The sequence below is a fragment of the Vigna unguiculata genome, chromosome 5 (assembly GCF_004118075.2).
Source record: "Vigna unguiculata cultivar IT97K-499-35 chromosome 5, ASM411807v1, whole genome shotgun sequence".
Taxonomy (NCBI): Eukaryota; Viridiplantae; Streptophyta; class Magnoliopsida; order Fabales; family Fabaceae; genus Vigna; species Vigna unguiculata.
Genome location: NC_040283.1, coordinates 43025104 through 43097192, shown reverse-complemented (window position 1 = coordinate 43097192; position 72089 = coordinate 43025104). Strand labels below are relative to the sequence as shown.

Sequence of the window (72089 nt, the reverse complement as noted above, 5' to 3'; positions counted from 1 at the left end):
AAAAAAGCCCAAAGGCTAGACAATACATGGGCCATTACCCTAAAAGAAAGCCCATCAGCACAAGAATTCCAGCCCAGGAAGACTATGCAATAGATTCATCTCTCCCCTGTTGACCACGATTTCCTCTCGCATCTGCTCCCATCAATAAATTGATGATCATCGCAAAAGTAGGAGAACAACATACAAGCAATCAAACAAGCAAAGGGTAAGCTAGAGCCAAAAAGATTTTCATCATGCAATCAGGTATACTTTCACAATCCAATATACATACAACACCCAAACATGTTATGACTTTCAAATCAATACACTAATACTTGACTTGACTCATCCGGATACGTATAACCTGGTCGGATTCAGCGGATGTCTGCACTTGTGGTGGATACCTCTGCTCACCCCCGAGCTATGTGTTACAAGTGTTACAATGAATCAATTCCCTCACACACTAGGTTAGCCCTTAATGAGTTTCAGGCCTCCTACTACTCTCACCACAAGAGTCAGTCCGCTCTAAGTGAGACTAACCGACTCCTTAGAGTGTCAGGATGCAACCTTACCTTGAATCCTTACCAGACTATATAGATGGGGCACCACCATGGACACCCACTAACAGGGGCCATGAAATTACGTCTCGACCACTGAAGCACGACCCTGAAATCTCACCTATAGATTCCAAGGAATTACGCACTGACACAGACCAAACATACTCAATCAATAAAGAAAGATTTATCATGCACATAACTCTCATGCCAACCTTTATAACCAAATCCTCATTCATATTCGATGTTGAATCCATTCCAACTCATCATTCCCAATCCATGAATATAGAATTTCACCTCATACCAATACCGTGCCATTTTGATACCAACCATTTCATTGAAATCACATGCCAAGATTTATCCAAGCTCATCATTCACAACTCATACACCCTCTTACTCATGCATATTCACTCATCTCATGCTTTAACATAGCAATCCAACTTAATATCACATTATGCAAACGATTTAGGGATTTTAGAAATAAAACTGCAACTTGTGTAAAGCTCACAAATTTTTTGTATTTATATTCAAATTAAATATGATTGAATCAAGAACCAAATGAAACAAGAACCAACTTAATTGAATAACCATAAAGAAAGTTGTAAACCAAACAAGCAACAAGGTCAATGTTGTTAACAACTAAACTATAGTGATCTTGCGATAAAAACTGCTCTCATTACAAAGCTCCGATTCAAGATCGGACCGGTCAAAGTCAAAAACTATGTGTTAAGGATCAGCTGTTAAAATATCAGCACGATCAAACGGTTAACGAAGTAATAACATTTATTTTACGAAAAGTGTGCAGTGCTGTCAACAACCAAACTACAGTGACCTTGCGATAAAAACTGCTCTCACTACAGAGATCCGATTAAAGATCCGACCTATCAAAGTCAAGAACTTTGTGTTAAGAATAAGCTGTTAAAATTTCAGCTCGATCCAACGGTTAACGCAGTAGGAATCTTCATTTTACGAAAAGTGTGCAATGTAGAAAAAGAGTAGCGCCACATCAATCAAACATACTCACACACCATGCATTTTTATTCGACAAACATCCTCATTCAAGCATCACAGCCATACAAACAGACCAAAAATCGGCAAAATAACTTTAAATACATAAACCCTAGCTTCCCTTACCTGGAAAATGCTAACTCAAGCGAATGAGATCCTTAGCGAACTAGCACATAAAGCAGAAGCAATCAACGGAACTGAAAACAGTGAGGGATGAATGAAAATGAGCTATGACAGAGACTAGCATGGAACTAAAGCTTGAAGAAAAGAAGGGAACATAGAGAGCTCAACTTACTTAGAGTGAATCATTCAAAGGAGAGGAAAAATAGGGGAGCTCACTCAAACCCTAGCAGAGCTTCTGTTAGAAGGGAAAGAGGGTAAGAGCATTGTCTTTGCAAAGTGTGGCAGAATGAGAGGAGTTAGGCTGCCTTAGGGGCTTTGGACACCCTATGGGCCAGACCTAGGCCCAACTAGTTTAGGACAGTCCCTCTTACAATAAGGAGCAGATAAAGGTGGGTCTTACAATAACATTCATAAATTTTAAACAAAGTTCAAATAATCCATTTAAATAGTGTTGAATGAAAATTTACAAAAAAAAAAAAATTCTTAAAACTAATTAATAAAAAAAATAACTCATTCAAAATCAATATATTAATATTTTAATCATATTTTTTTATGTTTTTAATTTAAATTAGAGTATAGCGAGTATGGATATTCACGAGTACACATACTATGATACCCATACCCGTACCGTTAACATGCGGGTATTAAAAATATCCGTACCCGTTACCCGCGGGTATCTATTTACAATATCCATTTTCTATCCGTTACAGATTTTATCCGCGAATACCCACAGATACATATTTTTTTGACATCCCTCAAATATTCTCGCAAAATAACTCAAAATAATAATGTTTTAACCATATTATTATTTTGTAGATGTCAAAAATAATATGATCATAATATTCAATATGATTTAATTTGGATAGATAAAATCACATCATTAATATTGCCTGAGATTGAGGCATATGCTCTGTTTCTCCTCGTTATCGGTTAGGTTTGATTGTTAAGAACACAGTTGAAACAGAACATTTATGTTTATCTGTAGGGTCTTATTATTCATGAGGATGCCACAGACACACCCAAACTGTGGCACATGCAATGTTGAGGCCTAATCATTTCATGCAATCTCCACAAACAGTAACAGTTTGGAAGCTTGTGAATCAACCACACTTTATGCTTCATTTGTCTAATAAGGAATGCAAAACATGAAAAATACCTTTTTCTTTTCCTAAATTATCTTCTGTACTTTGGTCAATCTCTGCACCAACAATTTTGGAAATGAACCATAACATTTGATCACGTCGACCATATTTTGTTGTTCAAAATCGTAAAATAAAAACTTTATCATATGCTGTTAGATCCGTTATTCACCAAACTTTCATTAATGATATGAAAAAAAAACTATAAAAATAAAGAATTATTTTCAGAGTTCATCACAATTCAATTATATGTTAAGATAAATAATAATATTTTTTTTTAAGTATTCGGCGTTGACTTTGAAATATGTTAAATCACATTAAATTTTTTGTGTTCTTATTTATATTTTATTTTTGTTTACAGATATACTTTTGCTTAGAAGACAATTTTCTGTTACGCGATTTTTATCACGTTAACATATAAAAATATACTTATTAATATTATCGACACTTAAAATACTGTTTATTATGTTTAAAAGATTTTTAATATATACTCATAATAATGAATACATTCATTTATTTTAAAGTTTAAGATGAAATTACATAAACATTTAAAATAATAACAAATCTAATTTCACATTATAATTTAAGGATTAAAAATATATTTAACTAAAAAAAATATTATATAAAAGATTATTTAATATTTTACACAAAATTAAAGATACCAAATATTTAATTATAGTGGAAAAATAATGAAATTATTCTCCTAAAACAAAAACATAATTCAATATATATTAATAAAAAATCATAAATAAAATAACAAATATAATTCAAATCAAACATTAAAAAATGTTTATTTTCATTGGAATTTCTTTTCTTTTATATCTAAACTGAATCAAATCAAACTTATACGTTCGACTCGAACGTACTTTTAATCAAAATCCAAATCAAATCACATTTTGAAAACTCTTATAAGAAGGAACATTAGTATTTTGGTGGGAATAACATTTTTTAATCAGTCTTGAAGCAGACATTTGGTTAGCATTTTTGTTTTTCCATGTTAACATGTTAGTGAACATGAAAGTTGTAAAGGGATCAAAACAACACAAACTCCATTGGAGACAATTAATTGCAGAAGAGAGCAAATATATGATATTTACTACACTTAATCAAACTTTCCAAACTTAATTAGCATTTAGCCAGTACCAATTACACTGATCTTCAGAAATAAATAGCACCAATAATGCTGTCCCTCTCGCACAATTTTATACTTAAACATGTTTTTGGATAAACTTCTCCGTAAAAACTTAAAACAAAAATAAAAAGGTAACATTTAATGAACTTTCTATTAAACCGAAATCAAATTCAGTTTACAGAAAAACCCAAATTCATTTTATCTTATTATTTTTGTAAGTTTTATGGAGAAGCTTATCTAAACATAATAAAGTTTACAACTTTCACCAATTACCAGGAACATCACTTGAAAATGTACTTCACAATGCCAGGAAGATGGGTCTTCATAAAGTAATCATCCCAATTAATGTTTTTTGTATCAAAGTAAAACAGATCTGTCTCTGTCCCACTTTCTTTTGCTGCCATTCTCAACTTCTCTGTGTTCATATCGTCAAATCTGCATAATTAACATTCTCAGCCTCAGTTAATAATATATACTTCATAAACTCAATGACTAAACATGTTGTGTTACTATATATATTTGACTAACACACTTGCTAGACCTAAAAAATGTGCATGAAATGAAATCTGAAGCACGTAAAGTTTTTGTTGTAGTTTACAAACACTTACACTCCTTTAAAGAACATGTAGGGTCTGTAAAGTTCAACCATCCGCATCACAACTTGGATCTTCCTATGCAGCTCAAGATATGTTCCCCGGAAATACTGACAAAGTGCAGTGTTGGCCAGCTCAAGTCCCTATTTCATGGAAAATTTGTCAAAGTCTTGTCAAGAATTTTTGAACATAAGTGGTAGCAGTGACTATTGTCATGCACCAATCATGCCAAAAGCTGAAGCTTTTGGCTGAAAACAACATGTGAAGTTTATAATAATACCATGTAATGAACTAATCATTCTGAAAAGTTTGATATTTAAGTACGTTGGTGATGATTAAGGAGGGTAGATAAAGCAGAGAAGAACCAGAACCTTTAGTGGAAGGAGGTAACGAAGGAACATATATCTCTGAAAACTATCCATGCTGGTCAGAACAGTGACTCTGCCAACTTTGACTGGTGTGCCATCTTTGTTTATCCATGGTTTTGCAGTGAAATATTTTAATCCAAAGTCTTGGAGATTCAAATATGTGACAGGGTTTCTAACAGAGGAACCCACGTGGTATATGATATCACTTGGCTGCTTTGCATGAGCCACCATGGCCACTAGCATAGCATTCACCACCATGTCTGCTGGGACCTACACATTAAATTCACAGTATTTTATTTTATAGCAGAATTCATCAGAGAAACAAGACAACATTGTATTTTTGTTTTGTGCAGTAACTAACTCACCACATCCACAACTCCATTGATATCTCCAAGGAAACATGTTAGCTTTCCTTTCGCGTAAGTAACAGCTAAACTGTCAATGGTTCTGTAGCAAAAACAAAGGCAAAAATCTTTCACTTTGAGCTCATATTCATTCTCTTCGAACCAAATCCATGATGTTTGTTTGCTATCGATGAGTGTTCTGTTTATTTTAACTACTTGTTTAAACTTTTTTCTTGATTAGTTGGTGATACATAATTGAATGCAAGTAGTTGCTTCAGTAATTGGTACAGATCAGAACTGTGTACGTGATTGGACCACCATAAACTCCTTTATCTAATCTGTAGTTAATCATGGTACTTATCTTCATTAATTGATACATTATTATGTGAACAATGTTGTTTACTAAAATTTAAGTGACCCTCAAAGAAAGATTGAATATTTAATATGTGGAAGGTGAAAAAGTAAAAAACTTTTATTTACCTGACACCTTCGGCATAACCAGGGAAAGGTTCTTTCATTGTGCTTGTGACAATGGTAGGTCGCAGAATAACAACAGATAGGTTTCCTTTGAGTTTCTCCACAAGCATTTCTCCCACTGCTTTTGTGAACACGTATGTGTTTGGCCATCCATACACCTTTGCTCTGATCATAACACACACCAAACATAATAATTATGTTAATTTTTTTTTCTTTTGTAGTATCATATATTACAATTTCTCATTAAACAAATAATATGTTCAGAGAAAATATGCATGAAGAATTATACATATCTATTAAGTCAGAAAAATAAATCATAATTTATCATCATTATTATAATTATTTTATTATAATTATAATAATGCTTATTTTTAATTTTAATTAATGTTTTAGGGGACATGGACCCACCTTTTGGTAGAGTCATTGTCCCTCCCTTTCTCTAGAAAGATCTTTGATATCATAGCCCTCTGGTACAAGTCAGTCAATACGCATGCAACAGTTGATCAATTCAATTTAAATGTTGTAAAGAATAAATGATATTAATATTTATTGAAATCTTTTCAATTTTATTGTTGTTCTTGCTTTCATTTTCTTTTAATTATTTAAGAAAAACATTACTAGTTATTCATATTTCAATTATTCATCGTCTTTTTAACACAAATTATCGTAAATATTAAAAAATATATAAATATATGTAGAATATTCTCAAAAAACTATTTAAGAGGTGTTACTATAACTTTATATTTGTAAATACCAATTAATAGACCACTTTTAAAAAGATGGTAAAGACTATATAGGTTATCATCAACTAACACTTTTCAACTTAACCCTTTAAACATGATGTAATAATATGTACATATATAACTAATAGAAGAGGACAATTGAGAGTGTTTGTGTAATACTGAGAGGATTTGATTTGAACCATAAAATTACATTTAAATAATTTATATTAAACTTGTATGACCACATAAAAAATTAATTTAACCTTTTTTAATCTTAATCATTCATGATTAAATACTTGAATTTGTTAAGAGATTTTTTTTTTTCTATCCAAAACAATTCAAGTAATTCCTACCTAATGATATAGGTTTCTTTTGAAAGCAAACAAGACAATTTTGTACATGTATAGTATCCTAGCTAATAGTAGTACTTTTCCTTTATTAGCCTATGGAAACATAAATTTTGAGGTAGAATAAGAAGCACGCTCGAGTCAATATCTACTACAGTCTCCATCATGATGATTCACCTTTGTGGGTCTCATATGCATGATAATAACAACTATTCTTTTAACTGTACACACATATTTTTGCAGATTGTTTCATATTATCCATCTACCAAAGTCATTGCACATTATACATGAATCGGGAAATAAAGGTTCAACATTATGCAACACGTACTTTTTTCATAGTTATAATTTATATGCAAAATGGTAGCAGATCATTTTGTATCCTCAGAGTGTGTCACATGTTTGTGTGTGGCCTGTAATAACTTCTGCATTGAATTGTGTGATTCGCCACACCTTCATTATTAATGTAACAGTAAAAAAATATATGTTCTTAATCTTCTTTTTTTCCCTCACTACTGTGTTCATAACTAATGAGACACTTGTTAAAGCTAAAATGAGTTTGAAAAGGTGGTTGAACTTGAACATCACTTGTCTGGACCATATACTGTTGTTTGTGTCCATTCTGAATTAATGAGAAAGGTTAACTAATATCTCTGGTTTACTCTATAAGTTTTTATTCTTTTTACCAAACACTTTTATGAGTTATGTTACACAAAAACACAACTGATTAATCATGTTCTATTAGTTTATGCAGAACATTTAGTGGAAGTTGGATACAATGCCATGAACATTTGTGTTAAAGTGAAAGTTGCTGAGATAAAAATGCTGCTAATAGTTAATCACAGAATACAGATTCTGAAAATTATAGACAAACCTGGTAATACCGAGATTCTTCATGGCTATTTTAACATCACGTTCTGTGGCTCCTTGTTCTTTTAGTTCATCCAATTTTTTACACACAATGGTCTTTTCTGCATCGATGTCTAGGCCAGACACTCCATTTAGTGTTTCACCAAAGTGATAGGGGTCCTCTAGTATGAGGCCACCTCTCTCACCACATACATAGGCTGAAATATTGAGGTGTAACACCACTTTGTGAGACCAATAAATGCTTTCTTTTATTTATTTATTAATGAATAATGCTCTTTTTATATATTCAGATGGATTGAAACTGACACTAATTGATCCTAACCTGTTGATACATGAAGAAGCACTTTCAGTTTAGTGCACTGTTTAGCAAAGTTCATGACATGCTTCGTCCCAAAGCTGTTTATACCCAAAGCTATGTCATACCTGCATTTAATTTTTAAGGAAGAAAATTAATTAATCTAACCCAAAATTAAAAAAAGTTTATCAAACTTAATCTTGTACCTTTCATCAAAGTTTGTAGTTGCAGCCAAATTGACTATAACATCCGTCTGATTGCAGATGTCTTCCCTCAGAATTGAATCTTTCAAACCCAAATCCTCATAGGTAATGTCCCCAGGCACCAGAGTCAGTTTTTCAGAGATGAAGGACTTAAAATTTGCACCCAGTTTTTCCTTTAGCACAATGAACAAGTCCTTCGCTATGATCTAATTGTCACAAGTATATATATTAAGCTCTAATTAGCCACAAGTTTAATTAAATGAGAGTTTATAAATTCACCCACATGCTCACTCATTAATGATTGGGACAAACTTGAAAATGATATATTAAAAGCAATCCATGTATCAATTTCATGCTTAAGTATGTCATAAATGCTCGCAGCAAGCATTTTTTAGATCGAAGAAAGTCACATGAAATGTTAGGAAGAAAAGAATCATAGCAGTTTTTAGACAATGAACCATAATAAAGAGCATGTTAACAACTGTGTTTGATTTGATTACTGGTGTTTATGAGGGCCAATCACAGTCCAATTCATACCCTTATGCACATGTTTCTCATCAAAAGATATACTTTAACAATATAAAAACTGTAACATATATATGTAATGAGAAAGTGATTGATGGAAAGTGCAGAGAACGGCACAGTGCTGAAAATTAATTATCATCACCACCTTCGTGATGATGATGATAATAATAATATAATATTAGTGCATTTATTATCTATAACACACCCTTCTGCATGAGAAAGTGTGATTTGCTTATGATAATATAAAAATAACCAATGTTATATTATAAGTAATATGATCTTATGCAAAGAAGTTAATTATAGTGATGCGAAAGAAAGTGAGAGATATAAATATAACAAGATATGTAAGGTGATAGAAGAAATGATAAGTGTAGTATTTGTTCATATACCTCATTGTGCAATCGATAAGTAGCAGAACTGTCATCTGAGGCTCTCAAAAGAAGAAAAATCTTCTTTACATTGGGTTGAACCCTCAATATCTTCTCCAGAAAAACTGAAAAACATGCAGAAACCAAAGACATCACGAATATAGCAAAAAAGTGCACACATAACTCTGTGAAAGAGAGAGAGAGAGAGATTATACTTTTGGCAATAAACCCTGTTGCTCCAATGATTAAAATGGTTTTGTTTTGAAGAAAGTCAAGAACACTTCCCACCTCCATCGGAGAAAATGTGTTGAGAAAGAAAAAGAAAGGAAAGTGGGTTGTGAAGAAGAATTGTGTGTGAGGTGAATGTAAATCGAGGCATTTCATTTCATATAAGAAGAGAAACAATCATGGAGCAATTATGGCTTATGAGATGGGTTGTGGGTAAGCTGTTGGTGATAGTGAAGTCAAGACTTCAATTTCAAAATTATAAAAAAAACAAGAAGGTTTAATTAGTCGGATACCCACTTTTATTTAGATGTATCAGTTTGTTATCTATTTTTAAAAAGATGTCAATTGAGTCCCAACTTTTGAAAATATGCTTCAATTAGGTCATTTTCAGCAAAAAAAATTAACACCATTAACAGTATTAATATTTAAAATGACTTATAAAATTAAGAATTGATATTTATATCAAAATTTAGTGGTAAAAGTTATGAATTAAGTTACCTGCTTTAGTAATTTTTGTCTGAAAAAAACCTCATTAAGACACTTTTTCAAAAGTTAAAACTAGATTAATACATTTTTAGAAGCGAGACACATTTGAACGAAAATAGTTACCATTCGACTAATTAAACTAAAAAAATATCTCTCAATTGAATTAATTGGTAAGATGGACATTAATTAATTAATTAATTAGTTATAGAGAGAAAAGGTTATTTGTTTGTAATGTTTAAATGTGCCTATAAATTGTAGTACCAAACTGAGTTGATATTTGGTCGTTGCACATGAAGAACATCATGAATCAGCTCAACTATCTCTGTGGTTGTGTCCTACAAAAGTTTGTCTCTGTGGTTGTGTCCTACAAAATTTTGAACTCAGAAACAATGACTCAGCCTTAAGCTCATAAAGTTATAAAGTTGGTGTAGTAACTGCCCAACTCCAATACCATAGATACATATATATGAATTCAACATTTCATCCTTACAAATTAATGTCACCGTACGATTCGATTCAAAATAACTCACCCCACATTGTTTTTTTTGTCGTATTAAACTTTATTAAAACTTTACCGTAACAAAAATAAAATACACTTAGGGTCTCAATGCGCGTTAATGAGTCCTCTTTTGATCCTTAAAAAATATTTAACACACAAACAATACTATATAAAAATAAAAAATTAAAAGGATTAATATATTTTTTTTGGATGGTTATGGGGTAAGTGTGGTGGAAGAATATCCCAAAGTGAAGGAAGGAGGCGCAAGATACTTGCTGAGGGAAAACGGCAACACATATCTAAATAAAGCAAAATTTGGTTTATCATTTAATTTGTTTGTCTATTTTTGTTAATAATAATGCAATTCATAGTTTTTGCACAAAACATTATGTCTTGTCGTAAGAGGACGTGAGAAAGAAACCATCTTATAATTCATACATTAATCATAAAACCTAATTTTCCTATCTAGCGAAAATCATAAATAAACTATATACAATCAAGTAGGTTTCTTTCATTTAATGGATATTTTTTTTATTCCACCAGAAAATAAGGATACTTTCCTAACAAATCTGAGTCTCTCTTATTTTTATGTGAAAAATACATTATTTTTAATTGTAAACATTGTGCGAATACCATTTTTTTTATTTTAATCTAAAAGTTGCTTTAAATTTTTTATTCATATTGTATACTATTTTGATGCTTTATCGGTGGTTATTTTCTCTCGCTTTCTAAAATTCTATTCTTTTTAAATGTAAATTTTTTTCTATATCTTTTTCTTTTATGCATTTATATTTTAGACATTCACGTATTTATAAAATTGATATATATATATATATATATATATATATATATATATATATATATATATATCCTTACTTTTAAGAATGTCATTTCTTGGAAGATGAATAGATAAAGCAATATTTTTGTTGGAGGTGTGGTAAGTTTATTTTGAAGCATCTCAAAACTTGGGGGCAAGACACCAGAGTATTTCTTGTTGCATTCACATTGATTACTACTTACCAAAAGCAATGATTACATAAACTTAAAATGGGACTTATTTATCATTTATTTTGTATGTTTATTTATCGTTTGTTTGATTCTAATATCAAATTTTCTAGATTATTTTTTTGTTCTTTACAAAATATAATAAGTGTAAGAATTGAGTTTTTTAAGTATAGATAAATTTTAAATACATAAAAAAAACGTAAATAAAAAAATTATGGGAATTTTTTATTTTATTAGAAATTTTATCTCTTTAAAAGGTTTAGTTCTTTTAAGATTAGGGAAACCGAGTTACAATTATGTTGTTAAAATACACTTATAAGGAGTTTGTAAGGTCAAAATCAAGTTAAGATGAACAAATTCTTGATCGAGATAAGTAGTTTATTTAGTATTAAGTATTTAATTTCTTTTATTATTTTATTACTAAAAAAATATATATTTCTTGCCATTTGCAAATTTTGTTATAAATAATGGTTTGTAAGAATTTGCTACAACATTTTATGAAAAATATTTTGCACAAAATATTTTTTGTAAAAAATAATTATCCACTAATTAAAATTCGTAGAAAAAATAATAAAAAAATATTTTCTTGTAAAATTTAATAAAAAAATTGGAAGAAAAATTTCATGAAATATTAAAAAAATCTAATAGTATCCTATCTAGAATGTTTTGTAAAGTAAAAGTATTATTGATGCATGGTTCATATTTATGACTCACAAAAAAGTTTAGTAAGATTTCTAAGAGTGGATAAAGAAAGTTTTACTACAATGCATCCTACCTCGAGATAAGAAAATTCATCTAATCAATTAGACAATTGTTTAGTTAGGTGAAAGGTGAGGTTCTTAAAATTATGTAAAGTGATTTTTGGATCACTCAACTTATAGTATCAATATATAATGTATATTTTGTTTGAATTGATTGATGAAAAATGTGTCTCTAAGTTGAAACGCTTAATTAAGAGGTGAATCATTGCCCAAGCAATATCTAAGTGATGGGTTATGATTTCATGCAATATCTATATATGGTTTTACTGTTCTAAATTGTAATTAAATAATTTAAAAAAATTACAACAAAAGCACATAATATCATCAAGGATTAAATATAAAAAATAGACATTTTTCTCTAATGCCAAATATCAAAGAAGAATTTATAATTTTATAATTATTAAATAAGAGGGTTAATAAACAATTGAAATGTCAAATAATTATAATAAAAGTAAAAGTGGTTAAATGTGTGTGGTAAAAAGAAGTTTGGAAGGTTCTCCATATTAAAAAGAAGGTTGTAATAAAACTTTTGTATACACATATACATTTGTCATCTATAATTGCAGTGATGCAAGTAGCCATTAAGAGATAAATGTTTCTAATATATTAAATTTATAATATATATATATATATATATATATATATTTATATTTATATTTATATATATAATTAAATGAAACGTACATATTTTTCACCACAGTTAAAATGATTAAAAAAAATCATCTTAATTTATATTAATTTCAGAATTTTAGTTTTTCACTACTACATCGAAAATGGTAACAATAAGAACTAATCTTCTACGTTGTTTTACGATTTAAATTTTGTCTATTAAATTTACTGTATGCTGTTGGTAGAGCTGTCAAAATATGTTGGAATTCATGAGTCAATCCAGTTCATCACGGATTCGGACAAGATTGGATTGAAATTTTTTTACAAATTTTAATACGGGTTGATTTTTCGACTCATTTAGAACCCGGCTCATCTGGATTGAACCCGTGGTGAGCCGGGTTGACTCACCAACCCGCAGATAAAAGGATTACACAAGTGTTTTTATTTTTATTTTTATTAAGTTGGATTTTACATTTTGGTCATGTTAGGTTATTTTTTCATCGAACACATAAATAATTTGTAATTTTTATTTATTTTGGTTTGTATTTGGATTGTATTAAAGTTTATTTAGATTTTAATTAGAATTACAATTTAGTTTAATCTGAAAAAATAATAATATTTTTTTTAATTAAGTGAACCCGTGAGTCAACCCGTTTAACCCGCCAACCTGTGATGGGTCGGGTCGGGTTCGAATTTTGTTGGCTCGCTAAAAAGTGAGCCGGGTTCGGTTGGTTTACTAAATCATGAACCTGTGATGGATCGAGCCGGATCGGATCGGGTTATATTTTGACAGTAGCCGTTGGATTATAAACCAACACATTTCTCGTTTTACAAGTATAAGGCTAATTTTTTTTATATTCTATTTTAAAATATAAGGTCCACTTTGTTTTGTGTCTTTTAACCTAAGACTCAGATATTACTCTTAATAAAACTTTATGTACTGGTTTGAAATACACTAAAATTTTCTAGTTTGAGTATTTTCTACTACTTCTAAAGTAACAATTGTCTATGAAAGTAATTTACTTCCTTTTAACTTGTTTGCCTTCTAAGGCATCTCTAATAAATAATTGATCAATCTGTTTTTGGGAGAGAGAAATTTACAATAAACATCATAAATGTATTATAACAGTATTTCCTTTTAAATCTACCAGTCTTCTCTCACTTCTAACAATTGTTTTTTTTTTTCCTTTTTAATTTACCTGCATTCTCCTCACACTTATATTATTATTGTATTATAATTATAATATTCACATTGATAATTCAAGTTTCATTAATAAAAATTATATTAATGAAAAAAAAAATTTTCTTCTCCCCACCAGATTAAAACAATCTTAACCATTGGCATTTTTGTGTTAACAAAACACATTTTTCAAATAAAACACTTGACATTTAATTATTTGAGCTATCATTTGCTTCTTTAATAGTAATTATAATAATGGACATTTAACATTTAACAAGTGGTATTATATAGAGAGATAATTCTGTCATCATAAATAACATCACAAAATGTATATATTATATGGTATAGAGTATTGTACGTGTTCAATAATGCTTTATTTTACTATTCGTATAGCTTTTAAAAAAAATTAAAATATGATTGGACACTAAATATTAAAACTTATTCAACAATAAATTTTCATATTTGATACATAACAAGATTGGCCTTTCTACCTAATTTTTCAATGCGCATTCACATCCACGCATAAGTATATGAAGGTTTTTTTCTTTTTTTTTCTTTTTTTTGTGAACTAGAAAAATAGATGTAAAATATTGATGTAATAGTGAAGTGAGTATTCTACTCCCATAATGACTTTAGCATGTCTCTATTTAATAAAATTTGGTTGATGGGTGATCATGGTAGGAATAGTGATGTTTGAGCTATAAATATACAAGAATCATCCCTACCCTTGTTTATATTTGCTATTGAGTTATGATATATAAAATGACACGTAGTGTTTGTTAACCGTGGATCTTGAATTGTTGGGGTGGATTGAATAAATGAATGAATATGAAAGGAGAGAGTTGTGCACAAAAAAAAAAATGTAAAATGAATGTTAGTTATATAGTAAAAATGTGTTATAAGTATCTGACACTGAATGACAATATACATGTAAAAGATACTCTGACGCTTAAGTTAGTGTTTAAAACAATCTCAAATAGATAATGAACAGATCATTGTTGTTGGTATTGACATGTAAAATATGATTCTATCTTTATTCTTATCTGATTTATCAATTCTTCAAAAATTTATTCGATTATAATGAAATAAACAATTTCATCAATAAATATTCCATTTTTTTTCGATTTCGAATTGATTTGATTCACAATGTGTGAATATTTGTATTGCCTTTACCATTACATCTATTTATAGTACTAATGGACCTAACATTATTTATTTACCCTGCTTCTACCTCATCTTCTAACTTGTTTGGTTAGATTTCAGTGCAGTGAAGAACCAAATTTCCGATTATCCGAAGACATTTTAGTCTAATACTAATTTTTCTAGATTTTCTATAACTAGAATTCAAGTATTTGTTTTTTTCACGTCGAATTTGACTAATAAGTAATCGGGACTTGCCGAGTGATCATTATTTATTTAGAATGAAACTATACTCGTGATTTTGGGTGCATTACAGAGCCATGTTTTTATAACCTATTATTTTTCTCATATATCCTTTATATGTTTTCAAAATTTCACACATTTTATTCTTTCATTATACATCATAGTGTCATGTCAATGTTGCATTGCGAATTTATTTAATATGTTTACTGTCACATCAGCATCAATATCATAGTATCACAATAGTAATCAATGTTGTCCTTTCAACAAATAACTAATACAAATAAATTTTTCAATTTTAAATATGAGAAAATTAAGAGAAAAAAAAATTCAATAGATGAAATTAGAAAAAATTTGAACCTCATGTGTAACGTAGGTAAACATTTCACTATGTTAACCAAAAATACATAAAATGTTTTAACCAATTGTTCTAGAATCCCAAAAATAATAATGAAAGCAAGTTTTACATAACTAACTTATAAGTTAGTTGAGAACTTATCAGTTAGAAGGTATGTACTAAATTTGAAAACTTATAAGACAGTTAATGAATTGAAAGTGATTGGTTTACTAATTGTTTATTTGGTAAATATAAAATAAAATAAAATAATTAGTTTTTTGTTAATATATATATATATATATATATATATATATATATATATATATATATATATATGATAAGGATCCACTTACTCTAAAAATAAGTAAAATGATTTACTCGTATCCTAATATATCATTTTATTTTAAATTAATTTACTTATAATAAGAAAAAAATCATATGGTTTTAATGTTGAAATAATGAAGAAAAGATAAAATGTTGCAATAGTGAAACATTTAACAAAAAAGTATTATGATTTTTCAGAAGATAATAATTAACAGTATCTATTATTTAATTAATTTGCACAGTTAATATAAAATAAATAAAAAATTAGAATCAAGAATTAGTCATTCAACTTATTTTTCGGTGAAACACTTCTCATGTGTAACTCACTTAAAATTATAAAAAAAAATTAAATAATTTACAAATTTTAATGAAAAATTAAAAATAATTATTATAAAGTTATTAATAAAAGATAACCACATACAACATGTAAAAGGCATCAATGTGTATAATGGCCATCCATGTTAGGAAATAGATAACCACAAACATAAAGTGAAAATAAATGCTTCAAATTAATATGGAAGCACGAGTGCCAACAATAAACCGATAACTTCATCATAATTGCATACTTCTTGATTTAACAATTAACTTCTTCTTCTTAAATTTAAACTTATGAGTAAATGAACTGAACTTATGATTAGTAAATATTATTAATTTTATTTTTATGAAACAAATAAAATAATTTTAATTTTAACATATATATATATATATATATATATATATATATATATATATAATCATTAATGAATTTTAATTTTGGCTCATATTATTTTCAATCTTTTAAAATTAAAAATAATTTCTTATCTTTAGTATTATTGGATATTCATTAATTGGTAGTGTTTTCTAGAAACACCTGTAATATTTTAAATCCCTAAATTAAATGCTATTTTTATATTTTAAAATAAATGTTTGGCATTTCAATAGTAATTTAAATTATTAAAGAAATAGAAAGAAAAATATTTTACAGATATCGAAAATAAAATTAGTCAGTTTACAAAGATAATGGTCCCAAATAATGGACAAGTGAAAAATGAAGAAATTTTTTTATAACCAAATACACTAAATTAAATTTTATTTGTATAATTTAAAATAAATTTTAGACATATAAATAATAATTTAAAATTATTAAATAAATAAAAATACTTTTCCGAAAATAAAAATATTTTATCAGGATAATGGTTTTAAATTTTGAACAAGTGAATATAAAAAAAAAACATCCACTCATTTTATATGAACTATATATTTAAGTTTATATTAAATATAAAGAATTACAAAGTTACACCATAAATTACTTTGAAAAATAATTATTCTTCTTTGTCACACTTTTCTTTTTAATTTAACTAATTATAATAAGTTACCCATCTTTATTCTTAAATTTAGAAAAGCAATGATAAGAAATAGCTCTTTAAATTTACCCTTACAATAATTATATCATTTTTCATTAATAATATGAAAATTTCAAAAGTTGAAGATATATTGTCAAACGTGACATACTCTATCACCTACATATGATATTATAATATATATATATATATATATATATATATATATATTATTAAAAAATACTATATTTGGTAACATTCTTCCTATCAATATATATTTTTTTTATGAAAACTTATTTCCCATAATTTTTTATAAAAAATAAATAAATTATAAAATATACAACTTTTAATGAGTGTGATTATTAATATTCAATTATATAGCATATGTAAGAAGGAAGAATCCCTAAACTCAAAGGGAATGATAAAACAAATAAAAATGTGTTAAATGAAAGTGAAGTTGACTATTTGAATGATGAAGAAAAGCAGTGGGTGGGTTAGTGGTGAAATTGTTTGATGGTATTAATAAGACAGTTGGTAGTTGGCAAGATGCAGTTACATTTGATGCTGAGGATGATTTCTTGGCACTGTACCCTACCCTTTCCCCACTGTCATAACACATAAACTATTCTATTGTAAGCCATAAATACTCATCTTGCTCACCACTCATTTTGTGCTTTAATGGTGGAAATCAATATCACCACCAATCTCACTTTACAACACCAAACAAAACCCTAGTTTTTGTTTCTCACTAAACAACAATAATCAAACACCTTAAACACATCAAACATACTCTGTCGTGTAAACATAACGGAAAATTGGATGAAAAATAAATTTAAAAAATATATTGGATAAGCAAGCTGTGTATGCATGTGGCCTTATTAAAAGGGATAGAAATGACTTGAGCAAGCTGTATTTGGACAATGATAGATGTTTACTTTCAAATATGCTAGCCGACACATATTAATGTTAAAAACTACCCTAATTAAATCTCCCTCTTTACTCTTGTTAGCTTCTATAAATATAAATCAAACTTTTTTTTTAAACATAGATGAAATAAAACAAGAATGTGATCAAGTTTTTAACTTTTGATTTGGTGGTGATAGGAAGAAAGTTAATTACATTATTATCTACACTTTAGTCTGTTATTTGGATGTTGATGGTAAATTTTTAGAAAATGTATGAGAATTCAGCTACATTTGTAAAAGTGCTTTTTTATTCACATGATTTTTTTTTTTGAAGTGCTTTTAATTCACATGAATTTTTTCAAAGTGTTTTTGTGATTTCTATAATTGTTATATTAACTATGCTATCATAGGAATTTAAGATTTTAGAGGAGTTTGGATGTCTCACATTGAATTAGAATGAATAAAATATATACTATAAAAATAGAAAAATTAGAAAAATATGTAAATTTATTATTTTAAGGTTTTGAGTTAAAAACTATTTAATTTTTTTTATATATTCACAAGTCATGAATGATTAATTTCTTTACTAGCTCCTCTAAAAAAATCCACAATCAATATCAAAGTCCAAAAGACAATAGTCTCACATTTTCTAATTCGTTCACTTTTAATTGGTTTATATATACCAATATATTCCTCGTACCTTGAAAGAGGATAGCATGAGTTATAAGGTCATGTGCAGAAAAGTTGAGGCATGAGAGATTGAATTTCTTCTATATTTTTTTTGACAAGTTTCAATTCAAATTTCTACTTATTCTACCTATTCTATAAGAATTTTCATTCTTTTTAACAAGTTTTATTTTTAATTTTTTCTTTTGTTCATTTTTTTTTATATATTTTTTATCAGCAAAATATAAATATACAAAATTATGTACAATGTCTTTTAAATAGACTGTCCTCATAATACAAGATAATATCTTATATTTACAATCGAAAAACTATTTTCCTATATATTATATGGGTTGGTTCTCAAAGAAGTATTTAGCAAAGTCCCACATTGAGTAATGTGAAAAAGAAAATATCATAAGAGTATTATAAAAGTAAATAGTTGATTTTGGAGTTGTCACCACAACTCAATAGATCTCTTGGGTGTATGGGACTTGGATAATTGTGTGTCATTAGAAGACTTGCAATTTTTGTTAGAAAAATTGCACTGCAAAAGGTTTGTAATTTCGGTCCATAAAAAATTGAAGGAATGTTTGCAATTTTTGCCTAAAAAATTACACTTGATTAATAATATTTCTTGTTGTGTGTTTGTGAATGTAGACCTTGAGATGCCGGTCCTTGTATCCCACATTCTTATTTCTTACATGAACATTATGGTTATACTCATTGCCTCCTACTTTATGGCCATTGTGCATACACATTGCCTTGAATCTCATAAAATTACTTTTTGCTTCATGTTACTTTCCTTTTTGTGTATCTTGAAAACACATGGTCGTGTATGGATTCTATATAAATTCAAGAGTTATCTCTCCTCCACAATACAAATTCACTTATTCGTAGTCTTTATCTTGCGTTCTTTTCATTTGTGTTCTATTTAGTTTTGTATTGTGAGAGGTTCCTCTTACATTTTATAATACTTGCATGATATTCTCGATAAGTTCTTAAAGACAATCACGTTTCAAAAAGTTTTTTATTTATGTTTTTTAACAATGTTAATGTTTTGCTACGTAACTACTACTTTAAAACTAAAAGGTATTTGCTATTACGGATATTGATCTAAATCACATCATAATAGCAATTAATAAGGTAATGTATGCATTACTTTTTACAAGGGGTTAGAACACCTCAAATGTTCTATTATATTTATTTAATTTTTTTTATTAATAAAAAAAACTATTCTTTAAAGAAATTACTCAAAAGATGTAAAAGGACTTTAATAAGAAAAAATGTGTTACAAACCATATCATCACAAACTTAAATATAAAGAACATCATTAAGTATTCCACTTTTATAGGAATACAATGAAGGAAACAAATAATGGTTGCGAAAACATGCATGTACATACACTAACAAATTAATTATATATAACATTATAAGTATTAGGTATTCTAAAATAACTATATCTTTATTATTTTAAAAAGTTATTCTAAAAAGTGATGATACTTTTAAGTTATTCAATTCATTGGCTATATTAAGTTGCGCAAAATGATGTTCTTATTTCAAATATAAGAGCTTGTTATTTTGAATATTGGTCTTTGATTAGGAACTCTTGTGTAGGGATATTGTTGTTTTCTATTATAACAAGATTGGTATAAATATACTTATAATGAGTATTTTTATTAACTATACTACATAATATACGAGGTTATTTATTTATTTATTTGCATAGATATGATGTTGTTATCTTGGATGTGGAGTCTTTGAGTATGTATGTTATGAACTAAATAAAAGTCATTTTTATCATTAATTCGTATAGGAGCAGTTATTTGACATCAATTTACATAATTTAAGATCAAAATGACAAGTTGTGCTAAGAAAATTTATAAAGGGCATTTCCTATAATTAATATCATTTATAAAGTACAACTTGACAACAAAATGACAAATTTGAATGTATGAACTCTAGTGAAGTGATCATAGGAATGAAATTGATTTACAATTATTATTTGATAACTAAATTAAGAAAAAATTGACAACTCAATAGCAAAAGTAGTTATAAAAGATAAGCTACTTACTATAATAATAAATAAGATATGGTTCCACTTAGGCACCGATTACCAAAATATAACACAATTAAAATAAGAACCTTCTAAGAGCATGTTCAACAAAGGTCATTGTCACTTACAATTAAGCTAACTATATTAATCACTCTTTTTATTATAGTTATAATAATAACAGTTATAATTAAAACTAAGAAAGTTACAGTATTTTATTTCAACCGTTCACAATTTTTTTCTTGACTTTTAAGTTTGTTTTTAATTTACAAATATATTTCTTTGTATTCTTCACGTTTATATTCAACTTTTTATACTTGTGTACGATATATATTTTTTTTTCATAACTTAAAATCATCGCATACTATCAACATATAAATGTAAACAAGACAATTTGGATAGATATATATTCCACTTCATTAAATTTTCATGTCTTCTATACCAACAATGCAAACCTAATGCAAGATGCAAAATTTAATGTAATATTTATAACTGTTTTTCAGATTTGATCAAATTTTTCAAAAGTGACCATATATACGAAAATAAGAAGAAAAATGTAATGTCAAAGTAAGTTAGGGGATAGAACAACAACCTGTGCTGTTAAAATCACATAACAATTAGGCTAGTAAATATGTGTTTAACACAAATATACTTTAAAAATTAATATATATATATATATATATATATATATATATATATATATAATTTTAAAGTGCAATTTTATCCTATTTGTGTGATACCTAAATGAAATTATGGAGGAGAATGATAATTTATATTATATGTTTTGATTTAAAATTTTAATTATGTATATAAGTCCTTAAATATAGAGGAAATTAATTTATTTAGAATTTTGAAACATGTATAAATAAGTGAAACAAACTAAAAACAGTCTCACAATTTACGTCACCTTTGACTTTTCAAATACCAGAAGACTAGGATCAACTTAAACAAAGAGGATCAATCTTTAATTACTCCTAATTGTTACTAACTAAATTATTAATAAATACCAACAAAATTCGAATGGTATTAATATATCATATTAATAACTGATATATGATATATATATATATATATATATATATATATATATATATATATATATATATATATATATATATATATATATAAAAGAAAAACTTGATCAATAATATATTTGAATTGCTTATCAATATTTTGTATTCAGATAAAGTTATACTTTTATAAAGTTGAATTCAAAATCATTTAAATGACATAAATCAAATTTTGAGCTTATTTTTCGATTAGCCTTGAATCTAAAAACTTAATATAATATAATAACAATAACCAAAAAATTGTTTAAATAGGTCAATCTTTCCGAACTTCTATTTTTCTTTATATATTCTCAATTTTAGTTTCAGTCCTTTTTTTTCTCTCAAAATACATTTTTTCATAAATTAATTTATAGAAAATTAGCTTTTAGAATTATTTAATACATTCTGAAAACTAATCTATAAATCTATTAACGAAACTTACCATTTATTTATCTATCCGTTTTGTTTCACTTTTAGTTTATAAAACTATGCCCATACTTTAAATTTGTTTCTTGTTTTCAAAGATTTCATCATACAAAGACAAAAAGACCATTCATTATCAATGGTCCATACACATATTTTGAAAACAAAAGAATAATTTTATATATAAAAAAAAAAAAGCAAAAATGAAAGTAGAAGTACATGTAAACTACCCTTAGTTTGTTTCTTGTGCCAAATTCAAATGTTTGAATAGAATGCATAGGCCATTATGGGGTATTAAAAGGATTGGTTTATAGCCATTGTATCTTATATAGAAACTCAACTTACATAGTTGCATCTTCTCCTGGACCACAATCACCCATAAACAATTAATTCCCAAAATCAATTCTTTCCTAAACCCTTTATCTTCTTGACTTCTGTGATTTCAACCTTCACTTGCCGACTCACAAATTAATAGATATGTGTATCTTATCTCACCATACTCATGTATAACCATGCCATATGCTCAAAAGATAGAGAAGAACACAAAAAATAATTGAAGATTAAAAATGAACAGTAAAGAATTCATTGAATGTTACAAACATTAAAAACTGTTTGATGGTGACAGGTACAAGTAATGGCATTGAAATGAGATTATCATATTAAACCCAATAGTGGAAGAGTTTGAGCATGCTAATTAATGTGGTTTGGTCGTGCATGTGTGAACGTAAGGTGTTTGTGCAGATAAGCAATTATTGAAGATTTTGAATTATTATATAAAATATTTGGGAAGAAGTGAATGCATGGAGAAGAAGTAGCAATTTCTGGAAAATGTGAATCTCTGTGAGAGGAAGAAGCATGTTATGCGGTTTTCCTTTAAAGGAAGAACATGCATACCCTAATCATTCACATATACATCTTTGTCATACTGATGCAGACTTTGAATATCTCACTGGGAAAACTAAGTGTAAATGGTGGTCAAAAAAGGTGTATATGATTTAACAAAACAATAAGGAAAAAGACAAAAATGGAGGAAAAAAGAAGAACAGGACCACACAACTATAAGCTAGTGCCTGAACAAAATTTAATTTCTGTCTCAGACTTCAGCAATGATAACTTAAGATGCTTTCATCTACTACTTGCTCTATCGTTGTGTGTATGTTTTTTTTTATTTGTTAAGCACTGCACCTCAATGTTTACCAAATATAATGTTTGACAGAGCAATTTGTTTTGTAAATTGTATCAATTTAACTTCTTTGTTAATATTTAATGATTCACATAATCATTGAATATATTTATTTTTGATACAATAAAAACATTGAGAAGAAAAAAATAGAGTAATTATGTGGAATATAATAAGTGTTAAGAATGTAAGTATAAGTTCCACAATGACTAAAAAATAAGAAAATAAAATACTATATAATAATAAAAATTCATAAATTCATTATCTTAATATTATTTTAAGTTGAGAATAATGTCAATCCCTAAACATAATTAATTAAATTTGAAGATTTTTAACGATAAAAGATTGATAATAATCAAGAGGTGAATTGATTAAAAAGAAGTTCAACGATGTATAAATTATGATTGAATTCTTTTATTCTTAAAATAGTAATATAATTGTTGATTCTACACATAAATTAAAGTCTCGATTTGGGATCCTTAATTAATTATTCCGAATGAAACCAATCACTTATTATTTCAGAAAAACTTTTAGGCAAAAAAATTGTCCATTCATTAAAATTAGTTTATGCACAAATCAAAAATTAATTTTTTTTTCTATAAAATAACTTGTTTATAAACTAATGTTGAAAAAGATTTGTTTAAAACAACTTTTGTTTTTTCGTCTTTTCTCCCTACACGTCCAATAATTTCTCCCTACACCTCCAACTTTTTGAAACTTTTTTACATTAGTTTTCCTCTATTAAAAGAGATTAGTTTCTTTACTTAGTAATGTTAAATGTGGTGATTGTTCATAAAAGATTGATACACTTTTTGTTGATTAAACATTCTTATGGCTTATATAAACATTATGGTTATACTCATTACCTCCTACTCATAACATTACTTTTTGCTTCATGTGATGTTACTCATCCTTTTTGTGTATCTTGAAAATATATGATCGTGTTGGTCAAATATGATTCTCTATATAAATTTTAGAGTTATCTCTCCTCCACAATAAATATTCATTTATTCTTAGTCTTTCATCTTGCAATTTTTTTTTTTTTTGCATTTGTGCTCTAACTAGTTTTGTAAGCCTATTATATTATGTGAGAGGTTATTCTCGATAAGTTCTTAAGGACAAGATTCTATAACGTCTCAAAAAGTCTTTTATTTGTGCTTGTAACAAGGTTAACGTTTTTGCTACAAATTAACTGCTACTTTAAAACTAAAAAGTATTTGCTATTAGGGATATTAATATTATAATGGTTGCGAAAACATAAATCATGTATGTACATACATTAACAAATTAATTATATATAATATTATAAATATTAGGTATTGTAAAATAACTATATCTCTATTATTTTAAAAGGTTACTATAAAAAGTGATGATCCTTTAAGTTATGCAATTCAATGACTATATTAAGTTGCGCAAAATGATGTTCTTATTTCACAATTAAGAGCTTGTTATTTTGAATATTGGTCTTTGATTAAGAACTATGGTGTAGGATATTGTTTTTTCTGTTAGAACAAGATTGTATTTTTGTTAACAAACCCTATACTACATAATATTCGAGGTTTTTTATTTATTTGCATAGATATGATATTGTTATCTTTGAATATGGATGTTATGAACTAAATAAAAGTCATTTTTATCATTAATTCATATAGGAGCAGATATTTGTCAATCAATTTACATAATTTAAGATCGAAATGACAAGTTATGCTAAAGAGATTTATAAAGGACATTTCGTATTATTGACAAATCTGAATGTATGAACACTATTGATCATATGAACACTAAATTAAGAAAAAATTGCCAACTCAGTAGCAAAAGTAGTTATAAAAAATAAGATATGATTCCACCTAACAACCAATTACAAAAAAATAACAATTAAAATAATAACCTTCTAAGAGCATGCTGAACAAAGGTCATTTTCACTTACAATTAAACTAACTATATTAATAATAACAATTAAAACTAAGAAAATTAACAGTATTTTATTTCAAGCATTCACAATTTTTTTGTGACTTTTATGTTTATTTTTAATTTTCAAATTTATTTCTTTGTATTCTTCACGTTTATATTAAACTTTTTATACTTGTGAACGATTTTTTTTTTTTGATATTTTTTTTTTGCATAACTTAATATAAATTTTTTATACTTTTTTGCATAACTTAAAATTATCGCATACTATCAACATATAAATGTAAACAAGACAATTTTGGTAGATATATAAACCTAATATAAGATGCAGATTAATGTAATATTTATAACTGATTTTTCAGCTTTGATCAAATTTTTAAAAAACAGAACTGTGCTCTTAAAATCACATAGCAATTGGGCTTGTAAATGTGTTGAACACACAAACACAAACACACATATATATAAATATATAAATATATATATATATATATATATATATATAAAGTACAATTTTAAATTTTTTACATATATAATTGGAGAATGGTAATTTATCGTAAATAAATGGAACATACCAAAAGTACCAAAATAGTCTCACAATGTATTCTTATCCTTAAAAGGATTCTAACAATTTTCTCTTCCTTTTTCTCTCAAATATATGAGTGAAGAAAATAATAGAAAAGAGCGCAGCGTAGTCTCCTTATATAAGAACCAACCAAGGTTCCCATAGAAAGTTCCCACACCAATGTGGGACTTCTTTCCTTCACAATTTGAGAGTGAAAATCACACAAAATTAAAACCAAAAAAGCTAATAACTTAATTTTACTATACCACGTCTTTCAAATGGTGATGTTTGGACTAATATGCTTTATTTGTTTGGAAGATTCTTTGGTTGATCAGACCTTTGTTTTCGAGAGAATTTGAATCCATGAAGCCTCTCCAAGGCATAAATTCTGATGGCAGCTTTAAAGAAAGAGTGTCATTGGAATTGAAATCCACACGTGACTAATTTTGTGTATACATTTGAGGTAGATTATGACAACGAGTCTGATGATATATGTTTTCCACTCTTGGATCGCCCATTGTAGATACTATCATGGGAAAACCTATTTCTTATGATCACTTTCTAAACATTACAGAAATCAAAATTTAAAATGCGATTGCTTAGATATCCTAAAGTTTAAGAGGGTATGCATGTGTTTCCTTCCTCAACCAATAAAAGACAATAATATGTAAAAATCACGCCATAATTGAGTTAGAATTTAATTTTAAAGATATTTAAAATTGTATATTTGTTAAAACCTTCTTCAAGATTCATTTCAAGTGTTTATAGTTCAATATTTAACTATTATAAATAATAAATGCTAAATAAATCATATCTTAGTTCTGATACGCATAAAACGAAATTTCCTTTTGCAAATGCATGTTCAGAACCTTTTAGTCTGAAGCTTCGCTTTCATTTCCTTCGCCACGCTGACCACATAGGGAATCTATTTCATCAATGAATATGATGGATGGAGCACCTTCCCGAGCCATTTGAAACAGGGTCTGATGAAGGATTCAAAAGTTAAAAATGATTGCAAGAAGAACATGTCCACTTATGGACCAACATTCACAACAATTCAAAAGATCATTTTTAAATATATATCATATCAAACATAAATAGAAAATGGAAAGATGACTACAATAATGCACATGTCATCTTCTAAAAGTTATAAAAATGGGAAAAAGTACAACACCATTTATCATGATGCTAGAAATTTATGTGTTAAATCAAATGGTAAATAACATCTATTTTACTTCCTTAAATTAACTTATTCAAACCTAAGATTCGAACCAACAAACAGTACCCCACATGCATTTTTAGTCCCACATCGTTTAGTGTTTCTGCACATATGTCTGACGTTTATTTTATATAACACTTAATCTGCATGATTTAATTAACTTTGGACACCCACAGAATAGCACAAGTGCATTTAAAAATAAAGATTTTTTTAATTTTGATCTATTAACCTGTTAACGTGGTGATCATCACATTAGGGAGCGAACGGGTAAAGTTTTTTTAATGTATATATATTTATTTCTTTTATTATATTTATATTTTCTTCAATGTTTGTATATTTTTTTTCTTTTTTATATTGATATTTAGTTTTTATGTTTGTATATTTTTTAATTTTTTTATTATTGGTATGCTTTTTTAAAATGTTTGTGTATATATTTTTTTTATTTTCTTTTTGTATATTACTTTTGTCTAGTATATGGGTGTAACCGGTCAGTATGGTCCCTCTTTTGCAGTTCACCATGGTGGCTCCAAAAAGATCTGGAGGTCGGTCTCTTGGTGGCGGAGTTGGAGCTAATTCCGGAGCTGGTCGTGCTGGTAATCATCCCAGAAGTTCTAGTGTTTATCTTAGTGTTTCTAGTACTAGTAGTACCTCTGGTAGTACCTCTAGTACTGCTCGTTCCCGTATTGATGTGATTCAAATCAAAAGGAACAACGTTGAAGTGTTAAAGACAATGTTGCATGAATGGAACCTGATGGATGAGGCAGATGAAAGACAGGTTAAAGAGTTACAAGAGAAGATTCTGATACGACCAGAGATGACACAGATAGAAGAAAGGATGATACTAGCAGAGGTGGCACAGATAGAAGAAAGGAGAAACGTCAATTTAGCAAACTTATGGGAAGATTTACGAAAATTAATTTATGAGACGAATCGATTAGATTCAATTTAGCAAACTTATGGGATTACGAAAATTAATTTATGAGACTTCTAATCGATATTTTGGCCAAAGAAAAATTTTGAAATTCATTAGTTTTTTTTTCTCTTTCTCATTTCTTTTTTTAGTCAAAACTTTAAAACAATTTGGGACTTTATTTTCATTATAAAATATTGTGTTTCTATGCATACTATTTATATTATTTGGATCTAAACAAATTCTAATTCTCAACTCTCTACGACGTCTAGCAAATAAAATGTTTTCAGGAACAAGTAAATTAAATTTCTCGTTTTCTTTGTTTTCGGTTATCTTTTGATCTTTTGTTCTTGTAATGTATTTATCAAAAAATTTCTTATTAACATGAATTTTTTCTGAGTATTTTTTATAAATTTATGATTTTTTATTATTTGTTTTTGTTTACTTTATACTTTTTTTTATTTGTGCCCTTTTTTCTGTTTGTATTCCCTTTTTTTGTTTGTATTTTTTATTTCTCCTGATCAATTTTATTAACAATCTTTATATTACCTACGTTAGTTTAGTTCTGTTTCGTATAAATTCTTTTACTTAATTATTTAATTATGTTTCTAATTTCAACAAAATCATAAGAATTGAAGATTTTTTTGAATTGGAGAAGAATATTATATTTTAATAATTTTGTATTCTATTTAATACAACATATAAACATTTCAAATTTAACAATAACATTATTGAAAGGAGACCCCGTAAACGAAATTAAAATTCAAAATAAAATTTCAACCGTTAACGAAATTAAATTAAAATTCAAAATAAGAATCGAAAATAAAAATTAATACTTTTAATTCCAATTCTGATTGGCTTATTTTCTTGTTTAGGTTATGTTTTTCCAAACATTCCAATGGCCTATTTAGATAACAAGTAATTTTTATTAACATTATTCTAGAAATAGTTGCTTAAACTTCTAAATATTTAAAATTATTTATTTTAACCCAACGAGGTATGATTTTGTATTTTAATTTCTAAAAATTATTTTTATTCTTTTTCTTCTTTTGTTTTACATTTTTTCTTTGATGTTTTATTTTTATTTTTCTTTATGTTTTATTTTGTTCCTTAGACATTATGATATATTTCTCATTTTAAGGACATTTTAAATTTGTTGTCTTTAAAATTATTAAGTGTCATATTTTCAACTTTCAACTAAAAATTTTGAGCCATTATTTGTTATTAACTTAGAGAAATATGTATCTACCAAATATAAGTCAAGAAAGAAAGCTAAACATATGAAAAACATCAAAGTATAGAAAAACATATGAATATAACTAAGTTATGTAGACAAAAATCCAAATCATCAACTTCAATTGTTAAATAGCCTACATATTGATTCAGAGTTATTTGTCACTAATAACCATTTTTCCAGACCATCTACCTAAAAAACATATCCAATAAAACAACGATTCATAAAACTGTTATTATTCACATTATATTATGACATTTTAACTATTATTATGTAATTAATTTTTAATAAAATAAATAATTATATATTTTTTTTGTATTTTAACAATCTTATTATTTGATATATTTTTTATTTACACTAATATTTTTAGTTAAAACATAAAATTGCTTTATAAAAAACTTTTGAAATGTAATTCTCATTGTATCAAATACTTTCTTTCATTATTTATTTACAGACCATGGGTTCATGATCTGTCTTTCCCTCTTTGGATGATTCTGTCAACAACTCAAACAAAAAACAATTTAAGAAAGGTAATTGGACCTTGGAGAAGCCCATTCCACATGTGATTGTTCATCCGTTGTTAATAATAATAGAACATGACTATGCCACATTTTTAGAATATTTGAATACCTTGTATAAGACAACATTTAAGAAATAATGATATTTTGGAGGAAATGTCTAGAGAGACCTTCCCAAGAGTGTAATGAATTCTTTGACCTTATTTTTATTTTCATATTATTTTGTAATTTGTTATCTTTTGTAATATGCATACTGAAGTAATTAAAATGACGAGATAAAGTAAGAACTTAATAAATATTTTACATGTTTCGATTGATAATTTGACAACTTTCCTTCAAATATAAACACTAGTTTTGCAAATAGCATTGTTCCCTATGTATGATTTGAGAAATTAAATATCTTCAACTCCAGTAAAGAGTATTAAAGGTTTACTCAACCATCATTTATAACTTTAAAATAATTTTAAGATACCTTCAATACATATATTATATATGAAGAGATGTCATGTGCTAATATCATTCTTTTATACACTTTTCTTTCTTTCTAATTTTATCCTTAAGTAAAATTTAAATAATTATATTTTCACTTTTTTAATGACTGTTAATTTAATTATTTTATCATTTTATTCTTTTAAATTAATATTTATTTAAATTTAATTACTTTTTTTAAAATTAAAACAATTATCTATAATAAAAAAATACGCATGTGTCATGTATTTCCACCAGTATTGAATAATATTAATTAATATTCAAATAAATTAATTTTCAATGAATTAGATTTTAAAATATCTAAACTAAATCATATTCAATCAATTAAATTCAATTGTATGCAAATATATCAAATTATCACTTAAGAAAAAGAAAAAAAATGCATGTTTTTTTAAAAAAAAAAAAAAAACTCAGCTCATCGTTTTATCATTTGAAGATATAAAATGTTTGTATCTTAATTAACTTAGACCAGCAAAAACATGATGCATAATAATTAATAAAAAATATACCATTTGTTTTATTCAAATATAAAGGATTTGTAGATTGCAAATGCAATATCTAAACCATTTGAACCAATTCAATTCATGTGTTTTACATTCATAGGTTGGTCGAATTGATCCAACTAATTAACACTCCTAGCAAACACAAAAATGGTCAAATCCAATATTTTATCAGTCGATCTCTGTAAATGCAGAATACAGACTTAAAATCCCAAACTCTTGGTTGATTTATCACTTGGAATATTAGAAAAGTTGAAACTTTAAAGTATTGGGAGGACAAACAAAACATGGTGCAATCCTCATGCCGGTTCAATCTTCACATCAAGAGTCAATTTTTGGTAGTTGATTCTCCAATGGACTAATCCTTTTTTTTTCTGCTATCTATGCCCTGCTTTAAGAACTGCAACCTATTTCTGCATAAATTTTACATTACCAGAAATCAAGGACAAGGAAATAAAACAATTAACGAAAGAAGGGCATTAACAAATACCAAGACCACTGCGAAGCCCTGAATCCACTAATCTGTTGAAAGGGGGAGCCTTTCATCCATAAATGAAGAACAATTTTGATGATGTCTATTGATCTAGGATAAAACATAGCTTGGTCCAGTTAGGATATGCATTAGGCAATTAGCTTCTCTTTATCAAATGTATTTCAGGCCTGCTGTGTAATTCTGCATATGATTAGTTCTTTAACTAATGGATTAGCTGTGAGTATTGTACAAAGTAAGTGAAAATATACTCACGATAATCGATTAGGTAAATTGCTAATCGAATTAGTGACAGCAAAAACCTTTGTATAAAAGCTGTTTTTGAATCTGTTTTGGGTCTGGAAAAATCAGAAAGATCACGCAGTTTTCATCTGAGATAGAGCCATCTGAGAGACACAGAGTTTCAGAAGATTCTGCAAGATAACTCAAGTACAGATCCAAGAAGAATTGATGGTTGATTCTACCATGATGGATCTTGCTTGATTCAAGGAGCATCAAGTCAAATCTGCACAACTTAGGTGTTTTCGTTTCTTGTTTTGTTTTCTGTATTTCTGATTACAGTAGCTTCAGTGTTTGAAGTGTGGACCTAGGTGCAATTGTGTGGATGCATTGCTCCTAGGGGGAGTTCTTGATTGTTGAATCAAGTTCTTGAGTTTTGGGGGTTAGAATTACATAGGTGTGCTTGTAATTCTTAGAACCTTTTTGTTTAGTGGAATCCTCCTAAGTGTGTTACTTAGGAGAAGACTGGATGTAGATTCTTTTTGAATCGAACCAGTATAAATTGTGTGTCTTGCTTCTTTCTTCTCTCTCATAATCTTTCTTGATTGATTTAAACAGTCCATTAACCCAGAACTGCGAAATTGATTAATTAAGCTTTAAAACCTAAAGATTTATTCAAGATTCATCTTAAACCATATAAAAGGTTGTTAATCAATTCAGATCCCTTTGTGGTTAAGATAATTAGACAGATCAGTTTTTAACAATTGGCACCAGAGCTGGCTAATCGCACGATAATCGATTAGAAAGATCCTGATATGTCTAATACATCTCAAACCTTTGCTGAAGGGGCATCCATCAACAGACCACCTCTGTTTGCTGGTGAAAACTACCCTTTTTGGAAAATTAGAATGAAAATTTTTCTTGAATCAGTGGACAAAGGGGTCTGGGATGCTGTAGTTAATGGACCTTTTCAACCCATTAAAGTTGTGGAAGGCATAACTGTTCTTAAAGAGTTCTCACAGTGGACTCTTGATGAAAATAAAAGGGCACACTATGATGTTAGAGTCAAAAATATTATATCCTCTGCACTAACTTTGGATGAATTTTACAGGGTATCTGTGTGTGAATCCGCCAAAGAGATGTGGGATGTTTTGGAGGTCACCCATGAGGGCACGCATGAGGTAAAAAGAGCAAGGAAGAACACTCTCATTCAAGAGTATGAGATGTTCAGGATGAAGTCTGGAGAAAGCATTTGTGATGTGCAGAAAAGATTTACACATATAGTAAATCACCTCCTAGCTCTTGGCAAGACTTTTGACAAAGAGGAACTCAATATCAAAATTTTGAAGAGCTTAAATAGGATATGGCAGCCCAAAGTCACTGCAATTTCAGAATCCAGAGATCTCACTAGCATGAACATGGCCACACTCTTTGGGAAACTAAGGGAACATGAACTAGAGCTTGGAAGACTCAAGGAAGAAGAGGATGGAGAAAAGAGGCACACAATAGCCTTGAAGAGTGCTATAAAATCTGCAGCAAAACTGAAGAAAGCAGAATCTGCAGATGACTCTAATGATGATTATAACTTTGACAGTGAAGCTTTGAGACTAATGGTAAATGGGTTCTCAAAATTTCTAAAGCACAAGAACAAATCTAACAGTAATTATGCAGAAATTAAAAGATCTTCTAGGAAACAAGAAAAACATGTTCCAACCTGCTATGAGTGTAGAAAAATGGGACACATCAAACCTGAATGCCCTGCCCTCAAGCTGAAGCAAAAACTAGAAGAGAAAGGTGAGGTAGACAAGCACAAGAAGAAAAGGAAAGCTTACAACAGTGACTCCCGCTCATCCAGTGAATCTGATGGAAGCATTGAGGAAGAGACCAACCTCTGTCTTATGGCTGGAACAAGCTCTTCTAAGAGCAGTGTGAGTAGTTTCAACTCCAATGATGATGAAAATAACTACTATGAATTACTTGATGCTTTTAATGAATTGCATAAGGAAGCCACAAAATTGCAAAAGTCAAATAATAAGCGTAGAGGAGAAATTAAATGGCTTGAAGGTAGAGTAAAGCAACTAGAAGAGGAAAATGAAAATCTGATAACAAGTCTTGAAAAATTAGAGAAATCTAAGAAACACTCTAGGTCCAAAGATGACATAAGCTCTCCCCAATGTGAAAAATGCCCAGGACAGCTAGAAAAGATAGATTACCTAATGAAAACTCTCTCAAAATTCACTTTGGGAAGATCAAACCTTGATGCAGTGTTAGGATCTCAAAGGAGTGTGCTTAATAAAGAGGGAATAGGTTACAGTGGCAAATCTAATCCATTAGGCACCAGAAGTTTTCTAGATATGAGTAAACCAACATCTGTCATTTGCTCCTACTGTTCTGAACTTGGTCATGCATCAAATTCCTGCTATTTTAAAAATTGTGGGGTTCCTAAAGGAGAGTACAAATGGGTACCTAAAGGAACACCTCAAACCACTAACATGAAAGGACCCAAGTTCAATTGGGTACCCGCATCTTCTCTTTAATCTCTGTTTCAGATGTGTCTTGATGCAAGGAAAACAATGTAGCTTTTATATAATGGATGCTCAAGACACATGAAAGGAGATGTGAAGAACTTCTGCAGGATATCTTACAAAGCCAATTATTGGTCATGTTACAAGAGGTGATAATAACAAAGGTCAATTTTTTATCCATCACATTGTTTTGGTTTCTATTTGCTTTATACTTCTATAAATATCTGCACTCTGATGTTAACCTGTGCTACTGATTTCACCTGCTGCGTTGTTAGTATTGTCATACTTTGTATGTCTACTGTGTTCAAACTGTGTAGCTGCTTGCCTAACCTTGGCCTTAATCCATTATCGTGTTCTGTCTGAAGCTTAGTCTGTGTTAAGTTCTGCATCACATAGTTGCTACTTAATTTCTCAAAAGGAGCCCGCTAATCCATTATGCAAAATTGTTATGCATTCTGGTTGTTATCCTGGTTGTTATGCATTATCTCCTACTACATCTCTTACATTGCTGCGCTGTTTAGATACAATTTTGCTGTTGTCCTGTATTGCATCCTAAATCTGTCTGATTTTTTTGCTAATGTCCAAAAAGGGGGAGAATTTGATATATTGATGGTTTATTGGTAGGGGGAGTATGTAATGAAAATGATATCTGTTATATGCCTATGTTGTTGTTTGCTTTGTGTGTTTGTACTGCTGTTGTGTTTGCTTAATGTGCTGCAGGCAGGCTTATCACAGTCCATGTTTTGGACATCATCAAAAAGGGGGAGATTGTTGAAAGGGGGAGCCTTTCATCCATAAATGAAGAACAATTTTGATGATATCTATTGATCTAGGATAAAACATAGCTTGGTCCAGTTAGGATATGCATTAGGCAATTAGCTTCTCTTTATCAAATGTATTTCAGGCCTGCTGTGTAATTCTGCATATGATTAGTTCTTTAACTAATGGATTAGCTGTGAGTATTGTACAAAGTAAGTGAAAATATACTCACGATAATCGATTAGGTAAATTGCTAATCGAATTAGTGACAGCAAAAACCTTTGTATAAAAGCTGTTTTGGAATCTGTTTTGGGTCTGGAAAAATCATAAAGATCACGCAGTTTTCATCTGAGATAGAGCCATCTGAGAGACACAGAGTTTCAGAAGATTCTGCAAGATAACTCAAGTACAGATCCAAGAAGAATTGATGGTTGATTCTACCATGATGGATCTTGCTTGATTCAAGGAGCATCAAGTCAAATCTGCACAACTTAGGTGTTTTCGTTTCTTGTTTTGTTTTCTGTATTTCTGATTACAGTAGCTTCAGTGTTTGAAGTGTGGACCTAGGTGCAATTGTGTGGATGCATTGCTCCTAGGGGGAGTTCTTGATTGTTGAATCAAGTTCTTGGGTTTTGGGGGTTAGAATTACATAGGTGTGCTTGTAATTCTTAGAACCTTTTTGTTTAGTGGAATCCTCCTAAGTGTGTTACTTAGGAGAAGACTGGATGTAGATTCTTTTTGAATCGAACCAGTATAAATTGTGTGTCTTGCTTCTTTCTTCTCTCTCATAATCTTTCTTGATTGATTTAAACAGTCCATTAACCCAGAACTGCGAAATTGATTAATTAAGCTTTAAAACCTAAAGATTTATTCAAGATTCATCTTAAACCATATAAAAGGTTGTTAATTAATTCAGATCCCTTTGTGGTTAAGATAATTAGACAGATCTGTTTTTAACATAATCAGACTACTACTTAGAGATGGCAAATAAACCCGTCCCCGTGGGTATTGCCCGAACCCGTCCCCGTTTTGACGGGGAATCCCCGCATTGACTGGGTATGGGTATGGGTATGGGGAATCCCCGACTTTTTCAATTGGGTATGGGGATGGGTATGGGGATGTACGTATCCCCGCCATAATACCTGTCCCCGCCATATCTCCATCTCCATTTAAATTATTAAAATATTCATAATTAATTAAGTAACTATATATATATATATATATATATATATATATATATACTTTCTATTTTTTATTTCTTTTAATTATTTGGTTTGTCATGAAACTCATTCGCATATCTAATATATTTTTTATCTTATCATAACTTTTATGTAATTATGTTAAAATGATTTATGTTAAATAAAATTTTTTTATGCCTCACATTTGAATATTTCTATTATTTTTTAATATTTTTATTTATTATATATTTTCCTTTCACATGAGAATGTTTATACTATCAATTTAAGGTAATATAAAAAAAAATTATTTACTTATTATTATTAATTTTTGTTTAATTTGAAGAACTCTTTTGTTTCATTAAAATAATTTTCGTTATTTTTCAACTATTGAGTATATATATTGATATTTGAAAAGTTTTCTTAGTTCTCTAAGGTATTTTTCATCTTATCATACCTTAATTATACATTTGATTTTCTTTGTGCGATTTCTTTCGATAGTCTCTCAAATTATTTCTGAAACACACATTTGTTAATTTTTTAATATTTTTATTTATTATTTATTTTCATCATGTAGAATAATATTTCGATATATTCTATCTAATTATTTTTTATTTTATAACTCATTATTAATCATACTATAATTTTTTCACTTTAAATTATGTTTGAAGTGGTTAAAATTATATATATATATATATATATATATATATATATATATAATGATATTTGGGAATAATATATGATAATTCACTACAAAAAAACATGAAATAGTGACCGATTTAGTCAATAACCCATATGAATCACTATTTTCCGTCATTGGTGGTAGTAGTTGATTTATTGACTGAATAAGTGATTAAATTAGTTATTGAATCGGTACTTGATTTAGTGACCAATTTAATTACTAATTTATTTGTAATTTAGTGACAAATTTTTTGGGCACTAATGATATTTCTATTTAATTTTAACCACTTCAAACATAATTTAATAATTTGTTCTCTAGGTATTTTTCATCTTATCATACCTTAATTATACGTTTAATTTCCTTTGTGTGATTTCTTTCGATAGTCTCTCAAATTATTTCTAAAACACACATTTGTTAGTTTTTTTAATATTTTTATTTATTGTTTATTTTCATCATTTAGAATGATATTTCAATATATTTTATCTAATTATTTTTTATTTTATAACTCATTATTAATCATACTGTACTTTTTTTACTTTAAATTATGTTTGAAGTGGTTAAAATTATATATATATATATATATATATATATATATATATATATATATATATATATATATATAATGATATTTAGGAATAATATATGATAATTCACTACAAGAAAAACATGAAATATTGACTGATTTAGTCATTAACCCATATCAATCACTATTTTTCATCATTGGTGGTAGTAGTTGATTTATTGTCTGAATCAGTGATTAAATTAGTGACCGATTCAATGATTGAATCGGTACTTGATTTAGTGACCAATTTAATTACTAATTTATTTGTAATTTAGTGACAAATATTTTGGGCACTAATGATATTTCTATTTAATTTTAACCACTTCAAACATAATTTAATAATTTGTTCTCTAAGATATTTTTCATCTTATCATACCTTAATTATACATTTGATTTTCTTTGTGCGATTTCTTTCGATAGTCTCTCAAATTATTTCTAAAACACACATTTGTTAGTTTTTTAATATTTTTATTTATTGTTTATTTTCATCATTTAGAATAATATTTTGATATATTCTATCTAATTTTTTTTATTTTATAACTCATTATTAATCATATTGTAATTTTTTTCACTTTAATTGTATAAATAACTTTTATTTACTACAATATAAAAATTTAATGTAATTGCTATGAATATTTTTTTGTCACTATCCAACATATATTGAAGTTTAAAAGATACAAAATCTATGTCAAAATTTTATTATTGTGTTTATTATTTGTTCTTTGTGTCATTTTGATCAAATGATGTATTATAACTTTTATTAGTGTATAAAAAAGAGATTCATTAGAATTTAAAAAATTGAACTAAACAAACATTTAAAATATATTTTAATTTAAATATTTGTTTTCCTTTTATATTTTTTTGAAATATTTTTTAATTTTATCAGCTAAGTTTCATTAATGTTGTAGTTTGCAAATTTAATAAATGTTTTAGTTCTCATGAAATTTTATTTGGTATTCAAATATAACATGTAGACAATTATAATTTATTTCAAAGTATTTGATATGGAAGAAACAATCATCCTCCTAATATTGAATATTTGATAATATTATGTTTTCTTTATCGTAATTTTTTTCTCTTATAAAAATTAATTAATATTGAAGTTGTTAGAACACGGGTACGGGTATGGGTACGAGATTATACCCGTTACCCGGTGGGGATGGGGATGGGACAAAAGTTTGATACCCGTTGGGTTTGGGTATGGGGATGGGGATGAATTTTTTTTGTGGAGATGAGTATGGGATAGCGAAATCCGTCCCCGCTCCGCTCCGTTTCCATCCCTACTACTACTATAGTTTCATAAGGATATTTACACGGTAAGGGCAGGTCAAAATCATTAATAATTCAATAACCGTACTTGATAGCAAAAATTTGATGAAAAAATATTTAAAAATTGATATTGTAATTCATGCACACTGGTATTCTGGACCATCCAAACTGCACACCTGGATAGCCTAGAACACCGGTTCACTTGAATTACAGATAAAATGACAAAGGCTTTTCATGTATGGACACAAGATAAAAATATTGGCAATCAAGTGACGTGTCACAAAAACACAATTATGGATTATAAACCTTACTTGGAATCAGTAAGGCGGCCATGTAGGCTCCATCTTTGGCGGAAACCTTCAATGCCTTCAACTCCAATAGCAAGAATTAGGCGCCTATACATATGAAACCAAGGTACATAAGATTTCTACAGATTGAAAATTCTAAACATCACATTCACACACCCAAATGTCACACGATATCCAATACTCAAATATTATCAAAAGTTTGAGTGTCAAAGTGAGGAAATAAGGTCAACCAATAGAAGTATATAAGGTCAACCAATAGCCCTTATGAATTTAGTTTCTAGTTATTAGAGCCTAAAGAGAGTTTATATTATGCAAATTCACTACCAACTTCAATAAAATAAATTATGTACTTTAGATATTGGAGACCAGTTTGAAAAACAAAATAAAACCTAGTCCCAGATTTTGATTTATTTTTTAAATAGATATTAGAAGTTCAAATAAGAACAAATATTCTTCTCTACCATCATAAATTTTGGGATAAGTACAGTAATATCTTTAAAAGAGTAAGATACAGCAGCACCTTCCTTAAAATAAATGTTAGTTATAAAAGATAATCATGCCTACAGAAGCTGGAGTTTCCGTAGTTTGAAATCTTGGGAAAAATCATTCTTCAACGATTTATTAAAAGCTTGCTTTATGCTCCTTTAGGATATATTAAATCAAAGAAACATTCTAGACAATAAACCACATTATAGGACTACTTGAACATACCTCTCCAATGATGTAACTTCTGCCTCAAGCTGAGAGGCCCTCCCCTTGGCTTCATCTAGAGGCATTGATAAACCCAACTTCAATTCACTATCTTGAAGTCGCTTCCGTATCTCCTTATCCTGTGGTTTATTTATTTTTTTTCCAAAAAAATCATTCAAAGAAGATTACATATGATTTAGTGGTAAAATGGAAGAGATGGAGTAAGGAGGAAGAGAAATAAACGGATATTCATAAATGATATATGATAACAATGGTCTCACCCTTCGTTCAGCACATTCCTTATATAAAGCAATTTGGTCTTGACAAAACGGTTCAATTCAATGTCATTGATTTGCAAGCCTGAAAAAGCTCATAAAACGTTCAGATAAAAGAAGACTGGAATAGACAAACATCTAATATTAAAAACAATGATCTCGTTAACATATTGCACTATTGCTGAACCTTGATGAAGTTAATCCCTTAATTCATTTCTTCATTTTGATTTCTAGTCCCACATCGTTTATTTGAATCCATGAAGCTGACTCTCCTTATTTTATATAAGGCTTAATTTCCGTTGTTTAATTAGCTTTGGGTACTTAGTAGTAATAACCAAAGTTCTTAGCAATAATCTTTTTTCAAATTTTAGGCATGTGTAATATATATTTATTTGATATTCGTTTTTATATTTATGTAGTATTTCTTTTTTTGTATTTTTATATTTGTATTTATTATTTACTTTTTTAATATTCATAGTTATTTAAGTTTATATATATATATATATATATGCATTTTTTTTATTTTTTTTTGTATTTTTATTTTAAATTTTTTTTGTCTTTGTTTACAGTTCATCATGGTGATGTATCGGTATGATGCTTTTCCGGCGAGGATAGGAAGGATGAGGCATCATGTTCGTCCTTACCGAGGTCTTTTAGCTCCTTGCTATAAGATCGACAAGTCTCCAGGCCGCGTTCGTGGAACTGATATGAGACCGGTTCACTCAGAATCCAGGAGAAGTTCCCGTCCGGGTCACTCAGAATCCAGGAGAAGTTCCCGTCCGGGTCACTCAGAATCCAGCAGGAGCCGTCGGAGAGATCATGGTCACCAAGGATCTGACAACTTGAGAAGAAGTGCCCGTATCCTTATGCGCAATACCAGCAGCGGTAGCGGCGGCGGTAGTACCCGTGTTGGGGTTAACGTAGGTAACCCTGTTAATCCTCCTGCTGCTCCTGCTGTTCCTTCTGCTGTTCCTCCTAACCTTAATCCTACTCGTGTGGTTAACCCTTTGGGTAACCCTAATACGGCTGGTGTGGTTAACCCTTTGGGTAACCCTAATACGGCTGGTGTGGGTAACCCTAATACGGTTAACCCTAATACGGCTGGTGTGGGTAACCCTAATACGGTTAACCCTAACCGTAATCCTCCGGTTGTTCCTCCTGTTAATCCTCCGGTTGTTCCTCCTAATCCTGGTGTGAGTAACCCTAACCCTAGTCCTAATATCAGTCTAAGTAGAAACAATGTTGGGTCTATGGGTTTAATGACGCATGCTTTCAAGACAGAAGATATGGCGTCTGTAGAGCAGATTAACAAGTTAAATGCAGATATTGAAGCTCTTGTAGAGCAGATTAACAAGTTAAATGCAGATATTGAAGCTTTTAAAAGAGATGTTAAACAGATTGAGGATAAAAGATTAGCTTGCTTAGTTAAATACTGGAATGATGCAACGGTGATGGTTAACATAAGTAGGATTTAGGATTCAACGGGTATAATGTGTAGGGGCAGTGTAGGGGGTACGGGGTATAATGTGTAGGGGTACGGTATCTTGTATGTAGATCAAGGGCCTATACCCACATCACCATGAATAAAGTTTTCTTTTTTTTTTGATATGTCATTACTTTTCCTTTTTATCCAATACTTCCTTCCTATTTGTTCCGGAATCCTTCTGATTTGTGTGTTTCCTAAGAAAATTAATTATTTAATAACAACTATTTTTTGAAATAAGTAAGTATAATTGGGATTTAATGATGACAAATAAATATATATTAAGACACAATTGCGCGTACTTTTTAATGATGAGAGTAAGATGAGTTTAGAATTATTTACAGGCTTGTTAATTATTAACCTTTTAACAGCACTTATTAATTATTTCTCCGCTCTCTTATGTTCACCACAATAATAATTAGTAAGTGTTAGGTTTGTTTTTTTGTATCTGAAGTTAATTAAGTCCATGTACTTTTGTTATAGACATAGTGTTTTATTTTCAAATCAGTAATTTAAAAAAAATAAAATGAAAACAAAATACACAAATTTATATGTATGTGCGTGTTTAACATAAAGACTTTTTTGAATGACGTGCAAAATAAGTTTGGATAAGTTTTGCTTGAATTGGAAGGTATTGGTAACCATTGCAGAATAAATTTAAATTTCTATTTTCACAATTACCTAAATTCATCTTCTGTAAGAAAATTTGCAGTGAATTTGTGTCGGAAAATGTCACATATAAGAAATACTTGAAAAACATTCAAATAATAGTTCTATCTTAAACATAATCCATTATTTATTTATGATAGACAATTGATCACCTGTGAACCTTAGTATTTTCTCACTTTTAAGCTTAAGCTTATCAAGAATGTATTTTTCTTTTATTGATTAAATGTTTCTTAAAAAAATACAAGTGTTCAGAAATTAGATAAACATAAGTTAATGCAATTTACTTAGGATATAATCTAATGTGTAACACAATCATTCAAACATAAAAATAATAATACTTATTTGAGTAAATATTAATTACATCATCAAAATAATTATTTCTAATTCTTCAACGGGTTCATAACATAATAATATAACTAATTAACTTTTGACACTTACAAAAGTTATATATTTTTCTAACTTATACCACAATGACCCAATGAGTAAAGTTTCATTAATTTTTTTTTTCAATGAATTTAGTGAAGTTAATTATTTTTAACGAGTTTGTCTAACATTTTTAGAGATTTGAAGTAGACTTTAAGATGTGTCTTTTTTTTAAGTCAAACTCACCTTTCTTTAGTAAAAGTGTAATTTAATGATTTCTTTCTTTAAAAAGGGAAGTGTAATGATAATTGAATCTTAATATGAAAAGTGTATCTTTTAAAACAATAGAGTTTAAGTATAAATAAACTAAATTTCAAGAAAGCTCAACTTAGTTTTGCTTTCTTAAACATGTGTGAAATGATAGAAGCCACAAAGGTGTGTTTGCAAGACCAATATGTGCTTCGGTCAAAATTTAAAACTAAATCTAAAATAATAATTTTGATTATAGTTGAAATTTTGAAGTTGAACGATGTATATAAATTATGGTTGAATGCTTTTATTCTTAAAATAGTATAATTCTATAAATTAAAGTTTCGATTTTAGATTCTTAATTAATTATTCCAAATGAGACCAAACTACTTATTATTTCATAAAACCTGTTAGGAAAAAAATTGTTCATTAATTAAAATTAGTTTATGCACAAATAAAAAAATAATTTTCTTTCTAAAAAATAACTTTTATAAACTAATGTTGAGAAAGATTCGTTTAAAACAACCTTTTTTTATGAAGGCAAATGATAGACTTGCAAACAAAAATCCAAACGTGAATGAAACACTCGATGGGTTTTTGAAAAAGAAGAACCTTCGTTCTGAATGAACCATTTCAAAACGAAAAACAAATTCCTTTACATATTTCGGAATTAAGACATCAAAATGAAGACTTTTTCATTTGGGATTCATCTTTCTTATGTGAAGTAATATATCGTTGGAGTTCAATAAAGAAAAGAGCCTTGTTTTGTTAACTCACAAACCAGAAAGAATTAAATTCTAATTTCCTTTAATTGAGACATTATACAAGGAAGGAAGGTCCAAGTCGATGAGAGAAGTTACAACATATAACTCATGATACCTCTGTGAGTGTGTGTTAGTGAGATCAACCTTAAAAGAGAGCTACACGCATCATAAAAGTAGAACATGAAATTGGCTTCATCCATGCCACCAAAACATCCTTAGTTGAAACACTTCTAACCTTAATGCTGTGTTCTATATGCACAAGTTGAGCACTTTCCCTTATGCATCCTTGTTAGCTTGATCTGCCATAGGGGTATCTGCAGTGCCATCAATTGTGAGTGTAGGAGGGAAACCTAATTGCTCCTTTTCCAGATGGGTACTGTGATCCAATTTTGGTAGAGCAGTGTGCTCCTGAAGTGTTGTTGCTACAGAACTTACCTCAACTGGATTGGTTGCTGGTGGAGATGAACTCGGCACTGTGCGGTTTGTTTGCTCTTGATTTGCATCACTGATATCGTATTCGGATAAAAGATCCATGAACTCATTCAGCAATCTTTGGACTTTTCTGTTTGATGCCATGGATGGAAGAATGTCTTCCCTAAGGAGTTTGTGCTTCCTCATTCCCTGCAAAGATTCAGCAAGAACATTTGAGAAACTGAGAAGATCATGTTCATGTTACCTTCTGTACTGTTTTACCATTTCCAACTTGAATTACTTTTAATAATTCAAGAAAAAAGAGATGTAGATAAGGAAAAGCTTACAAGCACGACAGGATCCCATGCTAAGTTCTTTGAATCCGAAGATGTTTCCCCAAACATCCCTGTTGGAGGTCCAAGGAAACTCTCACAGACTTCTCGTAAACGAGATTCGTCTGCTTCTCTGCAATAGTTTCATAATTTAGTCTGAACTTGTCCAAAATGACAAAGACAACAGAATAATATATATGAACATATATAATCACAAGAATTAAAATTAAGATTTAAGACATACATTTCCATGTATAAATAATATATATGCCACCTTCTTAATAAAAGAAAAATCTTGAAGATAGTTAAAGGAGTTGCATTCCGTTCATCATAAGAATAGTTGTCATACAAACTAGATAGTTCGGCAAAAGCTGAAAGTGTATACAAGCATTGTGCATGTTTTATGTAAGGTCAATGAAGTGATGAACTTGTATTTGAAGGATATCTCAAAGAAAAGGGAGAAGAATAGCACCTTGCAAGAAAGCGTACGTATGCTAAAAGGCATTGACGATATTCATTGGGGGACCCCAAAGCCAAGGAAGAAGCCAATTGAGTTTCCAAATGAGCACGTGTCTGTACTCCATCATCAGTAATTCTGTATCATGGTAGTCATCATCAGAAAGTGCTCTTTTAAAAAACATCACAATTCTAACAAAAGGGGAAAGGGGTTTTTCAATTTTATGATCTGTTAGAATGAAAAACAGTCCATTGAAGACAGGGTAGAATATGACAGATGGGGATTCTGCAATGAAAATGCTGCCACAGTATTTCTCACTGGCATCTTTCATTATAAATGCATATTATATAAGATGATGTGAAACAAATGTATCCAAGAAAAAGTTTAAGTCACACCTTCAAAAGATAAGATGACAAAAATTTGACCAAGATGGTTAGGCCATGGGAGAAAAGAACAAAGAGCCTTGAATGTGAAAAATGTTCATCAAATGAACGTTATGGGGTAAATATTTGACTACATACCTAGTCCAACCTGGCTTCCGGGCCAGATATTTTCTAAGATCAACCTGCAATGCTGCCAGCTCGCCGCTTTGAATTGAACCCAAACTCCAAGAGCTGGAAAAATTTGATGCAGGAAAGCAATCATCTGCAACCCTCAGCCAACACTTGACATTCATATCAAATAAGAAAGCATGACGAGTGGCCAACACTACCAGAGGGGAACCCGATTTTGATAGTTTAACAGATATAACTTTAATGGTTCCTGAAAAGAAATGGTAAATTTTAAGACAACATAGAGCCGCTGAAAAAAATACAAAAATTGTTGGAAAACCGGGGCAAGTTGTCCTCGTACAAGGAAAATATAAATAAGCTGTCAGACAGTGGCCGTAGTTAAAGACCAAGCATCTCCAATATCAAACAAAAGAAGATAGTATATGGTACCTGCATCTTTAGCAGATGAGTTAGGACTTGAAGATACCAGAGAAGCCAATGAATGTTGAAGAAGACAGGTTCTGTTGAATAAATCCCATAAATACAAGGATCCATCCCTTGTCACCAGCAGTAATGTCCAGCGTTCGTCACAGTCTATAAATGTTGCTGCAGAACCCATCATCATGGTAGGCATTGCTCGTCTACCACCCTTTGTGTAAATCTTTTCGGAAGCCAAAGAAAAAAAATTAGAGATTTCTACAGCATTACAGCTTGCACAAGCGCTAAAATAATACACTAAGCCCATAATTTTACAAGCTTAAGAATACATCTCACTACATACAAATTAGCACTAGTCCCAAGGTACTTAAGCACTTATCAGAATAGTAACTCGACAATACGTTTTCTGAAATCAGAATACTAAAAGATAATGGGAGTAAAGGGATAGGAAACACACAACTTGAGATACAAATTTACAGTCAAATGTTGACAGAGATATCTCTCTTGCATTCAACTAGGTTATTGTTTTCAACCTCAATGTCTTGTAATACGGGATATTATAGGTGTAAGCAACTTTCCTAATCAATTTAAATCATACAACTAAAATATTTAAGTATGTCAGTGGTATGCATGCAAGGAACACACACATTAACAACTTGAACGGACTTAATTGATGCGTAAGAGATGCTACCAAGATACTATAAAACATGTGATGAAAACCCTCGAAGGCATAGAAGAGACAAATCTTTAATATATTAAAAAATGAGGGTATTATAAAGAAAACACAACTAAGTTCAATAATACCAAGAGAAATTATTGTAAAGGATCTGGGGTACGACTACCAGAGCTCGACATCAGTCATAAATCAAATCGCAACATATAAGAAATGTTAACAAAAATTTAGCATTTAAAGAAAACCATGCATATACATGCAGAAAAGCAATTTACCAGTAGACATCCATCTTCACACCCAACGGCCCAAAAATTTCCATTGCCAGCTAAAACAGTAACTTTTTCTGATATCCAATCAGACCATAGTATCTGAGACCCCTTCGAGCACACAATTTCTGTTTCTTTCATCATAGATGTATTTCCCAGCCCCACGATGTCATTTACAGCATGTTCTCTTGACCGTGCTTCCAAAAGAATAGGTGAAGAATCTTCTCCGCTTTTCTTGTCAAATACTCTAATGGAAAGTGTACCACTAGAAGCAGCTGAAGAACTGGAAGTCATCAAATTGGCCGACTGGTCAACATTGACACTTCCGTCACCAGTAGAAGCTGGAACCTTCTCAATCACTAGGCTCTCAGAAATTGTGGTCTTAGAAGTAACCCCTGAGCGCTCTTTCAAATCAGTATTTCTCCCATGTGCTGCTCCCAATGTACTTACTCTTACACCATCATCATTGGAAACAATTCGGTCAGTATCCTTTCTGTGATCCGAAGACACTGCAGGAAAATCAAGTGATTGCTGAACTGCACCTGAAATGTTTTCCTGTTGAACAGGTACTCCAACTGCTTCTGGAATAATTCTTTTACGCCCATCAGGTCGTCTATATTCTCTTTGCTTAACAGGACTAGAAATCCGGCCAGAGGTTGTAACTTTGTTTGATGCATCACCAACTGGACCTACGCTCTTCTTACTATCATCATTTTGAGGTTCGGCGTTCTTTGTAGTAACTCCCGCATCAGCATAAGCCTTTGCCTTAATTTGGTTTTGCTGAACATCTGAAACCACTTTTTTGCTAGTTGTTAGCTTGGCAGAAGCAGCTTCTAACAGTAACTGTGCTGGACTTTCAGCTAAGTTTGCTTTACGACCCTTCACATCACCATAACGACTTCTCTTCAACTCGTCTAGCTCAGCATCACCTAATCTCTGACCAAGTTCCTTTACCTCAAAATGAAATGTAGCCACGGACCCATCCAAGGAACATGCAAAAAGTGAATATCCATCAGGGCTCCTATTTGAAAAGGGAAAAGAAAGAACAGCAATGAGGAGTTACTCACAAAAAATAAAATAAAACCAAAATAAATATCAAGCAAAAATACAACATTCACATATCACGTCAACCACAACCAGAGATGAAGAGAAGTACCAGGACAAATCCACAACACTTTGAGTAAAAAAATGCTTAGCCACAAATAGAGGACGAGGACTTGCAGTAGTCCAAACTGTTATAGTTCGGTCCTGACTTCCAATGGCAATAACATTGTAAGGTTGTGGCTCTTTGCTTCCAGTCTTGGAAGTGCCATTGGACCACCCAACAGGTACAGATTTCATTTCCTGAGCATTGGTCAAATTTCTTCGGAACATAGAATGGTTGAACTTCACCACGATGATTGGAGCATTGTGTCCTAGAAAATCAAACGTTGCAGACCATTCCCCTCTCTCCAGCACTGGGGCAGAATGCCTTGGCTTCTGGAAACCATGAGTAGTGGTGATAAAATGACCACAAGGTGACCATCCAAGACGCCTGAAAAAGGTTGATCCAAGCTGAAAGGAAGAGACGTTAATTAGGAAATAGAGTTGCTTATTCCATAAGAAAAGTTTTCAAATTAAGAAACTTACCGATTTTGCCCAGTGACCATCTGTCCTATGGGCAAGACTCCAATCACTAGTTCGCCAAATAATTACAGTTTTATCATCAGATTGACTTGCTATAAAAGAGCCAATAGGATCCCAGGCAACCCCCTTAACTAGACTAGAGTGGCCCCTTAGAACAGCAGTGCAAATGCCATTGCTCATATTCCATACGTGGATAGTGTTGTCCAAACTCCCACTAGCCAATGCAGAATCATCAGGAGACCAATTAAGATCCACCTACTTTAAGCACGGAGAAATAGATCCCAAGTTAATGATGATCATTGAAAATGCAAAAAGCTTTTGAACAAGCAGCTAGTTATCCATTTAGATGATAATTGATTCATTCAAATATGAGAGCAAATGGCAGAATGGAATTAAATGGTTCAAACAAGAAACTCTTTTTTTGCAAAGGATGAGATTGAATAATAAAAGCAATAGCATTACCACATCTGCAGTGTGCCCTCTCAAAGTCATTGCAACTTTCCAGTTTTCAATATCTGGGGGCTCTCCACTGCCAAATTCAGTGGTTCCAGAACCAGGTTTTCTCTCATGAATTAATATAACCTGATCATCAGACCCTGATGCAACAAACCTTCCATGTTTTGCCCACCTAACACAGTTGACAGATCCAAAGTGATCCCGCAGGGTTGCAAGAAGCCTTTGAGAAGAGGCATCATTTTCTATGTCAGTACTAACAGACTTCATATTCCATATTCGAACCTGCATAGTACATTGTTGAGAATGTAATTATGTGAAAATTAATTCAGGTGCTTAAAACAGATTAAGAAATTAAAGTTGCAAAAAGGACCCACTGTAGTCCTGCCCTGAAGGTCAGAATACAACTAGTATTCTCCAACATAAAGTGAGATCATTACTAAGGAAGACAGGAAACTTATGAAAACAAAACAAGTGAAGAAAACCAATAAATTGTAGCACAACTACTGCACATGACATACTACTTAGATGTGTACCTAAACCTGACACTAGGCACCTTACTAATGTTAGATCTTTAGTATTTCTTACTTTTTAACGAAAAAAGAGTTCACCAAAGTGCACCAAGAAAACTTGGTTTCAAGAGCAAAGTTGTGTCTGAAAAAACAACTGACAAGCTCATTAGGAAGCTATTCTTACAAATATGAGACAAAAGATACTCTCTTCCTTAAGAACCAGTCGTTAACCAGAAAGTAAACAAGAAGTGCAATTTACCTTGAATGAAGAAAAATATTTAACAATTTCTATACTTCATTAGAAATTTTGATCAGTGATGTCTATTAATGGAAAATATAAATAAGGCAATATTCCTCTGTATCTAGTGAAAAGAAAGAACAATAAAAAAATCCCATATTCAAAATTACGGTATTGATAAGTTTAAAATCTTCAAATAAAAATGGGAAGTCATTTCCCAGAATACCATGTAACTGAACATCCAAAATTCAAAATTATCCACAATTGAACCTTAAAGACAGTAAAAATTCCTTACCTTGTGGTCACCACCACCAGTAGCAAACCTGAGCCCTCCGGGTTGAACATCAATGGAGAAAATTTGCATGCCTTCATGCCTAACCCAACTAGGTTTCTCGGCTATCATCTTCCCCAAGAAATAAATTTTCTTCTTTCACAAAAAAGACACGATCTTTCTTCCACTCTGCTCGCTGGAAATTCAAAAGAAGAAAGAAGCTTGAATTTGGGGACAGCGAAATGAGAAGAGAATTTCACCCACTACGCCCAAAACTCGCAAATTCCTGGTTCTGAATCCCCCAAAGTACAGTGAAACCGAGACAGTAAAAAAAAAAAAAAAAAATTTAACATGTACCGACTTTAAGGGTTTTGCAATTTTCCTCAAAGGGTGAAAAACCTAAATTGAAGAGCACCCAAGAAGAAAAAAAAGAATCTTCTTTCGAATTTAAAAAATAAAAATAAAAAGCTAAAGGGACAACAAGGGCCTAAGCTTGGGGATAAATGGACAAAAACCCTAAAAGGTGAAGATGTTGGTCGTGGAGAAGATCGAAGGTTAACTTCCTCCTTAACGGTCAAATCTAGCTAAAATTCGAATGACTAAAAAATAAAAAGATAATTTTTTTAAAGGATAATAATAATAAAAAAGAAGCAGCAGCATAACAGAGATTGAAAGAGAAAATGGTATAGTGGTGGAAATAAATGGTTAACTTACTTTATGAGTGAGGCTTTCAAATTCTCTAACCTTCAATGTGCAGATTCCCACTGGTTAGTAGCACTAAGAAGCAAGAAAGTATACATACAATTATTCAAGCAGAAACAAATACACAGAAATTGTATAACATTGGTTTTTTTCAAAATAAATATGTGTGATGTGATGTTTCTTTGCAGTGTCGGGTTTTAGTTTAATATTTACTTGTTGGGGGAAGAATTTAACCTATTTAAAATTGATAAACCCATACACTAAATAAGGTTATATGTTAATAAAATTTTCTGATATGTTAATGATATATAAATTTATCAATAATAAAATAATATAACATTAAATTGATATCAGCATAAATATTTATTATAATAAAAAAATATTTTTTTTATTTTATAGACGTTTTATTATAAATAGTTATTTTAGTTTAAAAAAATTATTAAATTAAAAAACATCAAATAAAAACTGATTAAATTTTAAAAATCAATCACATAAAAGATAAAATTTGCAAGATTATTATTTAAATTTAAAATAATTACGTATTAAGAATATAATAGTATAGAAGTGTAGATATGTTGATTAAATTTAAAATCATTTTTTATTTTTAGTTGTTAAGAAAGTATAAAATAGAATATGAATATTAAGTCAAATTAAAATGAATAATCTAAAATATAATTTAAATTCACTTTCAATACACATTAAGTTTAATTTTTCTAAACAAGTTTAGTCACTACAAAATATTAAAATTAATTTATATATAAATAATAAATTAAAAAACTAATATACAAAATTAGAATCTGTTTCAAAATATGAGAAAATAGGACCTTTTGTTTCTATATAAATTAAAATATAGCTATAATACTTTGGGTCCCGTGACATATATTGGTTTATAGCATTTTTTTAAAAGAAAATGTCTTTTTTATAATAACCAAGTTGAGAATAAATTAAAGAAAATGGAGGACCACTTAGGTTTGGTACAAGGGTACATTTGGTAAGAACAATAAATTAATAGAATAAGAAGTTATTTGATGGCACTGAAATATATTAGGGGTGCCAATGGAGGCTGGTCCGACCCGCATAAAATTCGTGTTGTGTGAGTTGGTTCATCCCGTTTCGCACATTTTATGCGGGCTGTAAATACTGATCTGTTCTGCATATTCTTTGGTCTACGAGCTTGCGAGCTGGTCCATTTTTTTTAACTATTTTTTATTTTTTTATTTTTATGATAAACTTTCAATGTTTAAAAATTGTAAAACTTTAAGAAGTTTACAAAATTAAGTAAAGACTTTGGGAAATTAGATGATAAATTGATAGTTCAACATTGTTATCATATTCATATTATGACATACACAATGTATTCTTTAAATTTTAGCACATTAAAAAATACATAATACTTGTCTTTTCCAGTTATACAAGAATTTGAAACGTTAATACAATAGTCATAAAAAAAATATATATATATACATAAGTGCAATTTCTTTTATTTTTTTTAAAAAAAATTATGCGAGCTTGCGGACCGATCCGCGCAAACTGCGAGCTTATGCGAGCCGGGCCATTGCAGACCTACGGGCTCACTACTCTAGCCCGTCCCGCGTTTTTTTTCGCGGGTCTACGGGTCAGTCCGACGGGCCTGACCCTAACTGCACTCCTAAAATATATTGAAAATAAATCATATTTCATGAGAGAGAAATAAAAGGAAAATAGTATAAAATAATATTATTTTAGTTTATTTAATTTTAAAATTATAGTACTATTACTTATTTATAATTTTAAGCATCGTCATTTTAATTATTTTTATTTCTAATATTAATATGTTTATTTATTATTTTATTGTTGATTTTTTATAAACATTATTTACTTATTCATTATAACAAGCATAAAATTTGGAAAGACACTCAAGCCTTTCGGTATTTAATTAATTATCTGTTTTACTGAATTGACCCAGTCTCGTTAATTTATATTTATTTATGGATTTATATTCTTATTTTGAATATTAGTTATTTTACCATTATAATTTTTTAAAATTTAAACTATGGAAACATGTTATTTTGAAATGTTTTTTTATTTTAGCCACTTCTACGTTATTATATAAAAATGTGAATTTAGCTGTATTTATCAAATTAAATATTTGAATAAATATTACAATTGAAGATAGTTTTAAATTTTGAAGTTGTGAACATGACATTACAGTCACACGTGGGCTTCTTCTTAGTATCAGTTCACATGTCACTGTTTCGCTTCTTACTAAAGAACCCAACAACAACAGAAACCATAGCCATTATAATGGTGTTCGTAGCATCATTGTACCTAACACTGCTTAAAAATATGAAACAAACAAAACCCTTCTAAAAAGTCACCATCTTTAGAGTAAAAATTTTCCACCAGAAATGACTTTGAATACAACTTTAAGGACATTCTCGAACACTTCAACCAACCCAATTCTCAGACTTGGACGTTACCAATTTCACTGCCACTCCAACCCTCTTCTGCAATCCCATGCTGTTGCCTTAAATTCAAAGACCCTTTTAAGGGACACTGACCCTCCCATTGCACAACAACTGTTCGATCAAAGTCCCATTAGAGACCTCAAACAACCTAACCGGCTGCCCTTTGGTTCCTTTAGCAATGAACAATCCCAAGAAGCCCTCCACCACTTTGTCTCTATTTGCCGTTCTGGTTTATCCCCTGATGAGTTAAGCATGTGCTATGTTTTGGATCATTGTGCAGGTTCCTCTGATGGGACTGTCGGTGAACTAGTGCATTGTCAGTGTGTGAAATGTGGATTTGTGCACCATGTTAGCGTTGGAAACTCTGTTGTTGATATGTACATGAAAACTGGAAATGTTAGAGATGGGAGGAGGGTTTTTGATGAAATGGGTGACAAGAATGTGGTGTCTTGGAATTCCTTGCTCACAGGTTATTCATTGAATGGGTTTAATGATCAGGTGTGGGAATTGTTTTGTCAGATGCAAGTTGAGGGATACAGGCCTAACTATTATACTGTTTCTACTGTAATTCCAGCTTTGGCCAAGCTGAGCGTGGTTGCTGTAGGAATGCAAACTCATGCCATGGTTGTAAAGCTCGGTTTTGAGGCAGAAAAACTCGTGTGCAACTCGCTAATCAGTATGCTTTCAAAGTCAGGGATGTTAAGAGGTGCCAGAGCTATTTTTTATGGCATGGAGAACAAGGATTCAGTTTCTTGGAATAGCATGATTGCTGGACATGTGATAAATGGACAAGATTTGGAAGCTTTTGAAGTATTTAACAAAATGCAACTTGCAGGGGCTAAACCAACAAGCGCGACATTTGCATCTGTTATCAAGTCATGTGCCAACCTTAAAGAATTAGGTTTGTTAAGAGTGCTGCACTGTAAGACTCTTAAGAGTGGGTTTTCCGCTCACCAAAAGATCCTAACAACACTCATGGTAGCGTTAACTAAGTGCAAGGAAATGGATGATGCCTTCAGTTTATTCTCCTTGATGGACGGGGTTCAAAGTGTGGTTTCATGGACTGCGATGATCAGTGGTTACCTGCAGAATGGGGGCACTGATCAAGCTGTGAATTTGTTTTCTCAAATGAGGGGTGAAGGTGTTAAACCAAATCATTTCACTTATTCTGCCATCCTTACCGTGCAACATGTTGCTTTCATTTCTGAAATACATGCGGAAGTCATCAAAACTAACTATGAGAAGTCGTCTTCGGTGGGAACTGCACTTTTAGATGCTTATGTTAAGATAGGAATTATTGATGATGCTGTTAAAGTTTTTGAACTAATTGAAGTGAAGGACGTAATAGCTTGGTCTGCAATGCTAGCGGGATATGCCCAAGGAGGAGAAACTGAAGAAGCTGCTAAAATCTTCCACCAATTAACAAAGGAGGGGATTAAACCAAATGAATTCACCTTTTGCAGCATCATTAACGCCTGTACAGCTCCAACGGCATCAGTAGAGCAAGGAAAACAATTCCATGCATATGCAATTAAACTGAGATTGCATAATGCTCTGTGTGTAAGTAGTTCCCTTGTTACCATGTATGCAAAGAGAGGCAACATTGATAGTGCACATGAAGTTTTCAAAAGGCAGAAGGAGAGGGACTTGGTTTCATGGAACTCGATGATCTCTGGATATGCACAGCATGGCCAGGCAAAGAAAGCATTAGAGGTATTTGAGGAGATGCAAAAACAAAAATTGCAAGTGGATGCTATAACATTCATTGGTGTCATTTCTGCCTGCACTCATGCTGGCTTAGTGGAAAAAGGTCAAAACTACTTCAATGCAATGATCAATGATCATCACGTTAATCCAACAATGGAGCACTACTCCTGCATGATTGACCTATATAGCAGAGCAGGAATGATGGAAAAAGCCATGGATATCATAAATGGGATGCCATTTTCACCAGCTGCAACCGTGTGGCGCATTGTTTTGGCAGCTTCTCGAGTACACCACAATATAGAGCTGGGGAAACTTGCAGCTGAAAAAATTATTGCACTCGAACCAGAAGACTCAGCTGCATATGTCCTATTATCAAATATGTATGCTGCAGCAGGAAACTGGCAAGAGAAAGTGAATGTGAGAAAACTAATGGATAAGAGAAAAGTGAAAAAAGAACCTGGGTACAGTTGGATTGAGGTGAAAAACAAGACTTACTCATTCTTGGCCGGTGATTTGTCGCATCCTTTGTCAGATCATATTTACTCAAAACTTTCGGAGTTAAATACCCGGTTGAGGGATGCTGGTTATCAGCCCGATACAAATTATGTGTTTCATGATATTGAAGATGAACAAAAAGAAACGATTCTTTCTCATCATAGTGAAAGGCTTGCCATTGCCTTTGGCTTAATAGCTACAGTTCCTGGAATTCCCCTTCAGATTGTGAAGAATCTTAGAGTTTGTGGAGATTGCCACAGCTTTATTAAGTTAGTGTCACTCATTGAACAGAGATATATTGTTGTTAGAGATTCAAACCGATTTCACCACTTTAAAGAGGGTTTGTGCTCATGTGGGGACTATTGGTGATGTTTGGGCTAATATGTTTTATTTGTTTCGAAGATTCTTTGGTTGATTTGGTTGATCAGACCTTTGTTTTCCAGAGAATTTGAATCCATGAAGCCTCTCTAAGGCATAAATTCTGATGGCAGCTTTAAGGAAAGAGTGTTGGAATTGAAATCCACACGTGACTATTTTTGTGGATACATTTGAGGTAGATTATGGCAATGAGTATGATGATATTGGTTTTCCACTCTTGGATCGCCCATTGCAGATACTATTATGGGAAAACCTATTTCTTATGATCACTTTCTAAACATTACAGAAATCAAAGTTTAAAATGCGATTGCTTAGATATCCTAAAGTTTAAGAGGGTATGCATGCGTTTCCTTCCTGAACCAATAAAAGACAATCATATGTAAAAATCACACCATAAATGAGTTAGAATTTAATTTTAAAGATGTTTAAAATTGTATATTTGCTAAAACCTTCTTCAAGATTCATTTCAAGTGTTTATAGTTCAATATTTAAATTAGTTTGAAAAACATGCTAAATATAAACAAAATGGGACTATTCATCTAACTATTATAAATAATAAATGCTAAATAAATCATATCATTAGTTCTGATACTCATAAAACGAATTTTGTAAATGCATGTTCATAACCTTAGTCTGATCCCAATGCACTTTAATCTTTCGAACCATTTGTTAATTTCTATCAACAACATATTATATCCCGAAATGCCAAAATTTGTAGGAAAAAAAAGTTAAACATCAGGGAGCCAGACTCTCTAAAGCTTTGAACAAAATTCAAGCATGTCTCGTCTAAACCATTTGATTGCATAAATTTCATCGAACATTTAATGAGTGAAACTCACTTGCCCATGTCCCTGAATCATATAGTTCCAGCCAGCATGACAATATGTAAATTTAATAACTCTTGTTGGTTGATTTAGTCTTACAGAAAAACTGATAACGTCCAGGAAAAAAGTATAAAAAAAAAAGAGCTGTGATGTGAGATAACAATGTAATATCAATAGTATACCGACAATGGCCAGTTGAATAGAAAAACATTCTATCATTACAATTAGTCAACAGTTTATGCTAAGTAGAATAGCCTGGTCAACATGGCATCTTTTATTATGAGTCTCTCGTATGTCCCCATCAGCAGTAATTTTTACTGCAACATATTTCTTGAGTATCTGATCCGTCGCGAAACTAAAAAGCACTAAAATCTATGGCCATCCTACATCCACCAAAGCAGACAAACATAAGAACCAGAATCACACAAGTTATTTTTTCAAATCATTTCAGATTCTGTTATACACAATTTAGAAGTAAAATGAGTATCGACCTTTATAAATCCACCTCGGTACAAAATACAAAAGGGGCCTCTGCATTCCCCAGAACAAAATGAAAAAGATGCATTTCATTTGATCCAGCAGCTAAATAAATTACAGATTATAACAATATATTTGAAGCCAGTGTGGACCCTTCAGAGTGAAATTCCATCAGTATTAACCTTCCTCTCCAAACTCCTTCGTGAATCTCTCGTGAACATCAAGGTCGGTTTTGCTTACTGTAGGCCTTTGTCTAGCGAGTACCTTCTCAAAATCTGTCCTCGTAATAGGGGGTGGCAGGATCTACAACAAGTTTCAAAGTAGTAAGCACTTCCCAGCTTCAATTAGAGACATAACAAGCTCGTCCAAAGACAACTCTACTTCTCCAGTTATCATTAAGAAAATGAAGACACTTCGAACAGTCCTACTACCATAAAAGACTATACACATTAAATACCTTAGAAGCAAGTCCTTTTGTAGCAAGATCCTGCATTGTGGTTTGTACAGAACCCTGTTGCTTTGGTCCACACGGGATCCACATACCCTCGGGATTTTTAAAGAAGAACATTGCATCTTGGGTTTTGCGAACAGGTTCAAATAACACATCTTTTACCTGAAGAGCAAGTCCAAAATTGTTTACTAGAGATTCATCAAGTATTAGATTAATGAAACCAATCATTTCACATAAAAGCAAACTTACACAGACAGAGATATCTGAACCAGAAAACCCCTCTGTCCTGCTCGCCAAGTACTCAAAATCACTTTCAGTCAAGTTATTAGGAGTATCTCCCAGATGCACCTGCTCGTTTATTAAGCCCGCAAAATAGCATATTAAACCCATAATATTTGTATAGCACAACAAAATCCATCATTCAACAATCAAAGTACATTGTACTTGCCTTGAACATGTGTTGGCGAGCCTTCAAATCTGGTAGTGGAATATATATGCGCTTATCAAATCTTCGCCTTATTGCCTGCAATTAGAAGTGCAGTAGTGAAAACAACATAGTATTAATTCTATATGGGATTGCATAAACAAATATTATTTTTCTGACCTGGTCTAAGGCATAGGGTGTATTGGTCGCTGCAAGAACAAGAACTTTCTGGTCATTGTGCCCTACACCCTACAGTGTAAGTGGATAAACTATATTAAATAAAACAGAGAAAACATATAAAATGAGAGAATAAAAAAGTGAATTTCTTGTTGGAAACTTCCCTGATGTTAATAGCAAAAAAGTGAATTAAAATGAGAGAATAAAAAACAGATACGCAAGCCATATATTCTGACGATATTATACAAAGTAGTAACTGCTGGGTTTAACTTAATAAACCAGTGTAAAACAGAACAGAACCTAGCATTTCTTTGAGACGTAGATATAAGATAGAGAATAATTGAAAATATGCAACTTTATTTGTGAAGTGCAAACATTTCACCAAACAAGAACAGTACACGGCACGCCAAGTACACCACAAGGACAACTTTAAATCCAAGGTGAATGTAATTATTAGCAACTGTGAAGAATTGCTTTGAACAAGAAAAACACCAGAGAAAACAACATGCTGATTATAGGTTTAATGAAACCGTAGAATTAGAGCTAGTTCCAAATGTTGCAGTTATATACTCAAACATGATTGAAACCCAAAAACAAGTAGCAAGGGCCAACATGAACTAGCTCAGTCTTCCTATTCAACTAATATAGCCACCTCACATGCAAAAACAAGAAAAATTTAGCTGAATTGTTTTAAACAGATTACTGGTTTAGCCTTTCCAATTTCAAACCAAAAGAACGGAAGCATATATGATGTGTTCATTAGAACCCAGCCAAGCGAGGACATAACCCAAGGAGGAAGCTACTTTTAAAAATTAATCACGTGTTTGTGCTTAAAAGGACTTATCAAAGAATTTATCAAATCACTGACGTTTTTTCATCATGATTTGAAGCTAAATTAACAATAGTTCCACATATATGGCTATACAACACTGACTAAGGCAAGTTGCCAGCTTGTTGTGCACATGCAATATTGCAATTCATAAGTAAACCTACAAACAATTAAAACTAATACCTGCATCTGAACCAGAAGCTCTGTTTTAATTCGTCTTGAAGCTTCGCTCTCATTGCCTTCCCCACGCTGACCACATAGGGAATCTATTTCATCAATGAATATGATGGATGGAGCACTTTCCCGAGCCATTTGGAAAAGATTTGAAACCAGCTTTTCACTTTCACCCATCCACTTTGAAACAAGGTCTGATGAAGAAACACTGATGAAGAATTCAAAAGTTAAAAATGCTTGCAAGAAGAACATGTCCACTTATGGACCTACATTCACAACAATTCAAAAGACCATTTTTGAATAGATATCATATCAAACATATCTCAAATTCATAATAGAACTGCTGTCAAGAAAAAGTATAGAGAAAATGGAAAGATGAATTAGAAGAAAACTACAATCATGGACGTGTCATCTTCTTAAATTTACAAAATGGGAAAAAGTACAACACCATTTATCATGGTGCTAGAAATTTAAGTGTTAAATCAAATGGTAAATAACATTTATTTTACTTCCTTTAATTATCATACAAAAATAAGATTCGAAAACAAAAGAGGACAGGAAACAACACTACAGGAATATTGCAGTTTTTTAGGATTTTAATGTTATTTTTCATACAAATGCAACAACGGTTATCAAACTCACAAGTTAACCCATTAAGTTGGATGCATTTACGTGCCCAGTCATGGCTTCCGAGTCAACTCTCAAGCAAACTCATTTTTCAGGTAAAATCAGATGTAGGATCGGTTAACTCGTTTGAACTCACAAGTTTGTAACGATTTGGTGAGTTCGACGAGAAAAAGTTTTAAACCCAAAACGAAGTCGTATTTAGGGCTCCAGTGTTTTATTATTAACTAAAGTGAAGATGGCTTCACAAGGGGTGATGACCATGAACCCGGTGGGGCTGGTAAAAGCTAAAGTGCTGGTGATAATACTGTGCAGGATGCTCCACTGCTAGCTTAACGTTTACAGATTTGTTCACTGGAACTGATGTGGGATAAAAGTATGCAGGTACTACAAAGTTTCAATGCATATTCTGTCAAAAAGTATATACTGGAGTAATATATAGGTTTAACCATCACTTTGCTCAAACAATTCAGAATGTTGAACCTTGCAAAGCTGCTCCAAAGTAAGTGAAAATGGAGTCATTGGGAGTTGTGGCTGGTTTTAAACAAAACCAAGGGTGGTAAAAGAGTACCAGGGCTGAAAAGAGAAAAAACAATGAAGTTGATGGCATTGAGAATGTTGAAATCATAAACCTTTTCCAGAGAAAACGCATTTGGCTCTGAAGACACAATCAACACCATGTTTAAGAAGGGTACACCAGAGAATGCATGTCAAATAATTGCAAGGTTTTTCTATTATGTTAATTCATTGTGCACCATAGCAAAAGGTTTTAAACCACTTTCCTATCATAACATTAGAGGAGTAGAGCATTTGAAACAATAAGTGAAGTTTACAGTGGAGGCTACTTAAGAAGATAAAACTGTTTGGAAGCAATTGGTTCCACGATAATGACTGGTTCGTGGACTGACAAGAGAGGGCCAAATCTAAACATTTTCGTTAACTGACATGAAGAACGTAAAACCATTTGGAAAGTGATTGCACAATAATCGTTGATTGACAATTTTAAATTTCCAGTTAGCAGCCCCTAAAGGAATAATGTTTTTGAAGTCCATTGCTGTGTACCACATGTTTAAAACAGAGAGCAAAGCCTTTGAGATGTTTGATGGCCATACATAGATCAAAAGATTTGTCAATCACATTAAGCATGACATGCAGCTCAGCAGGGCAAGAATATAATGGGACACGGTAATATTTTTAAAATGTGGCATATGAATTGTAATGTATTTATTAGTGTTAGAGATCTCATGTCAACTACCAATATGGTCAAATTACAGTAACAAGTTGGTGCAAACAGAACCTCACAAGTTGATTTTATGAGAATGAATTAAACTTAAAGTTCATTTTGTAAGATAGTATTAGAGCCTGTCCTAATGAGTGTTTGCCAGGCCCATTGTGTCACCTGGTATTAGACCACTATCAAACCACCCGAAAATAACTAGTTCCACACTTGAGACTTTGAGTCAGCAGAGTCAAGAAGTGTGTTGAAGATCTCAAATCAACTAGAGATGTAACTAAACTATAGTATGAAAGTGGGTGCAAACCTTACAAACCAGTTTCATGAGGTTGAGATAGGCTTAAAGTCTACTTAAGAATCCTTACCTAACAGCCTATGTTAGCATTATTTGTATTTGTCCAAAGTCATTAGAGAAAAACCCACTTAAAGCAAAAGACAACAACTGATGTATTTATCATGGCAAGTTTAAAATTAATTAAAAAGAAGTAAGCTAGAAGAACTCCGGAGTTGGATCTTCCTGATGTTTGGCCTAATGATGAGCAGAAAATGATGACGAGATTGAAGGTTTAGACAACGGCACCATATATTTCAATGCTTCTCAAATCAAGATGAGGGAGAAGACAACTTGGCTTAAGACAAGTTGGAGCGGATATAGTTGGTCATCACGACTAGGAGAATTTGGTTGGCGAAGTAGATGGAGTTGAAGGTGAGGATCAAACAGTAGATCCTTATGATTATAATGCAAGCACATGTCAGATTATGCCGTACAATGTTTTGTGTACCTGTGTTGTAGAGTTATTAAGTTTTATACTACCTTATGGGTTATTACTTATGAATTTTATGCATGACATGGAAAATATGGATTATGAATTCTGTAAAATCTTCCTAAGACCCCCTTCCTATTTTAGATAAATAATAGAATTTAACTACCTTGGATTCAAATCTTAATGCCGATAAAAGGGTATGCAGTGCGGAAATTGAGACACGCGCATTCTTTAACTTAGGAATCAGAATCCATTTCAATGGCTTTTCATGTAATATGGTATACACCAGACCTAAAGGTTATTTAGTTCTATAAATTCCATCCTTCACTTAAACCGTAAAATCAACAATTTTACCTGAAAAATGTAGACTCGGCTTCTGTTGCAACTGCCTTGGCTAAATAAGATTTTCCCGTTCCAGGAGGTCCATACAACAAAAAGGCTCTCCACGGACGTCTTTTCCCTGAAAAAGTAACCACGGGAAAAAACATCAAACATTCAACCAAATTCCACACAAGAAAATCCCTTCACACTTCTCAGACAAAATGCAACTCATTCTAACTCAGGATTCGTACAACCTAGTGAACCCACCAGTAAAGAACTGAGGGAACTTCACAGGCAAAATCACAGCCTCCTGCAAGGCCTGCTTGGCGCTTTCCAACCCTGCGACGTCGTTCCACTTCACGTTGGGCTTCTCCCTCACGATGGCCGAGTTGAGCCCAGCCCTGAGCTTGGCTTGCTCGGGGTCCTCCCCGTCGCCGCCACCTTCACCGTCCTTGGGTTTGGTCTTGGGCCTGGCGGCTACGGCGGCGTCCCCGTTAGAAGCCGGGCCTGGGCCTCCGTCGTCGAGGACGGGTCGAATCTCTTCGGCCCGACGCAGGTACTCGGTGAATTTCTGCGTGATTGCTTCCTTGATCTTAGGGTTCTTCTCGTACTTGAGATGCGTCTTGAAGTATTCCAAGGCGTTCATGTAGAGAGGGAACGCTTTGGCGTAGTTTCCGGCATTGTCTTCCTGCACGGCCTGCTTCACGTACTCTATCGCCTGCTCCTTGAAATTGCTATACATCTTGCGGTCACCACCGATGGCATGTACGATAACGAGATTTCAGATTCGCGAGTGGGAAGAAAGGAAGTACCCTAGAGCTGCATCGCGATCGCGCGTTCAGCGAATAGGGAGAAAGTGTGGTGGTCGATTTCCAAACCCTAGTTGTAAGAATCGGAACTGATCGGAAATTCGAGGATAGAAGGGGAAAAAGAGTAGAGAAAAACGCAATGTTTGGTTTTGTAATTTTTCACCCAAAAATACGCGTTTCGCTTATTTTGTGTGAATTTTCCATCCATGGGGTGGCCGAGAGACTACCACCTAATGCGTTGCGTTTTGTTGTGATATTTTAAAATACATTTTTTCTTTATAAATTTAAAAAGAAAATTATCCTATTATTTAATTTAATCTAAAATATTTTTCATTCATCATTGAACTTAAACTTTATATTATAATCACTTAAAAATAATTCCAAATACTGGAAAAAGCGGGCACTTTTGGTATGCGAGGTTTAAGAAGAAAAGAAAAAGGTAAGAGAAAATAAAATTAATAAAAAGTTAAATAATTGTGAAAATTGTCCGTAAGAAATAAGGGGGAAAAGTTAAAAAAAAGTCAAATATGAAATATAAAATGATACAAACATGATTAATAAAGATATAATGAATATATACACAAGGATAATTTGGTCTTTCAGTTAAAAAATATTTTGTTTTTTCAATTGGAAGGATTGCAAATAAGAGTAAATCCATAAGCTTGTTTTTCGGATTTTGAGTGATACCAAACAATATCAAAAAAATAAAAATTAATGATTTTCTTTCCTTACTTAATCATTACTTTCAAACTGTCGTATATGTATAATTATTTCACTTTTAGAAAATATAAATTTGCTTTTAATGTAATTTTATGCATTTTCTTCTTTATCAATTTATATAAATGACAATTCATCAAGTTCATCGGTCGGGACTTTAGATGACTTGAATGAAGTTTTAGATTTTAATTTTAATACTGCCATGATACGCGAAAAATTACATTTTTTATTTTAAAATTTAAGACGTAATTCAAAAAATAAGTATCTGTGTTTATTTTTAATCTTTCTAATCTGCAAATAATTATTTTTAAACTTTATTTAGAACTAGAAAAAAAATAAATTAGAAAACAAAACGCACAATTTTTAATTACATAGCTAAAATAATTATTACCATTAAAGTTGAAAGTCCAAAAACAATCTTGGCATAAATATGAGAGATCAAAAATATTCAAGCCAAGAAATATTTTTCCTGTATTATTAAAAATTAATTATTAGTTAAATAATTAAAAAATGTTTTAAATATGATATTTTAAATTATGATCATAAACGAAAACACTTCTCCTTTCTTATAAATAATATATTTTGATGTAAAATATTGAATTCTAATAAACGTAATAATACTTTTTAATTAAATTCTCAAATAAGATTATTTCTAAATTTTCACTTTCTTGAGACTCGAGTCAAAACTAACAATGTAATTCAAGTTTTATAACTATACGACTTAATCCGTATTTATACGCTTTAACGTAATTTTTTTAATTTTAAGTCATCTGAGTATTTTAATTTAATCTTATTAAATTTTAAAATTAAATCAATACATTAAATCATTATATAAAAATATTTTATGTAAATAATTTATAAATTATTCTTGATTAATAGAGATATATTAAGTCGATCAATCACTTTTATTTTTATGTTTCTTATGTATCTTTTTCTATTAGTAGGCTTTTCGTTATTTAGTATTGGAAAAAATACTTTGATATCTTAAGTTAATATTTGCTTAAAATAATTTCATATGTTTAGTTTTACCTATGTTTATAGGTCGGACCTGACTTATTGTTTACACATTAGTCTGAATCTAAATATGTTTTAATCATGCTTAGACGCTAATTACCTTATAAAGACCACTTTCTCGTAATTATGTGATCTTATATGTGTTTAGTCCAATAGTCTAGAGACCGTGTACCACAAGATGTATTTATCTCGGCACAAATCTAAATCTTTAATCTTGTGCTTGTCGAATATCCTGATCAATTAGGTATCAGGATCAGAAAATCAAATGGCTAAAAACAATTTACATTTAATGTACTGTAAGAAATCATATTATTTTTCTATCATGTAAAATTTTATGATAATAAATTTATTAATTTAGAGTAAATATTTTTAATATATTGAATCCATTAATAATAAAAAAATTACATTTACATGTCATATTAATTTTCATTTTTAATTACATCTACTTGTAAGGAAACATGGACAAGTTAAAAGAGATGAAAAACATACTTTCGTTCAACCAAACAAATCATAATATAAAAATAAGAGAAATAAATACATACCGATATTAATATAAAAATATTGTTATTTGTAATACCAATTTCCATTTTTTTTCTTTCTTTCTATTTCATAATAGATCATGTATGAATGTTATTATATACCTGAAAACACATAATTGCAACTATGTCTTCGTATTTTTTAATTTTTATAAAGATTTAAGTTAAGTTGAATAATATTTATTTTTGATATGTAAATTAATTTTTAAAATAATTATTAAATAAAATAATAGTTTAAAAAAATAAATTTGTAAGATAATATCAAAGTAAATTATTTATAAAATAATTAATTTTTAAAATAATAATTAAAAATAAAATTATATGGACAAAAACAGATAATCTCTTTATATATTATAATAAATTAATCATTTCGCTGTACTTTTATAATATGAAATTTGTATTAGACTCATTATTCTTATATCTTGACTTAAATATAAATAATATGTTTATTCCTTTTAGTTTTAATTCAGTTTTACTATATTCGTATTTATAATTGAATTTCTCGTTGAAAAATGTTGATAATTCAATATTTGAAACTTTTTATATTTTTTATTAAAATGTTGTTATTTATTTTTTTGCATAAAATAATAAATAAAGGGTCATATCATTAATATAAAAAATTTATAATTAATGTAAAAGGAATAAGAGAGACTTTTATTATTTTTATTGAAAGGATGTTGAAGAATAAATATAATTTCATCTAATATGGAAAAAAAAAACTTTGATAATAACATAAAAGTGATCGAAAAAAGTACGAGAATCTTCTTATCAACACGTATATGATGGCAAAGGAATAATCTCGTTATTAAAAAGTGAGTAATATAAGTTATTCAATATATATATATATATATATATATATATATATATATATATATATATATATATATAAATCATATCATGTATATATAAATCTACTAGTTTTTTATTATGCAATGCACAGGATTATTTAAAAAAATAAGATAATGATATTTTAATTGATTTTTTTATCCACTTTTAATTCATTCTTTCCACCACTCTTAGATTATATGTTTTAATTTTTTGTAATGATGTGATGATTTAAGGGTGATTGAAATTTTGAATTAAAAATGAATAAAAGAAGTAGGTTAAAATATCATTATCATTAAAAAAAATTAATTGTTAAATAAGTTTAAGTTAACTAAAATATAACAAAAATTAATATTGATATTTTAATTTTATTAAATTAAATAATAATATTTTATTATTGTTAATGTAAAAATATATTTAAATTATTTCTACTTAGTGAACACAGTACATTTTTAAAATAATAATTTAAAATTAAAAAAAAAATAGAATAATGATTGAAAATAAATTATTTATATAATAATTAATTTTTAAAATAATTAAAAATAAAATTGATATTATAAAAATATTAAAAAAAAGAGAATCTTATTTATATATTGTTATAAATTATATGTTTTTTATAAAATATTCTTTTTCACACGATAATAAATATATCTTCTTAATAAAATTTTATTTTTCACAAAATTAATTTAAATAAAGAAACTAAATTCAAACTAATTTTAATAATTAGTACAAAATTATTTATATTATATTTACAAATAATATTTTAATAATTGACCTTTTCTAAAATATTTTGTTATAAGATATTTTCAAAATATATAATTAAAATTATAAAATATAAATTGATGTCTCTTTCTATATCTGTATTATTGAAGTCATCAACAATGATTCTATTGGTCGGAGGAGTATCGCATATTCTTTCATTTTTTTAATATAAAATTAATTTTGCATCATAATCAATAAAATTTCTTACTTTTTAAATGATTGAGCAGAAACATTATATTTATAATCATTTTCGTCAAATTTGTTGTTAATGATTTATCAAGCATTAATTGTTAGATCAATCTTACCAACACAATGCGATGATAGTTTTGACAAAAAAACATTACATTTTATTTACTTACAATTGTACAATTATAGTTACTAACTGAACATATATAACATACATAAAACACACTATGTCATTAAATCAGATCCAATCTTTAACCATTAATAAAGATTAAATATCAACATATGCAAATAAACAAAAACATAAATAAAATTAACAGTTATAACAAATGAATAAATAAATACACAAATAAACCATTTATAGAGCGCGCAAGATGATGCATATAAAAAACTTTAGAATGATTGTTCATGTTTATACGTAGTGGAAGCAGTCTCAAAATTTAGAATTTTGTGAACAAAATATTATAAAAAAATAAATATGTTTCTAATTTCTTAACTTTAATGTAAAATTATAATTCATATATTTTACTTTCAAAATATAAGAATAAATGAATATACATTTCAAGAAAAATTCCAATTTTTCGTGAATAATTACTAAGGGAATAATATTTGTAAGTAAATTTATATTACCTACACACACATTCGTATGTAATATCTTTACCTACCAAAAAGAAATTAACATGAAAAAGTGGGTTAAGAAAAAAGTTTACCTATCAAACTAGGTTGGTGGGAAAAGAAAAGGCATGGATAATTTTGTTAAATTCGTGGGTAAAATTAGAAAACATTACAAAACTAATTCTAAATATCCAACACTCAAAATCAATCTTCCTTAGGTTTTAACTTCATTAAGAGATAATGAATTCCAAATATCCAAATCTTCAATTCGATATCTGAAAAAGTCTCTCCAATACCTATTCGCGTGTGCGCCACTCTCCCATAAATTTTGATTGTTCAACATTGAATTTGAATTTGAATATGACGTGTCAAAACTACAAAACACCGTGTGTCACAATCTTAGAACCTCTTATTTATTTAAAGAGGTTACACCTTTGTTTTTTGGATTCTTTTTTTATTTTGGAATGTTATTGAAATTGTGCCACGTGACGTGTGATTGATTTTTGTGTCTACTCTTTTGTATTTTTTATAGATACAATAAATGAAAACCAATTCATCCATAAACAATAAAAGAAAAATATAAAAAGAAGAGAAAATAACGAAACCTCCATGGAAACACCAACATAGTGACATGGACAAACAATCACACTAATCAACCCACAATGAGAGAGAAAGAGAGAGAGACATAGGCTTCGAGAGAGGTAGACATGGGCTTCGAGAGAGATATGAGTTTCGAGAGAAAAAAACCGAAAGGAAAAGAGAGAAGAGTTTTTAACAAATAAAATAATAGATATGGTTTGGGAGAAAAATCAAAAAAATGTATTTGAATTTGAATATGGACACATGTCAACACTACACAACACCATGTGCCACAATTCTAGGTCAGCACATCTTTACTTAAATAGGTTATATTCTTTTGGACTTGTTTGAATTTTTGAATGTGTTGTTGAGATTGTGCCACATGACATTTGATTGTTTTTTGTGTCTACTCTTTTGTGTCTACTCTTTTATATTTTGTATAGATGCGTTAGATGAAGAGCAGTTCAACTAAACGTAAAAATGAGAAAAAAATAACGATAACGAAACTTCCATGGAAACACCGCAAGAGCGACAAGTAGAGAGGGCCATAATGATCGACCCACAGTAAGAGAAAGATATCGATGAGTTTTTAATAATTAAAAGAAGAGATATAATTTGGGAGGGAATAAGAATAATGTATTTAAATTTGAATTTCGACACATGTCAACACTAAACAACACCACGTTAAGGGTGAGATAAATGAACTACACAGAACTTTTAAAAATCGCAGTGAACTGAAAATGAGTTCAGACAAACTAAATTGAACTATATTTTGTTATACCAAACTACATTGCACTGAACTGCATTTAAATATAATATGAATTGAACTTTTACGTACCTTATCATGTTTTCGAACTACACCTCTTTTAAACTAAATTGCATTATTTTTTAACCAAACTGCAATATTTTTGAATTTAACTCTCTGTGAACTATTTTTGAATTGTGTTGATGTTTTAAAAAAAAGTTGAAAAAGAAGAAAAATTAACACCCAATGGTCAATTCGGCTATGTTCGTCACTTTATCAAAAAATGATTTAAAAAACAAAGCATTCCATTTCATATTAAATAGATATTTGACATTAACATCATTAGAATTGTTTAACTAAATAATTAAATTAAACATTGCATTTCAATTAAAAAACTAAAAAAAGGAAGTATTTACCTACTTCATTTATAATATAGGTTCCTTATAAAAAAAGGACATAAAACTAAATACATGGGAAAGATTTGTCTCTACTCAAGAACATAGGTTCTCCTATAAACAACAAAATAAAAAAATTAATACATCTCCAAATATAAGTTGCATTATAAAATACAAATACAACTAACCAATACATTCAATCATTCAAATTAATAGCAATTGAAGGTTCACCCCACCTTAAAATGTTATATCCAGAAAAAAAAATCATTTTTGAAAACTTAAAATATAAACTATAAAATATATAATTTTTTTTATATAAACTCACCTCGTTTAAATTTATCAAATTCTTTAGGATTCTCTTCTACAAGTATGGAGAAAGGTGTTTCTTTCAACCAATCTTGTGTGCAAACAAGTACTTCACTACTTTAGATTTAGACGTTAGGCAACAACAATCAAGACTAATCACCCTTCCTTTTGTACTAAATGCACAATTTGACGCTACGATAGAAATGAGAATGACTAAAACCTTCCCGAACCGTGCTCGTAATGATAGAAAATCTAGTTGAGTTGACTTTCCACCAATGTAAAACATCAAGCTCATATGACTTTGTATAAGGTTCAAGATCTTTTCTCAAATATAATCAAATTTTTATCTTGTAGCTCTTACGTAGAAACTCATGCCATGAAGATCATCTTCTCATCTCGTTGAGGTTCTTGTTGGCTACTTTGAGAACCCTCCTCAACACTTTGATATTATTCATAAATATTTTTTAAAGATGACAATAATTTTAATTTCATTGTCAAAAATTTATATGGTAGAGTCATAAAACATCTTTAAAAATGGTAGAATAAACCTTACATTTTCCCAATCCTCTTCTAATGGCACACCACCATTACTTTTGGTCATTTCAACACAAAATTTCTTATCTTGCATATCTAGCAAGACAAAGGCATCTTTATACTTCAAGCTTTCCTCTAACATTAAGTAAGTTGAATTCCACCTAGTTCCAACATCAAGACAAACAAGACTTTTATAAGAAATTCGCTCATATTCAAGACATTCATGAGAATATTTTATTTTTTAAGAAATTTATGAGAAAATTTCTTTTAAAGCTTCCAATCATTGTCAATAAAGTGAGTTGTTAAACTCATGTAATTTGGGTTTTGAAATGAAGTTCATGTGTCTATAACTAAGCAACCCTCCGACACTGTTTTAATAGAATTTTTTTCAACTCTACCTTTCCCATATCATAAAGTTTCCACATTTCATGCCTTAATGTAGAGCAGGATGAGAATTCAAATCGTGGCTGTAAGGATCATAAAAAGTCATGAAAGTCCTCATCTTCCACAAATCGAAAAGGAAGCTCGAACTTCACAAACATCTTCACCAACTTCATTTGAGATGCATTTTGGTAATATTTAGAAATAGTTGGTGAATGACCAACACTAACCCCTTTTGTATTTAATGATGAGAGTTTTTGTTTTTTGAATGCTTCTGTATTAGGATTTTCTTAATGTCCCCATACATCTGACCGACTTTTACTATGCTCAGTTGATGGTGTATCGATACAAGGAGGTAAAAGATGAATTCCAACCGTATTTGTGTGAGAGTTTCTACTATTTTTGGCAATGTAAAATTCATCTGATAACAAAAAAAATAATAAAGTTTGATAGATTCAAACTCTAGAGTTTCTAATATTCAAACATCAACATTCTTCAAATTGCAACACATGAATTTATGATGCTTTTTATTATTCTATTTATCATCCCTCGCTAAAAACACCCAGTTATCTAAAACTCTCAAATATCTCATTTATCAAACAAAGGAGGACCAATATTTGAAAAGCTCTCATTAGGAAAACATAGCTCTTTCATAGAAAGAGACGAATAACTTTAAATGAAATTATTGGATAGCTAAATAGATATATAGAGAAGAGATCCAAATGAAAACGTGCTCGCCAAATTCCAAAATTTGATTTAATCCCAATTTTTGACTAGTCTAATTTAGAAAGAAGCATTATATATCAAATTCTAAGCAATAATGTCTGTCCATAAAAAAATGAAACATATCATTAACAAAAGGAAAATAAAAACTGTAAACGATACCATTAAAATCAAATTGTGAGAACAACAATGCTTCTAATCTCAATGATTTTCTTCTCTACGATCACTAGCAGAAAAAAAAAGAATAAATGACAAATTATAATGACTAGCATAATTCACCTATCATAATAAGTTGACCGGTGACATTTTCGTAACAAAAATAATAATTATTATGACGGGTTAAAGGGGACTTGGCATAATAAGTGAAGAGGAAAAACTTATTATGACACATATGTAATTAGGTTGAAAACTTATTATTTCAGTTTTAGGACCATGTTATAGACTTTACCATGACTATTAGTTCCACACATGTCATAACATCTTTAAATCCATAACTTTTGGCACTCTCGCATTTCCCAATCCGCCCATGCTCAATATTCCTCTCGGTCTTCCATTCTTAAGTTTTCTCACACAATTGTCATCATCTAGTTTGTTCTCACATAGGGGCGTCCTCTCCCCTTCGTAGTGTTGTCGTCTACCATATTTGCACCATTGTCCCCTTCATCTCACATAGTGGCACCTCGTTTTTCATTATCACTTCTCAATTTGTATTGTCATGTCCTCATCTTCCGTTATCATGCTCTGACAAGGCTGGTCTTGGTCGTGTTCTCATCCTTGAGTTTAGTTTCTGCATTATCCGCGCTAATACCCACTTCTCTTATATGGGTTTCTTCTTTCTGCATCAAACCTCAAATATTTATATTTATTGTTTTAATGTGTTAATTGGATGGTGATGGAGATTGTGGTTTGTTTTCTTCCACATCCAACATCGCTCAAAGTTGATTGAGAGAGTTTGCAGACTTGCCTCCTTTTTGGATTACATATGTCATTTCTTCTTGAAGAGGTATTCAATGTCTTGAACATAAATCATGTGTTAATTAAAGTTTAAAGAGTTTGAAGGTAAAATGAACAAAATAGAGTCACATGATTTGGTGTGAGATGGGCCATGTTTATGTGTATTCTGCAATGAAGTTGAGTTGGACTTACTATGATTGTTACTCGAATACTTGTCATAGCAAGCCCTTTTTACCTGTCATAAAATGTTCAATGTACAATGTCATTCCTTAAAAGTTTGAAGTAGTCAAACTATGTGACGTAGATCAGAAACACATTGTCCTTAAAGACTTGGTCTTTGACTTCCTAAGGGACAAGACACTTTATACAAGTAAAAAGTATAAATCAAAGTAGTTTAAGTTAATGAGCAATTAATTGCAACTTTAGAGGTTCAATTTTTAAAAACTAAGCTATAAAATTATTTAGTTCAATTTTCATTCTAAATAGTTCAATATTTTTAGTATAATATGGTATAATTATTTGACAGTTCAATTCAGTATAGTTAATTT

The 72089-nt window shown here is 30.1% G+C and overlaps 6 protein-coding genes across 9 annotated transcripts; 2 read left to right on the top strand and 4 right to left on the bottom strand.

Moving 5' to 3' along the window:
* Positions 1 to 3895: 3895 nt before the first annotated feature.
* LOC114184085 (fatty acyl-CoA reductase 3-like) lies at positions 3896 to 9436 on the bottom strand. The gene is made up of 10 exons (XM_028071325.1): positions 9260 to 9436; positions 9066 to 9169; positions 8155 to 8357; positions 7976 to 8076; positions 7658 to 7850; positions 5721 to 5882; positions 5262 to 5343; positions 4900 to 5166; positions 4544 to 4671; positions 3896 to 4370 (listed from the first exon to the last, which is right to left on the bottom strand). Exons 1-10 carry the CDS (start codon positions 9426 to 9428, stop codon positions 4217 to 4219), a joined length of 1563 nt encoding a protein of 520 aa, XP_027927126.1. The 5' UTR covers positions 9429 to 9436; the 3' UTR covers positions 3896 to 4216.
* A 21364-nt stretch (positions 9437 to 30800) lies between these two features.
* Positions 30801 to 40316, bottom strand: LOC114184751. Its single transcript, XM_028072061.1, is given in 6 exon segments — positions 30801 to 31198; positions 38778 to 38861; positions 39486 to 39604; positions 39746 to 39805; positions 39808 to 39824; positions 40307 to 40316. Coding segments are annotated over 6 exon segments (345 nt in total). The 3' UTR covers positions 30801 to 31143.
* LOC114185738 (circumsporozoite protein-like) lies at positions 40029 to 41351 on the top strand. Its single transcript, XM_028073623.1, has 2 exons — positions 40029 to 40110; positions 40309 to 41351. Exon 2 carries the CDS (start codon positions 40315 to 40317, stop codon positions 41212 to 41214), a length of 900 nt encoding a protein of 299 aa, XP_027929424.1. The 5' UTR covers positions 40029 to 40110; positions 40309 to 40314; the 3' UTR covers positions 41215 to 41351.
* Positions 41352 to 43266: 1915 nt separating this feature from the next.
* Positions 43267 to 50293, bottom strand: LOC114184903 (protein HIRA). Of its 4 annotated transcripts, XM_028072293.1 has the most exons (12): positions 50150 to 50293; positions 49460 to 49631; positions 48424 to 48699; positions 47965 to 48216; positions 47492 to 47889; positions 46345 to 47356; positions 45409 to 45619; positions 44989 to 45229; positions 44483 to 44605; positions 44026 to 44143; positions 43703 to 43888; positions 43267 to 43581 (listed from the first exon to the last, which is right to left on the bottom strand). In XM_028072293.1, the coding sequence occupies exons 2-12, from the start codon at positions 49565 to 49567 to the stop codon at positions 43504 to 43506; spliced, it is 3003 nt and encodes a 1000-aa protein (XP_027928094.1). In that variant the 5' UTR covers positions 49568 to 49631; positions 50150 to 50293; the 3' UTR covers positions 43267 to 43503. The 4 variants fall into 4 exon arrangements, with proteins under 4 accessions (XP_027928094.1, XP_027928092.1, XP_027928093.1 ...); XM_028072291.1 differs by having other exon boundaries at positions 43267 to 43888; XM_028072292.1 differs by lacking the exon at positions 50150 to 50293 and having other exon boundaries at positions 43267 to 43888; positions 49460 to 50099.
* A 2047-nt stretch (positions 50294 to 52340) lies between these two features.
* On the top strand, positions 52341 to 55479 carry LOC114184199 (pentatricopeptide repeat-containing protein At2g27610). The gene has a single exon (XM_028071475.1). It carries the CDS (start codon positions 52525 to 52527, stop codon positions 55153 to 55155), a length of 2631 nt encoding a protein of 876 aa, XP_027927276.1. The 5' UTR covers positions 52341 to 52524; the 3' UTR covers positions 55156 to 55479.
* Positions 55480 to 56396: 917 nt separating this feature from the next.
* LOC114185206 (protein SUPPRESSOR OF K(+) TRANSPORT GROWTH DEFECT 1) lies at positions 56397 to 62471 on the bottom strand. The gene is made up of 8 exons (XM_028072799.1): positions 61731 to 62471; positions 61497 to 61602; positions 58530 to 58728; positions 57521 to 57589; positions 57365 to 57439; positions 57166 to 57264; positions 56923 to 57078; positions 56397 to 56768 (listed from the first exon to the last, which is right to left on the bottom strand). The coding sequence occupies exons 1-8, from the start codon at positions 62203 to 62205 to the stop codon at positions 56643 to 56645; spliced, it is 1305 nt and encodes a 434-aa protein (XP_027928600.1). The 5' UTR covers positions 62206 to 62471; the 3' UTR covers positions 56397 to 56642.
* Between the last annotated feature and the right edge of the window lie 9618 nt (positions 62472 to 72089).

Excerpts from the sequence above, each read along its gene's own strand:
- LOC114184199 (XM_028071475.1), top strand. The coding sequence starts at position 52,525 with ATGACTTTGAATACAACTTTAAGGACATTCTCGAACACTTCAACCAAC.
- LOC114184903 (XM_028072291.1), bottom strand. The coding sequence starts at position 49,567 with ATGATAGCCGAGAAACCTAGTTGGGTTAGGCATGAAGGCATGCAAATT. Across the intron at positions 48,700-49,459 it reads CTGGTGGTGGTGACCACAAG|GTTCGAATATGGAATATGAA; the intron begins GTAAGGAATTTT and ends TGTACTATGCAG. Across the intron at positions 45,620-46,344 it reads GTGAAGATGGATGTCTACTG|ATTTACACAAAGGGTGGTAG; the intron begins GTAAATTGCTTT and ends GCTTCCGAAAAG.
- LOC114185206 (XM_028072799.1), bottom strand. The coding sequence starts at position 62,205 with ATGTATAGCAATTTCAAGGAGCAGGCGATAGAGTACGTGAAGCAGGCC. Across the intron at positions 57,440-57,520 it reads CACCCTATGCCTTAGACCAG|GCAATAAGGCGAAGATTTGA; the intron begins GTCAGAAAAATA and ends TTCTAATTGCAG. Across the intron at positions 56,769-56,922 it reads CAAAAGGACTTGCTTCTAAG|ATCCTGCCACCCCCTATTAC; the intron begins GTATTTAATGTG and ends AACTTGTTGTAG.
- LOC114185738 (XM_028073623.1), top strand. The coding sequence starts at position 40,315 with ATGGTGATGTATCGGTATGATGCTTTTCCGGCGAGGATAGGAAGGATG.
- LOC114184085 (XM_028071325.1), bottom strand. The coding sequence starts at position 9,428 with ATGAAATGCCTCGATTTACATTCACCTCACACACAATTCTTCTTCACA. Across the intron at positions 7,851-7,975 it reads GCTTCTTCATGTATCAACAG|CCTATGTATGTGGTGAGAGA; the intron begins GTTAGGATCAAT and ends TCAATATTTCAG. Across the intron at positions 5,883-7,657 it reads AAGAATCTCGGTATTACCAG|AGCAAAGGTGTATGGATGGC; the intron begins GTTTGTCTATAA and ends TGTTATGATCAG.